Source organism: Triticum urartu, chromosome 2 (assembly GCF_003073215.2).
Source record: "Triticum urartu cultivar G1812 chromosome 2, Tu2.1, whole genome shotgun sequence".
Classification (NCBI taxonomy): Eukaryota; Viridiplantae; Streptophyta; class Magnoliopsida; order Poales; family Poaceae; genus Triticum; species Triticum urartu.
The window spans coordinates 5880205-5952293 of NC_053023.1; the positions used below are offsets into that span (position 1 = coordinate 5880205).

Below are 72089 nucleotides of genomic sequence, written 5' to 3' on the forward strand. Positions count from 1 at the left end.
TCGGCCGGGGATTGGGGCCTAGTCGGGGGAGGTATAGAAATGGCGCACCACCTAGCGGTGCGCCATAAGTAAGTTTTTTTAGATAGCAATGGCGCATCCCCCCAGCGGTGCGCCATAAGTAACTTTTTTTAGCATAGCAATGGCGCACCAACCAGCGGTGCGCCATAAGTAATTTATTATTATTTTCTTTGTTGCATCCATTAAATTTGTTATTTGAAAATATCATCCAATTTGTTATTTGAAAATATAATCAAATTTGTTTTTTTTGGATTTTTAGTTGCATTCATTTGTGACGGTGGAGCGGGGGAGGGTGCGGGGGGTCGTCGTCGTCGGTGGAGCGGGGGAGGGTGCGGGGTGTCGGCGGCGGTGGTGGAGCGGGCCGGGGGAGGGTGCGGTGGGTCGTCGGCGGCGGTGGAGCGGGGGAGGGTGCGGTGGGTCGTCGGCGGCGGTGGAGCGGGGGAGGGTGCAGGGCATCGTCGGCGGCGGTGGAGCGGGGGAGGGTGCGGGGGGTGCTCGGCGGCGAGGGGGATCTGGCGAGGGGAGATAGCGATCGAGATGGAGGGGGATCGAGATCGAGTGTCCTCATGAATATTCAATATTTTTTCATATTAAATATGAAAAAATATCATCAAATTTGAAAAAATATTCATGAATTCAAAAAGTGCCCATGAATTAAATTTAAAAATATTCATGAGTTCGAAAAATAAAAATGATAGTAGTTTTGCAAAAAAATATAGTAGTGGCGCACTGTGTGGTAGGTGCGCCATTACTAGTTAAACTAGTAATGGCGCACTGTGACCTGGTGCGCCATTAGTATTTCTGAAAAAAAAATATGTTAGTAGTGGCGCACCGTGGGTCTGGTGCGCCATTAGTGTCTACCACACTAATGACGCACCAGCTCATGGTGCGCCATTACTATATAGTAGTGGCGCACCACGTTTCTGGTGCGCCACTAGTGGCCATATCATCTATAGCCCTTTTCCTAGTAGTGCGTAAACGGTATTGCAATTCTAGGAAACAAGGCGTAGGGTTCATACTTTCGCTAGTGCAAGTCCTCTCAACAATAATAACATAATTGGATCACATAACTATCCCTCAACATGCAACAAAGAGTCACTTCAAAGTCACTAATAGCGGAGAACGAACGAAGAGATTATGGTAGGGTACGAAACCACCTCTAAGTTATTCTTTCCAATCAATCCGTTGGGCTATTCCTATAAGTGTCACAAACAGCCCTAGAGTTCGTACTAGAATAACACCTTAAGACACAAATCAACCAAAACCCTAATGTCACCTATATACTCCAATGTCACCTCAAGTATCCGTGGGTATGATTATACGATATGCATCACACAATCTCAGATTCATCTATTCAATCAACACATAGAACCTCAAAGAGTGCCCCAAAGTTTCTACCGGAGAATCACGACGAAAACGTGTACCAACCCCTAAGCATAGGTTCATGGGCGGAACCCGCAAGTTGATCACCAAAATATACATCAAGTGAATCACGTGGTATCCCATTGTCACCACAGATACGCATAGCAAGACATACATCAAGTGTTCTCAAATCTTTAAAGACTCAATCCGATAAGATAAATCCAAAGGGGAAACTCAATTCATTACAAGAGAGTAGAGGGGGAGGAGAAACATAAGATCCAACTATAATAGCAAAGCTCGCGATACATCAAGATCGTGCCAAATCAAGAACACGAGAGAGAGAGAGATCAAACACATAGCTACTGGTACATACCCTTAGCCCCGAGGGAGAACTACTCCCTCCTCGTCATGGAGAGCGTCGGGATGATGAAGATGGCCACCGGAGAAGGATTCCCCCTCCGGCAGGGTGCCAGAACGGGTCTAGATTGGTTTTCGGTGGCTATGGAGGCTTCTGGCGGCGGAACTCCCGGTCTAATCTCTCTTCTGGAAGTTTTAGGATACGTAGGTATATATGGGTGCAGGAATTACGTCGGTGGAGCTTCGGGGGCCCACGAGGCAGGGGGCGCGCCCTAGGGGGGTGGGCGTGCCCCCCACTCTCGTGAGCACCTCCCTTGGCTCCTGACGTGGGGTCCAAGTCCATTCGGTAGCTTTCCTTCCAAAAATAACTTCTCCAGTTGATTTCGTTCCGTTTCGACTCCGTTGATATTCCTTTTCTTCGAAACACTGAAATATGCAAAAAACAACAATTCTGGGCTGGGCCTCCGGTTAATAGGTTAGTCCCAAAAATAATATAAAAGTGGATAATAAAGCCCAATATTGCCCAAAACAGTAGATAACATAGCATGGAGCAATCAAAAATTATAGATACATTGGAGACGTATCAAGCATCCCCAAGCTTAATTCCTGCTCGTCCTCGAGTAGGTCAATGATAAAAATAGAATTTTTGATGCGGAGTGCTACTTGGCATAATTTCAATGTAATTCTTCTTAATTGTGGTATGAATATTCAGATCCGAAAGATTCAAGACAAAAGTTCATATTGACATAAAAATGATAATACTTCAAGCATACTAACTAAGCAATTATGTCTTCTCAAAATAACACGGCCAAAGAAAGTTCATCCCTACAAAATCATATAGTTTAGTCATGTTTCATTTTTGTCACACAAGAATGCTCTCATCATGCACAACCCCGATGACAAGCCAAGCAATTGTTTCATACTTTAGTAATCTCAAACTCATAAACTTTCACGCAATACATGAGCGCGAGCCATGGATATAACACTATGGGTGGAATAGAATATAATGAGGGGGGTTATGTGGAGAAGAGAAAAAGGAGAAAGTCTCACATCAACGAGGCTAATCAATGGGCTATGGAGATGCCCACCGATTGATGTTAATGCAAGGAGTAGGGATTGCCATGCAACGGATGCACTAGAGCTATAAATGTATGAAAACTCAACAAAAGAAACTAAGTGGGTGTGCATCCAACTTGCTTGCTCATGAAGACCTAGGGCACTTGAGGAGGCCCATTATTGGAATATACAAGCCAAGTTCTATAATGAAAAATTTCCACTAGTATATGAAAGTGACAAAACAAAAGACTCTCTACTATGAAGATCATGGTGCTACTTTGAAGCACAAGTGTGGTAAAAGGATAGTAGCATTGTCCCTTCTCTCTTTTTCTCTCATTTTTTGGGCCTTCTCTTTTTTATGGCCTTTCTCTTTTTTTGGGCCTTCTCTTTTTATGGCCTTTTTTGGGCCTTCTTTTTTTATGGACTTTGTTTTTTGGGCCTTCACTTGGGACAATGCTCTATGAATGATGATCATCACACTTCTATTTATTTACAACTCAATGATTACAACTCGATACTAGAACAAAGATGACTCTATATGAATGCCTCCGGCGGTGTACCGGGATATGCAATGAACCAAGAGTGACATGTATGAAAGAATTATGAACGGTGGCTTTGCCACAAATACTATGTCAACTACATGATCATGCTAAGAAATATGACAATGATGAATGTGTCATGATGAACGGAATGATGGAAAGTTGCATGGCAATATATCTCAGAATGGCTATGGAAATGCCATAATTGGTAGGTATGGTGGCTGTTTTGAGGAAGATATAAGGAGGTTTATGTGTGATAGAGCGTATCATATCATGGAGTTTGGATGCACCGGCGAAGCTTGCGCCAACTCTCAATGTGAGAAAGGGCAATGCACGGTACCGAAGAGGCTAGCAAGGATGGAAGGGTGAGAGTGCGTATAATCCATGGACTCAACATTAGTCATAAAGAACTCACATACTTATTGCAAAAATCTACAAGTCATCAAAAACCTCGGCACTACGCGCATGCTCCTAGGGGGATAAATTGATAGGAAAATACCATCGCTCGTCCCCGACCGCCACTCATAAGGAGGACAATCAAATAACACCTCATGTTTCAAATTTGTTACATAACGTTTACCATACGTGCATGCTACGGGACTTGCAAACTTCAACACAAGCATTTCTAAATTTCACAAATACTCAACTAGCACGACTTTGATATTATTACCTCCATATCTCAAAACAATCATCAAGCATCAAACTTCTCTTAGTATTCAAAACACTCATAAGAAAATTTTACTAATCTTGAATACCTAGCATATTAGGATTTTAAGCAAATTACCATGCTATTAAGACTCTCAAAATAATCTAAGTGAAGCATGAGAGTTCATCTATTTCAATATAATAAAACCACCACCGTGCTCTAAAAGGATATAAGTGAAGCACTAGAGCAATCAACAAACTACCCCGAAAGATATAAGTGAAGATCAATGAGTAGTTGAATAATTATGCAACTATGTGAAGACTCTCTAACATTTAATAATTTCAGATCTTGGTATTCTATTCAAAGAGAAAGCAAAGCAAAATAAAATGACATTCTAAGAATGGCAAACATCATGTGAAGAAGCAAAAACTTAGGATCAACCGAAACTAACCGATAATTGTTGAAGAAGAAAGGTGGGATGCCAACCGGGGCATCCCCAAGCTTAGATACTTGAGACTTCTTGAAATATTATCTTGGGGTGCCTTGGGCATCCCCAAGCTTGAGCTTTTGTGTCTCATTAATTCCTCTCATATCAAGGTCTCCCTAAATCTCAAAAACTTCATCCACACAAAACTCAACAAGGACTCGTGAGATAAGTTAGTATAAACCATTGCCAAAACCTTATCATACTCTACTGTAGCAAATCACTAAAATTATTATTCAACATTGCATACTAAATGCCTCTGCATATTTAATAGTCCTATCCTCAAATAGAATCATTAAAGAAGCAAACATATGCAAACAATGCAAACATAACAGCAATCTGCCTAAACATGACAGTCTGTAAAGAATGCAGCAACATCCATACTTCCCTAGCTCCAAAAATTATGAAAGAAAATTCCCACTGTAGTAAATTTATCAGAGATTAATATGCAAAAGGTTTCAACATTTTATCAAATTATGACTTTTCTAGGGAATTATTGCAACAGCGGTAAACTTTCTGTTTTCAAACAGCAACATGTGGACTTCTAAAATAGGCATAGCAAAGGCTATCAATGCCACTTTTATTGAAATAAAAGATGCAAAACATTTTTCTAGATAACAGAAAGCATATCTTAACAAAATAAATTGACACTCTAAGCAAAACACATATCATGTGGTGAATAAAAATATAGCTCCAAGTAAAGTTACCGATGAACAAAGACGAAAGAGGGGATGCCTTCCGGGGCATCCCCAAGCTTAGGCTTTTGGTTGTCCTTGAATATTACCTTGGGGTGCCTTGGGAATCCCCAAGCTTAGGCTCTTGCCACTCCTTATTCCATAGTCCATCGAATCCTTACCAAAACTTGAAAACTTCACAACACAAAACTTAACAGAAAACTCGTAAGCTCCGTTAGTATAAGAAAATAATTCACCACTTCAAGGTACTGTAATGAACTAATTATTTATTTATATTGGTGTTAAACCTACTGTATTCCAACTTCTCTATGGTTTATAAACTCTTTTACTAGCCATAGATTCATCAAAATAAGCAAACAACACACGAAAAACAGAATCTATCAAAAACAGAACAGTCTGTAGTAATCTGGATCAAACGTATACTTCTGGAACTCATAAAATTCTAAAATAAATTTCTGGACCTGAGGAATTTATCTATTAATCATCTGCAAAAAGAATTAACTAAATATCACTCTCCAAATAAAAATGGCAGCAGGTCTCGTGAGCACTAAAGTTTCTGTTTTTTACAGCATGATCAACAAGACTTCTCCCAAGTCTTCCCAAAGGTTCTACTTGGCACAAACACTAATTAAAAGCAGAAAACCACATCTAAACAGAGGCTATATGAATTATTTATTACTAAACGGGAACAAAAAGCAAGGAACTAAAATAAAATTGGGTTGCCTCCCAACAAGCGCTATCATTTAACGCCCCTAGCTAGGCATGATGATTTCAATGATGCTCACATAAAGGATAAGAATTGAAACATAAAGAGAGCATCATGAAGAATATGACTAGCACATTTAAGTCTAACCCACTTTCTATGCATAGGGATTTTGTGAGCAAACAACTTGTGGGAACAATAATCAACTAGCATAGGAAGGTAAAACAAGCATAACTTCAAAATTTTAAGCACATAGAGAGGGAACTTGATATTATTGCAATTCCTACAAGCATATATTCCTCCCTCATAATAATTTTCAGTAGCATCATGAATGAATTCAACAATATAACTATCACACAAAGCATTCTTTTCATGATCTACAAGCATAGAATTTTTATTACTCTCCACATAAGCAAATTTCTTCTCATGAATAATTGTGGGAGCAAACTCAACAAAATAACTATCATGTGATTGAAAATTAAGATCAAGATGACAAGTTTCATGGTTATCATTATTCTTTAAAGCATACGTGTCATCACAATAATCATCATAGATAGGAGGCATGCTTTCATCATAATAAATTTGCTCATCAATACTTGGGGGACAAAAAATATCATCTTCATCAATCATAGCTTCCCCAAGCTTGTGGCTTTGCATATCATTAGCATCATGGATATTCAAGGAATTCATACTAACAACATTGCAATCATGCTCATCATTCAAATATTTAGTGCCAAACATTTTATAGATTTCTTCTTCTAGCACTTGAGCACAATTATCCTTTCCATCATACTCACGAAAAATATTAAAAAGGTGAAGCGAATGAGACAAACTCAATTCCATTTTTTATAGTTTGCTTTTATAAACTAAACTAGTGATAAAACAAGAAACTAAAAGACTCGATTGCAAGATCTAAAGATATACCTTCAAGCGCTAACCTCCCCGGCAACGGCGCCAGAAAAGAGCTTGATGTCTCCTACACAACCTTCTTCTTGTAGACATTGTTGGGCCTCCAAGTGCAGAGGTTTGTAGGACAGTAGCAAATTTCCCTCAAGTGGATGACCTAAGGTTTATCAATTCGTAGGAGGCGTAGGATGAAGATGGTCTCTCTCAAGCAACACTGCAACCAAATAATAAAGAGTCTCTTGTGTCCCCAACACATCCAATACAATGGTAAATTGTATAGGTGCACTAGTTCGGCAAAGAGATGGTGATACAAGTGCAATATGGATGGTAGATAAAGGTATTTGTAATCTGAAATTATAAAAGTGAGCGTAAACGGTATTGTAATGCTAGGAAACAAGGCCTAGGGTTCATACTTTCGCTAGTGCAAGTCCTCTCAACAATAATAACATAACTGGATCACATAACTTTCCCTCAACATCCAACAAAGAGTCACTCCAAAGTCACTAATAGCGGAGAACGAACAAAGAGATTATGGTAGGGTACGAAACCACCTCAAAGTTATTCTTTCCAATCAATCCGTTGGGCTATTCCTATAAGTGTCACAAACAGCCCTAGAGTTCGTACTAGAATAACACCTTAAGACACAAATCAACCAAAACCCTAATGTCACCTAGATACTCCAATGTCACCTCAAGTATCCGTGGGTATAATTATACGATATGCATCACATAATCTCAGATTCATCTATTCAACCAACACATAGAACCTCAAAGAGTGCCCCAAAGTTTCTACCGGAGAATCACGATGAAAACGTGTGCCAAACCCTAAGCATAGGTTCATGGGCGGAACCCGCAAGTTGATCACCAAAACATACATCAAGTGAATCACGTGGTATCCCATTGTCACCACAGATATGCACGACAAGACATACATCAAGTGTTCTCAAATCTTTAAAGACTCAATCCGATAAGATAACTCCAAAGGGGAAACTCAATTCATTACAAGAGAGTAGAGGGGGAGGAGAAACATAAGATCCAACTATAATAGCAAAGCTCGCGCTACATCAAGATCGTGCCAAATCAAGAACATGAGAGAGAGAGATCAAACACATAACTACTGGTACATACCCTCAGCCCCGAGGGAGAACTACTCCCTCCTCGTCATGGAGAGCGCCGGGATGATGAAGATGGCCACCGGAGAAGGATTCCCCCTCCGGCAGGGTGCCGGAACGGGTCTAGATTGGTTTTCGGTGGCTACGGAGGCTTCTGGCGGCGGAACTCCCGATCTAATCTCTCTTCTGGAAGTTTTAGGATACATAGGTATATATGGGTGCAGGAATTACGTCGGTGGAGCTTCGGGGGCCCCACAAGGCAGGGGGCGCGCCCTAGGGGGGTGGGCGCGCCCCCACCCTCGTGAGCACCTCCCTTGGCTCCTGACGTGGGGTCCAAGTCCATCCGGTAGCTTTCCTTACAAAAATAACTTCTCCAGTTGATTTCGTTCCGTTTCGACTCCGTTTGATATTCCTTTTCTTCGAAACACTGAAATAGGCAAAAAACAGCAATTCTGGGCTGGGCCTCCGGTTAATAGGTTAGTCCCAAAAATAATATAAAAGTGGATAATAAAGCCCAATATTGCCCAAAACAGTAGATAACATAGCATGGAGCAATCAAAAATTATAGATACGTTGGAGACGTATCAGCGGTGGCCTTGGGCACACTGCCACCCATGTGTTGGCGATCCTCCTGCCATGTCCGTGGGGGTCATTGCTTTCCGGTTCCGGGCTTTGACCACTTTTGGTGTATTGTCGGTGCTCGGTCAGGAGGTCATTGGGGGAGGTTAGCTCTCGGTCTGTTTGAGTCGGAGTCATGTTTCTCCCTTCGTCCCATTTGTTGTTACCTTTGTCAGGGTGCGCGGTCATGTCATGCTGCCTAACAGACTGCCCCACCAAGAGACGGTTGCAAAATAGCCATTGCCATCGTATTCTGTAAAAAAACACATGTCTTTTGCCTGCCTGGCCTTCCATGGTTCGATTTATCTCTTGTTGCTGACAGACAGAGCCATCTTAGTGTATAATGGTCATGTCATAAGTGCTTTCCCTTCGTGCATATTATAGCCGACCAGGGAACATCGTTTTGAACAGATCAAGCCTATCGTGTCATGGTCGTGATGATGACCAATGGTGAGACCGCAGACGGAGCACCCATCATACCCGACATAAAAATAGAGAGACCCTCGCACGTAGTGAGATCCTGGACACATATCAATGATCACGCTAATGAATTATGGTGCGAACCCGGCACAACCGACTAGGGCATGTCTGGCTAGGAAGGGTGGTTAGGCCTCTACCGAAACCAAAAGGACGGGTAGCTGAGCCATAGCCGTTCGGAAGACCGAAAAAGAGCTTCGGCACGAGAGGCGTTGCGTGTCTCATCCTTGGGATGACTCTAAGCAAGATAGACCAAGAGGCAACCAAATCGGGGTAGGATATAATAAGCAGGCTCTCCCAGATAATTCATAAAATGAACATTTTTAAACGTGATGTCCATATCTTGCTTAACTTCTTGTTTGCATTTGGTCTTTGCGCCAATGGCGCAACCGATCATCTAGACACTACAATTAATGTGATACCCATAGCAAAACTGAATGAGTGCCCAGAAGAATGGCAGTTGATATAACCATATTAAGGGAACACCTGGTCGCGCCAAGCAAGTGATGAAACATCAAGGTGACAACCGGAGGCCTGAACGACAATTTGAAGTTGGGGGGGGGGGGGGGGGGGTGGGGGGGTATGGTTTTCTTTAAACGAAAACCTTACATCCTGACTTTAGTGGCAACATGAGCCAACCAGAATTATCATTCAAATACTTTAGACCTCTCCATTGTGGCTCGAATCAACGAAGTGGCTTATTGTCTCCAATTACCTGAAGGCTTGACGGTATTCTCAGTGTTCCACATATCCCAATTATGGTGCTTCTTAACCCCAGGTGCGAGCGTGTTTCCTCATAGTCGCCTACTGTTTCTAATGAATTTAGAGCACCAATTGCAGCCTTGGAATGACGATGGCGCCTGGGAGCATGCAAGATGCACAAACAAGGTTTGATCAAGTGGCCTGAATCAACCATGTTACCTGACACTTGAGAGGATCTAGAAGATGTACATTGATGTTTTCCTACAGCCCCGACTTGGAGACAAGTAAATTCTCAAGGAGGGAAGGGTGTTAGCGACCCTACCATGACTACCCAACCGGTAGACGAGGAGAGGCGCTCACTCACTCAGACTGACATGCCTCATAGGGTCAGGAGGCCCTACCACAAGTTCACTAGGCTACAGTGGGTCAATTACATGTTCCAGCCCATGGAGGAGGAAGGCTGCGTCACCACTACTTAGCCCCCAACCACAGAGGAATCGACATCCGAGCTTGGATCATGGTTGGCGAAGGCATAACGAAATCACTCTCTCTGTGTCATTTGTGTGTGCCGCAAGATCAACTTCTCCATTCTCGGTAACCGGGACTTGTGCAACCCATATTAGCAGTACAATTCGCCTTCCTTGCTACCACCCGCCTAACATTCTCATGGTTGGCGGGCGCCGAACATGATAGGCGTGTCGCCCATGCTGGTTCAGTCATGCGTTGAACAATGATAAAATTGGTGCTGTCTTTGTTTGGTCCACTAGTACGTAGCGCTCTCGTGGGCTTGCATGTTGAGCGGGACCCGGGCAACCCCTCTTTTCTTTTTTTCTTTTCTAAGGGATATATGTGGAGGGAAATGACGCACGAGGGCTTTGTTTTGTTTTACACATATATGTTTGTGCTGGCTTTGTTTTACACAACAATGATATATTTTGTGCTGGCTCTGTTATGCGTGTAAAACAAACAAATTTAATTTGTTAAAAAATGATATATACTAGTGCAGGAGGCGTGCCTTGGCGCGCGCCCACAAACAATAGGTTGGTGATTTGCTGTGTTAAAAAGATGTCCTCCAATGCTCACTATACAGGCCTTATAACTATCAAACAACATAAGATCAAATAAAGGAAACACAATAATATCACAATGACAAAGTACAGAAAACAAAAGCAAAAAAGATGCAATAGCGTTCTCCAGGGCAGCGTATAGCAAAAACACAGAAATTCCTTTGAAACGTGAAAGTATACATGATGGCCTTCAATTACATATGAGTACATAATGGCCTTAAGTTAAATGCACAACATATGAACATAGGCAGATTATTTATGATCCACACATCTCAAAATGGAACCTTGATTATAAATTAGACCAATCAAATGTGGATTATATGTGACAAAAATTATACCATTGTACTGTATTTCAAAAGAAGTTTTTGGAGGTATAACTTTTTATAAGTCATAAAAATATATACTGTAGTTGAATTTTGACATGGGCGTGCGCCTTATTCAGATGAATGGTTGGAGTATTAGAGCAGCGCTGTGAGTACGATAAAATCCTTGTGATTTTAATACGACACCATTTCCACCAGCATCATACCAAGATCGGAGCACAATGCATCCTACGCATAGGTAGGATTGAAGGTAGCACAGCGCTGGATTTCCCAAGCCGTCCACAACGCAGGATTGGACATCGTACAATGATCGTACTCATTCCACGTTTTTCTCCCGCTTTCAAGCTATAATATGCATGCCTTTTAGGATAAATAACTGAATTTTCCCAACCTTTGGATCAGAAATGAACCGCTGGATGTCTTCCTCCTCGTGTTTCTTGGCCGATGCAACGATCAGATGAATGGACCCAACGATCTCTCTCAACCAATGGGATTTCTTGGCCATACTTCGCCTCTGGCGAGCTTTTTCCCAAGCCCTCGCCGACGATGCCTCGGTTGCCCGCGTCATCCCCATCCCCGTTTGGGCCTCTGTTATACCTCGGACTCAACACCGCATGCGATGCCACGACCAACTGCATTGTCCCAGCTTTGATTCGCTCCTATCTTGGCCTTGCTGTGATTCGTCGCGCCGCCTCCGTCTTCGGTCTCGTGCTACTCCCCTCTTGCTTATGTCTCTCATGTTGTTTCCTCTATCTGAAATCGACTGATCACAATTTTTTTCTATTGCCTGAGGAATAGTAGCACGGATAAGTTAAAAGGTGAAATAATTTCATTTCAACGTGTGTAAAGGCCCATGCATAAAGTCAATGTCACACAAGTATTTGAGTGAGCTTGTCTTGCTTGACTGTATAGAAGTTCAACGTGAGACAAATTTTTTATTCGAATATTCACCTGGGGGAGAGGTTCCCCACATGGATTTTCACTGAAAGGGGCCCAAAGACGGATGTGCATTACAAAGAAGAGGACCAAGGTAATCAAGAGAAGGTTGGCCGAGAGAGCAGAGAGGGCAACTAGAGGAGGGAGCCTATGAGCGAGCCAATTCTTCCATGTGTCCACATGTCCATAGATCTACGCAGCTTTGGAGTGCACATATGGGATTGCTCTAAGCTCTAAATCAAACTTTCTACGTACATTGATCCCGAACTTCTCAGACATGTCCAACGACCCCGGATTAGGCCCATCAGGGATCACCCAGTCAAAATGGTGCAGAAGGTTTGCTAATGCGATCTCCACGGTTGATGTGCCGAACAACATTCCAGGACACTGCCGTCTCCCAGCCCCGAAAGGTGTGAACTCAAAATGTGTCCCCTTGTGATCTATGCTTATCTCTTTGAACCTCTCTGGCTCAAATGCTTCAGGGGCATCCCAATATCTGCAATCCCGACAAATCGCGAATATATTAACTTGCACATTGGTGCCCTCAGGAATTTTATATCCCATGATTTCGCAGTCTTCTCTTGCCCTTCGGGGGAGTAGAGGAGCGGGAGGATGCAACCTCAAGACCTCCTTGATCACCATTCTCATGTAGTGGAGGTCATGAAGGTCATTGTTATTTATGACAGATTGTTGCCCACCTACCACTTGTCGAACCTCTAGTTGCACCTTTCTCATATTTTCGGGATTTTTCAAGAGCTCTGACATAGCCCACTCCAATGTTATTCCAGAGGTCTCGGTGCCACCCGCGAACAAGTCCTGCGAACAATTGTTGTAGGTTATACTCACGTACATATTTAGCTTCAATAATGAAAAACTATAGATAAAACGTAATATTTCCAACAAGTGAGGAGAGGACATGGCAAACAATACTCACAAATATGATGACGCCTATTGCCTCTAAAGTTAGAGGATATGGCAAGGAGTCCTCCTTGTGCAGCCTGAGCAGCACGTCCAGCAAGTCCTCCTCGTCGTTGGAGCTGACTGCAGCGCGCATCTCCTTGCGTTGCTCAATGATGTCGGAGATGATGCGCTGGATTCGTCCATAGCTCCTCCTCATCTGTCGCTCCCCGGAGCTCAGCAGCCGCACCAGCTGCGACGACGGGAATAGGTCTACGAGCGAGAAGCCTCCCACCAATGCGGTGACCTTTTCCAATTCCCGGAGGTACTCGCCTTGCTGTGCGCACTTGCCTCCGAACACCGCCCGCGCAATGACATCGTTCATCAGTGCCGACAACTTCTCCGTGAGGTTGACAGTTGTGCCAATCGAGGTGGTGATGGAACTAAGGAGGTTGCTGACCTCCTTGGACCTGATGCCTTCCATACGCTTCACCTGTGTTAGAAACATATTGTCCACTTCTATCTATCAACACTCATGCTTTATTGCAAACTAGTTAGGTGCTGGCATTTTCCCCCAAAGAGATGGTGTATGCAAATTAATAACCTGCTTCGCGCTCAGGAGCTCCATGGTGCAGACCTTGCGGGCCTGGTGCCAGCGGTCGCCATAGGGGGCAAAGATGATGCCTATGCCGCTGCCATAACCTATGACGTCCAGTGTCACGCTGCGCGGCCGCGAGGCGAACATGAGGTCCTTGCTCTTCATCACCACCTCCGCCATCTCCGCGCTCGAGACCACCAGGGTGGGCACCTCGCCGAGTTTGAGGAACATCAGTGGGCCGTGCCGGCGAGATAGCTCCGCCATGATGCGGTGTGGGAGGATGCCGAATACGTGGTGGAGGCTGCCGATGATCGGTAGGGTCGATGGCCCGGGAGGCCGCAAATGCTTGTTGGGCTTGGGATGAAAAAACCAAAGGAGGAGTACTAGGGCTAGGGAAACGAAAGAAATGCTTGAAATTGTTACCTCCATGTCATGCAGCTGGGAGCTAGCTAGTAACCAGCCGGCAAGTTTAGTACTAATCAGTCAGTTGACATTCAGTTTATACACGGATCATCCGTATTTATGGATCAGATATGCAGCACAGGACATGGGATTGGTTGGGATCTGGAAATCAAACTTACCTACTACACGTGAGGAGATGTATGCAAAACAACGGTGTATTGGTTTAGGTACGAACTTATATGAAAAATTCCATTCCATTCACTAAACAGTACAGTGTGTGGTTGAATGATACAACTTCCATTATTCCAAATGCAGTGGTTGAGGATAGCTTTATGGCAATTTTTTGTTAATCAAAAGGACAAAGTGCCGAGCACGAGGAAATAAATGCCTTAGAAAAATAACACGAGGCAAATTCGTTGCCTTTTCTTAATTGCGAGCTGGATGCCGGATGAGATCGCATCGATCAGCACAATTTAATATTCAAAATATTTGATTTATTAAGCCAGATGAGCACATGATGTGCACTGGTGCACTAAAAGCATGATCTGCACATCTATTCCGCCCTTTTGTATACTTTATTTATTTTTCCATATCTTCTCTTGTTATTTTATTTCATCCTTTAGCTTTTAAATATTTTGGGTTTTAGTTATCAGCTTGTTCGCTATTCACTGTTTTGTTATATTTCATTTTTTACTTCAACTAGCAGGGTGGCCCTCGTGCGAGGGCAGCATATTTAGTGTGTCAAAACTGTTTGAATAATAAACCAAGTTTTTCATACTATGCTACTACAAATGATATATTTTTATATACACCATAAATGTTATGATAAAGGTATATACATGAAAGAGGATATTTTGCATGAAAATGTAAGCCGAATTCCAATGAAAGATATTAGTCTTGTAAAAATATATTTGCCATTGGTGGATCACAACATAAGGTTCGATGAAGTGCTTATTCTCTAGGAATTGCATGATTTAAAGAGCACGCAAGGCTACATGCTTCCTAGGAAGACCATAAAACAGTTTGTGATCAGGAAGAAAATAAAGTAATGGAATTGTTTCTTCCGGTTCAATTAAGATCTTCGCGTACTTGAACGCGAGTCTGTGGCCTCTTCGAAGCAGAAAAGTTCACTCTTATAGAAATTTTAAGACTCGAAAGATCCTCAAAGGCAAAGCATAGAATGAGCTTGAGGTTTCTTGCTTTATCCTCAAAGAAAATTGTGTCATTCACATACTGTAGAATGGATAAACTATCTACTACTAAATGATGAATTACACCACTAGTTTGTCCAGTCACTTTAGCGTGTTCACCAAGTATAGCGAGCATAACCGCTATGATGTTGAACTGGAGTATACCGGTGAGGTCTAGATGCTGGCAAGTTGTGTATCAGTGGGAAAGTATCTAGTGCTCCCAGGCTTGGGGTGCTCCCGGTGCTCCAAATGTCCGAAAAACATTTTTAAAATGTTCAAAAAATTCTGAAAAAAATGCAGCACATCGACGGAACATCGATGTCTCTTGTCACAAAATTTCAAATCAAAATTCGAAACATTGCTCGAGATACAAAAATGACAAATTTTTGTACATAACATAAGTGCTGCATTTTTTTCAGAATTTTTTGAACATTTTAAAAAATGTTTTTTGCATCGGAGCACCGGGAGCACCCTAGGCCTGGGAGCACTAGATACTTTTCCGTGTATTAGTTACCAGCCAAGATATTACCAAGGGTTTGGGTTCGGAGACGCTGTTGACAATGTGGGTGCCCACTACCGCAAGTAGGATTCTTATCCCACTTCGGCATCTATTGCCACCACCTAGCAATTGGTGTCCCACTTACCCAAGGGTTTTGTTTCTCGATTTTGATAGGGTTATGTAGCATGACGCACTGGTTGTTAACACTTGTTACCATGTTCTGTTAGTTTCAGTAATAATATGTAGCATCATCATGGGATAGTTCCATAGACTTGCTTCTTGTTAGCATGTTCTCTTACTCTTACAGAAAAATAAAATAAAAGGATCTTCCTCTGGTTCTGGTTGAACCTGCTTGCTGTCATTTGAATTTTGTTCTGTTGTCATCTCACAGTTGAGTCTGAGGCCTGGTTGAACACTGCACAGCTTAATTTGTACTCCCTCTGTCCCATAATATAAGATCGTTTTGCAAGTTTTTTTAGCTTGTAAAATGATCCGTATATTATGGTACGGACGTAGTAGGTTGTATCACTCATGGTGTATGTCTTGTATTTATAAGTAATTTAAGTTGCTCGAGATACATCTTGCTCAGGCAAGCTTGTACCATGATCTGTATAGATTTAGGGACTTTTCTTTCTATGCTCTGCTCGGTGGCATTTCGAGATTGATTGGACACAGTTGATACTATAGAACAATCCAACTGCTGTATAAATGAAACCATACCTGCAAATATCTGAGTATCACTGCTGAATCATAAACATCTTGTTTTCTGCTTCAGCAGTCATTAAGAAAACTACTTCACATATGACAGTCTAGGATCCGATTTTAATACGACCAGTAAACCAACGATGCTGCTCCACTCAGCATGCGTGATGTTAGGCTCTGTTCGATTGTAGTGTCGTACGTGTAGCAATGTTCTGTCTTCATAGCAGGCTTGTTAGAGATAATAATGTTCATCTTGTTTTCTCACCCCCTATCTTATTTACATTTAGCAGATCCATTGAACTGCTTAGTGTACGTTGGTTATCTTTTCCTGTCTGCTGGATTATTATGTACATATGCTTTTCTCTACACTGAATCGGTGTCTAAATCGAAGATCTTTGCAATTCTTTTCCCTTGTTACCATCAAACCATCTTCTTACAGTTGCATGCTTTTTTTTTCCGGCTGTCCAGATGACCAAGCCCAAGGAGGAAGCAGCTGCTCATCACTGAGGACAAGTAGCTCCAGCGCGTTGACGCCGTAGATTCACGATGTACCTTCTATATGTGCATTCGGTTCTGTGATTTGTGTCTGAAACCCAAGAAACCCCAGACCCATGTGGGAGCTGAACCTTAGTTTTTTGCTTGTGGAAAATAATATCCTCGGCTGAATCGATTTGAAATCAGGAAGAGTGAAACTTAAAAAATCCTTTGGTGTGGTACTGCGATGCATCCTGGCCCAGTTTTTGTTGTGTCATCTAGTTTTTGCTCGGCAAGCTGGTCTAGCGAGCATCTCGGCGACTGCATTTATCTAGTTTTTTCTTCAATATATAGCAAGTTCAATAGACCTACATAGCAGTTCAACCAAACGCTCTTAATGATAAGTTGCTCTTTGTACAATCTCTAGAAAGGTATCCTATCAATTGTGAATGTGAATTCTGAAAATTTACTGCCAAAAAATTGATGTCCTAAGCGCAGGTAGAGTGAAGGTAGCACAGTGCTGAATTTCTTTTTTTCTTTCTACTGAACAAACATAAGTTGTTAATTACTACTTCCTCCGTCCCATAATATAAGAATGTTTTTGACACTACACAAGTGGCAAAAACGTTCTTATATTATGGGACGGAGGGAGTAGTAAGATTATTGTTGTAGCAACTGTTGCTTGAAAGGCCATTCAAATTTCCAGCGTTCCTGCTGAACACGTTTATGTTGTGCCGTTACCTCGAAGTAGATTAGTGTAGTTTCTTTTAAGAAAAGTTGCAACATACTCGTTTGTTTGTTCCCCTAATAGGCATTATGATTTTCAAGGAGCATTGTCCACAACTGTATCAGTTTTATCACCAGGGATAAATAGAGGAAGCTGCTATCATCATGGTCATGCAACCCTGTGTGTTTCTTTACCCTGCCGTCCGATTTCAACAAAATGTTCTCCAACTGAAACACCACAAATCAAAACTTTCGGATCGACTCTGATTCAAAACAGCAACTCTGTGACTGCTATGCTACGCTTGGAAAGAGACTAATACACCATATTGGCAGCGACAAGGTTTCCTATTGCTATCCACTGCCAAATCATTCCTTAAATGGAGTCAAGTAGATCCTGAGCGGTTTCTTTCCTTTCGTGACCCGCTTCACACAAAGAGAAAGAAAAACGGTGAGCGCTTAGAGAGATGTTTGGCCTCACTATACATACCCAAGCAAGGATGTCTAACGCTTACAGCGATCGCAATCAATTCTTCCAACACCTTGGGGTGCTCCCAGGCTTGGGGTGCTCCCGGTGCTCCAAATGTCCGAAAAACATTTTTAAAATGTTCAAAAAATTCTGAAAAAAATGCAGCACATCGACGGAACATCGATGTCTCTTGTCACAAAATTTCAAATCAAAATTCGAAACATTGCTCGAGATACAAAAATGACAAATTTTTGTACATAACATAAGTGCTGCATTTTTTTCAGAATTTTTTGAACATTTTAAAAAATGTTTTTTGCATCGGAGCACCGGGAGCACCCTAGGCCTGGGAGCACTAGATACTTTTCCGTGTATTAGTTACCAGCCAAGATCTGAAGGAAGACTGTTCTTTCACCGATCAATTGGTTCCGTTATTCTACTAGGCACCCGTACATGCAACTTTGAGCTGGTTGGGGCACTTCCAAGTACCAGCAACATGTCACATGTAGATAGTCGCATACAATATGGAGGAAACACCATGTCTCGATGCTTCTATACCGTGTCTCATACAACACGAGTAAAAAATGGTAGTACATTGGTTGTTTTTCGTAAAAGAAATACAAATTTTGACGCATGCATGCCTTTATTATTCGACTATAATGTGGTTATGGGCAGTGTAAAACTGTCCTACTGGTCGGCAAGTACATTTACATACAACGAGAGTCTATTACATTTCTCGCTTCTTCAACTTAACAATGAGCCCATTTTTCATCTCCAGTATAATGGACGGCTTAGGCTGGATGCTTTGCCCTTCCACCACCTTCACATCGAAGTTCCACACAGCTGTAGCAATGACAGTCTTCATTTGCATAAGTGCAATGTCCTTGCCGAGGCACATCCTCGGGCCAGAGTTGAAGGCCAAGAACTTGTGAGATGGTATGTATCTCAGGTTGTTGCCATCATCTGAGAGCCACCTATGTGGGTTATAGTCGAGGCAGTCTTTACCCCACACACCCTCCATTCTCCCCATGGAATGGACAGAAACAAAAATGGTGTCACCGGCATGCACCTCATGGCCACTCGGCATGATGTCATCTACGGCCACCTTCTTGAGCAAAACAGGTGCCGGTGGGTAAAGTCTAAGAGTCTCGTACAAGGTGGCTGTCAAATATACTAGAGATCTGGTCTCGTCTGGCTCAAAGATCACCGGGGTAGACACCCCTAATGCTACTTTGTGTGATGCAATGGGTGAAAGTTCGTCGCGGATGATTGACACGATGTTTGGATTTTGGGCGAGGTTGTAGAAGATCCATGTTAGGGTTGTTGCAATTGTGTCCCTCGCAGCGAGCATGTAGCTAATGATAATCGCACGGAGCAAGTCAACATTGGTGTAGTCTGGGTCTTCGAGGAAGGAAGAAATAATATCCACACTCTCTTGTTCCTTGCCATGTCCAAAACGACATGTGGTGATCTTCCTCTTTTGCATCATCTCCCCAATGATCTCTCGCAGCACCATGCGTGCCGTGTCAAGCTTACTCTCAGGGCCGATGTTTAGCCACCTCATCGACTTCCAGCAATAAGCTGGCATCATGAGCCTAAAAAAGCCCACCTCCATCACCGTGTCCAGGGCAACCGCTGCGTCCATGGGCGGCATGTCTAAGGATAGGAGGCCAGGATCCACACCGAAGAGAGGCATAGCAGCCAGGTCAAACATAAGCCTCGACATCAATTCATGCATGTCGAATGAAGTGTCAGTGATCGCCATCCGGGTGAACAATGGGAGGAGGTTGTTCTCCACCTTTCCATAGAGGTAGGCCGCCATACTGGAAATGATCCTAGGGCTGCTGAGGATGCTCTTGGCTTTCGCGCGTTGTCGGCGGCACGGCTCACCATCAATGGTGAAGAGGCTGCCACCCATGATGTCGAAGATATCGGCGAATTCTGTGCCCTTGGGGAAGTTGGCATGGTTCGTCGTCAAGATGTGCCGGGCGTTCGCAGGGTCGCATGTGATGAAGAAGCGCATCCCGGTCCCAGGTGGTCCATGCACCCTGAAGTTGTGGCCTGATCTGGCGAGGACCAGGGTGTAATAGTCATACAAGTTGTGGAGGTTGGCTATGAAGGAAGGGAACATGTGCAGCATTGGCCAGTTTGTGGGAAGCACTGGTGGGTTCTTTGACCTACAACTAGCCCTGAGATACAAGCAAACTGGAACAAGTAGAACGAGCAGTGTGGAGATGAACATAATTGACATTGTTATCAGTAGTGTTCTATATGTTGCTAGTTAGATTTATTCTTCAATTAGCAGGGTTGTGGCTCCATATATAGACGCCTTCCCTCTCCATCATAGTGATACTGCCTCAGTCCATTGGTACTATACCTGCTACTATTCTCAGTTAGCGTCAACATAACTCCAATTCATTGGGCTCAAAAGGAGGTGACAGTTGGCAGATTTGGCAATAAGTATGTGAAGTGCAGTACTTGATAACTTTCATTCCGAATTGGATCAATCCTTACTTAGCTCATCGGGCTATACTTGAGTCAGGCAGTACTTGATACGTGTCAACATAACTACATAACTACACTTCATTGGGCTCAAAAGCAGGTGGCAATTGGCAGATTTGGGGATAAATGGTTAAGTGCAGATCCAGCTCAGTTTATTAGCCTCAGTCGCCACACAACAGTCTCGATCAAGTACACTCTTTGATCCCATCGCCGATAAAAGTACACTCTTGATCGATCGCCACAATATATGAACGTGCAGGGTCATCGTCTTGTGAGGAGGATTTATAACAGCAGTACCGTGTGGCTGGCTGGCTCAAGTAATTTGCAGCACACGTACGTACGGCAGGAGATGGGAGAGACCGGTGATCAGCGATCGATGAGTGATTGTTCAGCACGTCCCATGCATGCGTAGGATCAGAGGACTGCATTGGATTTCATACCCCCTATTCTTCTTCTAGAACACACATTAGCAGTAGTGTTGAGCAACTGCAGAAGCAAACGCACTTCTATGTAGGATCAAACAGGTAGCCTTCTCACTGCTTAATTACTTAATTCTACGTCTCTGGTAGCCAATGTGTCATTCTGCTTCTTCTTCTTCTTCTTCTTCCTTGGCATGGGCAGCGAGCATATATATCACACCTATATCATGATGTCCATTCAGATTTAAATTTGGATGGTTACAGTATGATGGCTCTGCGAATCTTGTTAAGAATATATAACAAAGGCCGGCCATTGGTCGAACAAGAGGTGGAATTTCACGTTCATTTTACGCGACATCCTATATATACCTAAGAGGGTTATCCTCAGTTCCTCGCTAACTCATTTATCTCAACATGCAAGCAATACCACCTTATCATACAATTATGAATGAGATAAGACGACCCACCTCAACGTGCAATCATGTATACGAAAAGACCTAGTACAATATTCAAAACATTTTCCATTTAACTACTCTACTTATACTCAATAAATATTGTTACAACTGTACATAATCAATATAATAAATCATATGTGTTTTTACTTAGAGTAGCACAGTTTTGATATTTTGCTGATGGCATCGTAGTAAATGAAGAAAGAGAGGGAGGTTGTAGCTTAGCTAACATACAAATCTTGCACGTCGCCATAGGCAAAAAACGTTGCTAGCCTGATTACAACCCCTAAGAAACAATGTCTTGGTCTAGTTGTGTCTTAAACTTTTATAGTTCCCATGATAACGTGCTAAGAGGTTATATAATGGGAAAGGCCTAATATCAGTGGGTCTCAGGTGCCAATGGACCTGAGTTAGAAAAATAATTTCAAAAATTCAAAAATTCTAAAAGATCCTAGAACTTTTTGGAGTCAAACATGATCAGGTATTACACTCTTCGTTTTGGATATAGCTGACCACTCATGCCAAGTGGTAATCAGGTATTACACTCATGTTAAAAGTTCCGCGATGGAATAACTTCGATTGACTCCAGAGCCAAGAGAACAAAATTGCATGTAAAAAGCATGAATAGTAACTTTTATATAATGTCAATTTTTTTTGGCCCAGAATACCATGACAGTCATTCATTCTCGGAAATTTGCACAAGAAATATTTCTTATATTTTCGTAAAAAGTAATACCTTACAATAAAAACAAGGTGTAAACAATATTGGAATGTGTTTCTTATGTAGGAAAATGGACTGGGGTTCACAGTTTCACTCGCTCTTTCAAGTAGCAGCGGTGCGGTAAAAGAACTATATATATAACATGATCCAACGAAGAGATTAAAAAAATACGACTGTATGTGTCCTGGACAAAAAAAAATAGTTCAGTATATATTTATGTCGCAGTGAGCTGAAATGCTTATTATTTTTGCCGAGGACACATAGATGCATATTTTGACAATCCCTCCGTTGGATCATCTTATTACATTAGAGAGATGCTCCCATATTTATTTCATATTTTTTGATAACTTTTAAACCGTTAAAAGTTTAGCGACCCTTAACTAGTTCTGTGGCAAGCTATGATACACACAGTTTAAACTAGAATATGGGAAGTATGTTGTAAGGCATAATAGAAACACAACAGTCGGTCCGAATAGAGGTTCATGAAGCGAGAAAGGGAAAGAGCGAGTTCACACACACACACACACACACATTTTTTGTGTGACATACAACTTTTTTTTAGTTGGTGAAATTAATGGCCTAGAAATATGCACAAGCCTTAGTTTGTAAGAGCATGCATCTACAACTGGACCTCCTTTACCCGCCCCAAACGCCCGGATGGACTGTCCGGTCAGTGCCCGGATAAAAAAAGTGCCACCCAACCGGCCTCCCCTTACCCGACCCGAACTCCCGGATTGATCGGCACTCCCCATGTCAAGCCCAAATCCGGGGTGGATATAGGGACTCCCGGACATGATCATCGCGTTAGACTGACCGCTAGGGCCCGCCCTAGTTCACTCATATCCGCCTCCCGCTCCTTGTCCAAGAAGCTATCTCCTCTTCTCTATTCACCCTTCTCCGCACGGCCGCCACCGGACTTCCGCCGCTATCGGTGCTCCGCCACCATCCCCAACCCAAGGCTTCGCCACCGGACTCCCCAACCCACACCGCCGCCGACCATGCCGCCATCGGACGCCGCCCCTGTACGTCAAACTCCTACATATTTTCACCTCATGCTCTACGTGTTTGATGAAATGTCCTAGCCAATCTATTTATTCTTTTGGTCATTACTTGTAGGTCACCAATGGATTAGCCGTGGAATCATGGCTATGGAAACGATGAGCTTGATGAATTCATATCCAACGAGTTCATCATTTTTTCACATTCAGATGGTGAAGATGCTAAAATGATGATGATGATGATGATGATGATGATGAGTATCCAAGAGGAGTCGGAGAAGGCGAAGGAGGGCATCCTCAACTTCAGGGGTTCCATCAAGGGCTGGATAGTTCTTCCCCATGATAGGATTGCCAATACACGCATTCTGTACACGGACTGCAACATCCCATCAAACTTTCTTTCATCATTGTTACTGAAGGAAATATGCCCTAAAGGCAATAATAAAGTTGTTATTTATATTTCCTTATATCATGATAAATGTTTATTATTCATGCTAGAACTGTATTAACCGGAAACTTAGTACATGTGTGAATACATGGACAAACAAAGTGTCACTAGTATGCCTCTACTTGACTAGCTCGTTGAATCAATGATGGTTATGTTTCCTAACCATAGACATGAGTTGTCATTTGATTAACGGGATCACATCATTAGAGAATGATGTGATTGACTTGACCCATTCGTTAGCTTAGCACGATGATCGTTTAGTTTGTTGCTATTGACCCATCCGTTAGCTTAGCACGATGATCGTTTAGTTTGTTGCTATTGCTTTCTTCATAACTATGAGATTATGCAACTCCCGAATACCAGAGGAACACTTAGTGTGCTATCAAACATCACAACGTAACTAGGTGACTATAAAGATGCTCTACAGGTGTCTCCGATGGTGTTTGTTGAGTTGGCATAGATCGAGATTAGGATTTGTCACTTCGTGTAACGGAGAGGTATCTCTGGGCCCTCTCGGTAATGCACATCACTATAAGCCTTGCAAGCAATGTGACTAATGAGTTAGTTGCGGGATGATGCATTACGGAACGAGTAAAGAGACTTACCGGTAACGAGATTGAACTAGGTATTGAGATAGCACGATCAAATCTCGGGCAAGTAACATACCGATGACAAAGGGAACAACGTATGTTGTTGTGCGGTTTAACTGGTAAAGATCTTCGTAGAATATGTAGGAACCAATATGAGCATCCAGGTTCTGCTATTGGTTATTGACCAAAGATGAGTCTCGGTCATGTCTACATAGTTCTATAACCCGTAGGGTCCGCACGCTTAACATTCGGTGCCGATCGGTATTATCAGTTTATGTGTTTTGATGTACCGAAGGTAGTTCGGAGTCCCGGATGTGATCACGGACATGATGAGGAGTCTCAAAATGGTCGAGACATAAAGATTGATATATTGGACGGCTATATTCGGACACCGGAAGTGTTCCGGGTGGTTTCGGATAAAACCGGAGTGCCGGAGGGTTACCGGAACCCCTCGGGGAACTAATGGGCCTAGATGGGCCTTAGTGGAGAGAGAGAGGGGCGGCCAGGGCAGGCCACGCGCCCCTCCCCCTTAAGTCCAAATTGGACTAGGAGGGGGGCGGCGCCCCTCTTTTCCTTCCCCTCTCCCACTCCTTCCTTCCCCCTCCTAGTAGGACTAGGAAAAGGATGAATCCTACTCCTACTAGGAGGAGGATTCCTCCCCTCCTTGGTGCGCCCCAAGGGCCGGCCGGCCTCCCCTCTTGCTCCTTTATATACGGGGGCAGGGCACCCTAGAACACACAAGTTGACATTGTTTAGCCGTGTGCGGTGCCCCCTCCACAGATTTCCACCTCGGTTATATCGTTGCAGTGCTTAGGCGAAGCCCTGCGCCGGTAGCTTCATCATCACCGTCATCACGCCTCCGTGCTGATGAAACTCTCCCTCGACACTCAGCTAGATCTAGAGTTCGCGGGACGTCTCCGAGCTGAACGTGTGCAGATCGCGGAGGAGATGTACCTTCGGTGCTAGGATCGGTCGGATTGTGAAGACGTATGACTACATCAACCGCGTTGTGATAACTCTTTCGCTTACGGTCTACGAGGGTACGTGGACATCACTCTTCCCTCTCGTTGCTATGCATCACTGATGACCCACAAGTGTAGGGGATCTATCGTAGCCTTTTCGATAAGTAAGAGTGTCGAACCCAACGAGGAGCAGAAGGAAATGATAAGCAGTTTTCAGCAATGTATTCTCTGCAAGTACTGAAATTATCGGTAACAGATAGTTTTGTGATAAGATATATTGTAACGAGCAACAAGTAGTAAAAGTAAATAAGGTGCAGCAAGATGGCCCAATCCTTTTTGTAGCAAAGGATAAGCCTGGAAAAACTCTTATATAAAGGAAAGTGTTCCCAAGGACACATGGGAATTATCGTTAAGCTAGTTTTCATCACGCTCATATGATTCACGTTTGGTACTTTGATAATTTGATATGTCACTACTAGGGAAAACCCTAGTAGTAGCGCGGGGTAATTGCTAGCAATAGTGCGGGGGCCTGTGCTATTGCTAGGGCGCTACAACTAACTTTTAGCAGTAGCGCGGGTGGTACCCGCGCTACTGCTACTTATAGTAGTAGTAGCGCGGTTTCCACCCGCGCTACTACTATTTAGTTATGGCGCGGGTCAGGGCCCCTCGCTACTACTAACCAATTCAGAATTAAAAAAAAATTAATTCCAGCCATGGCGGCTGCTTCTGCTCGGCATCATCGTCCTCTCCATTCATGGCTGCTACTGGTCCTGGAGGGGATGAAGTTGTTCGTGGTGATGGTGCTTCCCCACCCAACTTGTGCCCGCACCTCTCGTCTACTGCTTCTACAAAAGAAGAGAAGATTATTAGAAAGAGGAAGAGAGAGATAGAGAGCAGCAGGAGGAGGAACTCACCGATGGCCGCTGGAGTTGGAGCCGACGCTCGATACCCTAGATGAAGCTCGGTGACCTACTGCTGCTTGTCGTGGGACCCTTGACCCGGCGAGGAGGTGCAAGTGGCTGCATCCATGGCAGATCTGGCCGCTGCCATGTGGACGACGCTCTGCTGGTTTCCCTCTCCTTCCAACAGCGGAGAAGGAGGATGAAGGGGGAGGGGAGGGGTCTACGAGAGGAGGTCACCGGATTTGTGAGTGGCGGCGAGAGGCGAGGCCGGCAGTGGTGGTGGGTGAGGAAGGGAATGGCGAGTGGGAGGAGAAGGGGAATCAGAAGAGTGTGGGTTTGGATTTGGGCCTCCGCACGCTATGTGTACATATATCTTGGTGGGTCGATAGTAGTAGCGCGGGTTCATACCCCTCGCTACTACTATGGCATGTCCCAGGTGGGCACGGTAGGGACCACTTAGTAGTAGCGAGGGTTATAAACCCGCGCTACTACTATCAACTTAGTAGTAGCGCGGATTTATACCCCTCGCTACTACTATGACATGTTTCGGGGGGCCACGACAGAGACCGCTTAGTAGTAGCGAGGGTTAAAAACCCGCGCTACTACTATCAACTTAGTAGTAGCGAGGGGTAAAAACCCGCGCTACTAGTAAGTAGCAGTAGCGAGGGGTAAAAACCCGCGCTACTAGTAAGTAGCAGTAGCGAGGGGTATAAACCCTCGCTACTAGTAAGCATCTGCCTATAAGCTTTTCCCTAGTAGTGTGTGGGTGGACCGGTGCTTGGGTACTGTCCTTACTTGGACAAGCATCCCACTTATGATTAACCCCTATTGCAAGCATCCGCAACTACAACAGAAGTATTAAGGTAAACCTAACCATAGCATGAAACATATTGATCCAAATCATCCCCTTATGAAGCAACGCATAAACTAGGGTTTAAGATTCTGTCACTCTAGCAACCCATCATCTACTTATTACTTCCCAATGCCCTCCTCTAGGCCCAAACAATGGTGAAGTGTCATGTAGTCTATGTTCATATAACACCACTAGAGGAAAGACAACATACATCTCATCAAAATATCGAACGAATACCAAATTCACATGACTACTTATAGCAAGACTTCTCACATGTCCTCAGGAACAAACGTAACTACTCACAAAGCATATTCATGTTCATAATCAGAGGGGTATTAATATGCATAATGGATCTGAATATACGATCTTCCACCAAGTAAACCAACTAGCATCAACTACAAGGAGTAATCAACACTAGTAGCAACCCATAGTTACCAATCTGAGGTTTGGATACAAAGATCGGATACAAGAGATGAACTAGGGTTTGAGAGGAGATGGTGCTGGTGAAGATGTTGATGGAGATTGACCCCCTCCCGAAGAGAGGATCGTTGGTGATGACGATGGCGATGATTTCCCCCTCCCGGAGGGAAGTTTCCCCGGCAGAGCAGCTCTGCCGGAGCCCTAGATTGGTTCCACCTCGTGGCGGCGGAGTTTCGTCCCGTAAGCTTGCTTGTGATTTTTTCTCGGACGAAAGACTCCATGTAGCCAAAGATGGGCATCAGAGAGCCACCAGGGGCCCACGAGGCAGGGGGCGCGCCCCCACCCTCGTGGCCAGGGTGTCGGCCCCCTCTGGTGGATTCCTTCGCCAGTATTTTTTATTAATTCCAAAAATGACTTCCATGAAGTTTCAGGACTTTTGGAGCTGTGCAGAATAGGTATCTAATATTTGCTCCTTTTCCAGCCCAGAATTCCAGCTGCCGGCATTCTCCCTCTTCATGTAAAATAAGAGATAATAGGCATAAGTATTGTGACATAACGTGTAATAACAACCCATAATGCGATAAATATAGATATAAAAGCATGATGCAAATGTACGTATCAACTCCCCCAAGCTTAGGCCTCGCTTGTCCTCAAGCGGAAGCCGATAACGATAAATATGTCCACATGTTTAGAGATAGAAGTGTCGATAAAATAAGATACAGACATGAGGGCATCATGATCATTCTTAGAGTAGCAACATACATATATATTGTCATATGATCTCTTATGCTAAAGTAATAATTCAATCACAATTTCAAGTATGAGTCATAAACTTTATTGAAAACTAACAACTACAATCTCAGTCATTGAAGCAATTGCAATTTATTATAACATCGGAAAGAGTCAATAAGAGCTTTTCAACAAGTCCACATACTCAACTATCATTTAGTCTTCCATAATTGCTAACACTCATGCGATATTTATGGTTATGGAGCTTTAGCCGGACACAGAGAAAGATAGAGGCTTATAGTTTTGCCTCCCAACTTTTTACCTCAGGGGTAATGTCAACAATAATAGTTCATGAAAACTCACATCCAATTAGCTATATATATCTGGATCTTTCCAACACATTGTGCTTGCCAAAGGATAAAATGTAAAAAGGAAAGGTGAAGATCACCTTCACTCTTATATAAGGTAGAAGATAAAAGTAAAAGATAGGCCCTTCGCAGAGGGAAGCAGAGGTTGTCATGCGCTTTTATGGTTGGATGCACAAAATCTTAATGCAAAAGAACATCACTTTATATTGCCACTTGTGATATGGACCTTTATTATGCAGTCCGTCGCTTTTATTACAAGATCGTATAAAGCTTATTTTCTCCACATTAATAAATAATACATATTTAGAAGGCAATTTTTATTGCATGCACCGATGACAACTTACTTGAAGGATCTTTCTCAATCCATAGGTAGGTATGGTGGACTCTCGTGGCAAAACTGGGTTTAAGGATATTTGGAAGCACAAGTAGTATTTCTACTTGGTCCAAAGAAATTGGCTAGCATGAGAGGGGAAGGCAAGCTCAACATGTTGGACGATCCATGACAATATAATTTATCTCAGATGTAAGAAAACATAACCCATTACGTTGTCTTCCTTGTCCAACGTCAACTCTTTAGCATGTCATATTTTAGTGAGGCTCACAATCATAAAAGATGTCCAAGATAGTATATTTATATGTGAAAACCTCTCTTTCTTTATTACTTCCTATTAATTGCAACGATGACCAAAACTATGTTTGTCAACTTTCAACAATTTTTATTCATCATGCTCTTTATATGTGAAGCAATTACTCTCCATAAGATCCATATGATCTCTTTATTTCTTTTTGTTCTTTCTCTTTTATTTTATTCCCTCAAGATCATAGCAAGATAATCAAGCCCTTGACTCAACACTAATATTTATTATATATAGCTCATGGACTCGATTACATAGAAGGATCATAAAGCAAAAACCACAACTAGATCATACTAAAAATTTATTCTACTAGATCAAGATATTACCAAAAGGATCGAACTAAGGAAAACGGTAAAGATAAAAGGTGTGATGGTGATACGATACCGGGGCACTCCCCCAAGCTTGGCAGTTGCCAAGGGGAGTGCCCATACCCATGTGTTTAAGTTTTCTTTGTTGGTGAAGAAGGTGTTGGCAATGATGGATAGTCGCACATCGAGCGTAGGAGATCCTCCAATTTGCGGATAATGCCCTTGAGTGCGATGATATGCTCCTTCAACAAAATATTTTCACTTGTGAGATACTTGTTTTGAACGCGAGCTAACTCAATCATCTTGAAAGCTTCAATCTCCGTTGGGGTAAAGAGATTGTGGTGAGGTTGAAGGATGTCTTCTTCTGCTACTGCCAGGACTTGACCCCCCATGGCCTTCTTGATCCCATCATCCTTGTTGATCCCTTCGGGTTCTTCTCTCTTCAGCTCTATCTTCATTAGCCAAGCATCGTTTCCCTCATTGTTGGAGGAGGAGAGAGACGACATGATGGCTGGCCTTGACAACCCTAGCAGAAAACAGCTCGAAACAAAAGCAGGAGATATTTGCGTGATACGGTGGTCAAAACCTTCGGGAGATTATATAGTGAATTTTTACCGACCAAAAGAAGTATCGTGCAAGAAAATGGAGTCCGGAGGGCACATGAGGTGCCCATGAGGCATGGGGCACGCCCAGGGGGTAGGGCACGCCCTCCACTCTCATGGAAGCCTCGTGTCCTTTCCGGACTGCTTCTTATTTTCCTATTTTTTATATATTCCAAAACGGGGAAAAATTACCATTAGAACTGTTTTGGAGTCGGTTTACTTACCGTACCACGTACCTATTCCCTTTCGGAGTCTGAAACGTTCCGGAAAGTGTGTCTTATGTATTCCTCTGGGGTTACGGTTTCAATAACATTAGTTTCAACATTTATGGGATTACCTGAGATATAATGTTTGATTCTTTGACTGTTCACCACCCTCAGATTTGTGCCTTCGAAGTTGTTGATTTTTATGGCACCGGAACGATAGACCTCCTCGATGACGTAAGGACCTTCCCATTTAGACAGAAGTTTGCCTGCAAAAAATCTCAAACGAGAGTTGTATAGCAATACATAATCACCTATATTAAACTCACGCTTTTGTATCCTTTTGTCATGCCATATTTTAACTTTTTCTTTAAACAGTTTGGCATTCTCATAGGCCTGGGTTCTCCATTCATCAAGTGAGCTAATGTCAAATAACATCTTCTCACCGGCAAGTTTGAAATCATAATTGAGCTCTTTAATGGCCCAATATGCCTTAGGTTCTAGTTCAAGAGGTAAGTGACATGCTTTACCATAAACCATTTTATACGGAGACATACCCATAGGATTTTTATATGCAGTTCTATAAGCCCATAATGCATCATCAAGTTTCTTGGACCAATTCTTTCTAGATCTATTAACAGTCTTTTGCAAAATTAATTTGAGCTCTCTGTTACTCAATTCTACTTGACCACTAGACTGCGGGTGATATGGAGATGCAATTCTATGATTAACATCATACTTAGCAAGCATTTTACAAAAGGCACCATGAATAAAATGTGAACCACCATCAGTCATTAAATATCTAGGGACTCCAAACCTTGGAAAAATTAACTTCTTTAAGCATCTTAATAGAGGTGTTATGATCAGCACTACTAGTTGGAATAGCTTCTACCCACTTAGTAACGTAATCAACAGCAACTAAAATATGTGTATACCCATTAGAGGAAGGAAAATGTACCATATAATCAAAGCCCCAAACATCAAATGGTTCAATAACAAGTGAATAATTCATAGGCATTTCCTGACGTCTACTAATATTACCAATTCTTTGGCATTCATCACAAGATAAAACAAACTTACGGGCATCCTTGAAGAGAGTAGGCCAATAAAAACCGGATTGCAATACCTTATGTGCAGTTCTATCTCCAGCGTGGTGCCCTCCATAAGCCTCGGAGTGACACTTGCGTAGGATTTGTTCCTGTTCATGCTCAGGTACACAACGTCTAGTAAAACCATCTACTCCTTCTTTATAAAGAGGTGGGTCATCCCAGAAGTAATGCCTTAAATCATAGAATAACTTTTTCTTTTGCTGGTATGTGAAACTAGGTGGTATAAATTTAGCAACAATATAATTAGCATAATCAGCATACCATGGAGCAGTTCGAGAGGCATTTATGACAGCCAATTGTTCATCATGAAAGCTATCATCAATATGTAGTGGGTCATCAAGAACATTCTCTAACCTAGACAAGTTGTCTGCAACGGGGTTCTTAGCTCCCTTTCTATCAATAATATGTAAATCAAATTCTTGTAGCAAGAGAACCCATCTAATAAGTCTAGGTTTAGCATCTTTCTTTTCCATAAGGTATTTAATAGCAGCATGATTAGTGTGAATAGTTACTTTAGAATCAACAATATAAGGTCTGAACTTATCATAAGCAAAAACAACTGCTAAAAATTATTTTTCAGTAGTAGCATAATTTCTCTGGGCACTCTCTAGCGTTTTACTAGCATATTGAATAACATTTAATTTCTAATCAACTCTTTGCCCTAGAACAACACCTACAGCATAATCACTAGCATCACACATAATTTCAAAAGGTAAATTCCAATCAGGTGGCTGAACAATAGGTGCAGAAATCAAAGCTTTCTTAAGTATTTCAAATGCCTCTACACAATCATCATCAAAGACAAAAGGAATATCTTTTTGTAATAGATTAGTCAGAGGCCGAGAAATTTTAGAGAAGTCCTTAATGAACCTCCTATAAAAACCGGCATGACCAAGGAAACTTCTTATACCTTTAATGTCCTTGGGCCACGACATCTTTTCAATAGCATCAACTTTAGCTTTATCAACCTCAATACCTTTTTAAGAAATTTTATGCCCCAAGACAATACCTTCATTGACCATAAAGTGGCACTTCTCCCAATTCAAGACAAGATTAGTTTCTTCACATCTCTGCAAAACTCGATCAAGGTTGCTCAAGCAATCATCAAAAGAGGATCCATAAACGGAGAAATCATCCATGAAAACCTCACAAACCTTTTCACAAAAGTCAGAGAATATAGCCATCATGCATCTTTGAAAGGTAGCAGGTGCATTACATAAACCAAAAGGCATACGTCTATAAGCAAAAGTACCGAAAGGGTAAGTAAAAGTGGTCTTTTCTTGATCCTCAGCTGACACAGGTATTTGAGAGAAACCAGAGTAACCATCTAGAAAGCAAAAATGTGTATGTTTGGATAATCTTTCTAGCATTTGATCAATAAAAGGAAAAGGTGAATGATCTTTTTTAGTAGCTTTATTTAGTTTGCGGAAATCAATTACCATCCTATAACCTGTAATAATTCTTTGTGGGATCAATTCATCTTTATCATTAGGAACAACATTAATACCTCCCTTCTTAGGGACACAATGGACATGACTTACCCACTGAGTATCAGCAATGGGATAAATTATACCTGCCTCAAGGAGCTTTGATATTTCCTTTCTTACCACTTCTTTCATCTTAGGATTTAGCCGTCGTTGGTGATCAATAACTGGTTTGGCGTCTTTCTCCAAATTTATTTTGTGTTGACATAGAGTGGGACTAATGCCCTTAAGATCATCAGGAGTATATCCAATAGCAACACGGTGCTTCTTCAGAGTTTTCAATAATTTCTCTTCTTCATGCTCTGAAAGGTTATCACTAATAATTAATAATAGGATATATTTTATTTTCATCAAGACAAGCATATTTAAGAGTATCAGGCAATGGTTTAAGCTCAAACACGGGATCACCCTTGGGTGGAGGAGGACCCCCTAGAATTTTAACAGGCAAGTTGTGTTTCAGAATAGGTCCCTGTTTAAAGAATACTTCATCTATTTCCCTTCTTTCATTCATAAACGTATCATTTTCATGGTCTAGCAAATATTGTTCTAAAGGATCACTAGGAGGCACGAAAATAGAAGCAAGACCAATAATTTCATCTTTACTAGGAAATTCCTCATCACGGGGTTGTCTACTAAATTTAGCAAAATTAAACTCATGAGACATATCTCCCAAACCAATAGTAACCACATCCTTTTCGCAGTATACCCTAGCATTAACAGTGTTCAAGAAGGGTCTACCAAATATAATGGGACAAAAGCTATCTTGTGGGGAACCAAGAACAAGAAAATCAGCAGGATATTTCACCTTCCCACACAAGACTTCAACATCTCTAACAATCCCAATCGGTGAAATAGTATCTCTATTGACAAGTTTAATGGTAACATCGGTATCTTCTATCTCAGCATGTGCAATATCATGCATAATTTCTTCTTATAAAGAATGAGGTATTGCACTAGCACTAGCACCCATATCACTTAAGCCATGATAACAATGATCTCCTATTTTAACGGAAATAACAGGCATGCCTACAACAGGTCTATGTTTATTTTTAGGATCAGGTCTAGCAATTCTAGTAGCTTCATTGCAGAAGTAAATAACATGCCCATCAATATTATCGGCCAAGAGATCTTTAACCATAGCAATTTTAGGTTCAACTTTAACTTGCTCAGGGGGTTTGTGTGTCCTAATATTACTTTTGTTGACTACAGTTGAAGCTTTAGCATGATCCTTTATTCTAACAGGGATGGGTGGTTTCTCAACATAAGCAGTAGGAACAATAGGATCATTATAAGTGATAGTCTTTTCTTCAACTTTAATAGGTGCAACTACTTTTACTTCAATGAGAGGATTATATTTAAACCACTTCTCCTTAGGGAGATCAACATGAGTAGCAAATGATTCACAAAAAGAAGCTACTATCTCAGAGTCAAGTCCATATTTAGTGCTAAATTCACGGAAAGCATGGGTATCCATAAAATATTTAACACAATCAAACTTAGGTGTTATACCTGACTCCTTACCTTCATCGAGATCCCAATCTTCAGAGTTGCGTTTAATTCTCTCCAATAAATCCCATTTGAATTCAATAGTCTTCATCATAAAAGAGCCAGTACAGGAAGTATCGAGCATGGAGCGATTACTGAGAGAAAGCCGGGCATAAAATTTTTGAATAATCATTTCTCTTGAGAGCTCATGATTGGGGCATGAATATAACATTGACTTAAGCCTCCCCCAAGCTTGAGCGGTGCTTTCTCCTTCGCGAGGCCAAAAGTTATATATATAATTACGATCATGATGAACAAATGCATAGGATAAAACTTCCAATGAAATTCCAATTTCAATCGTTTGTAGTTCCATGATCCCATATCATCACATAGCCTGTACCATGTTAATGCCTCTCCCTTCAAAGATAAAGGGAAAACCTTCTTCTTGATAACATCCTCGAGCATACCTACAAGCTTAAATAATCCACAAACTTCATCCACATAGATTAAGTGTAAATCGGGATGCAATGTTCCATCTCCTGCAAAAGGATTAACTAGCAGTTTCTCTATCATACCCAAAGGAATTTCAAAGTAAACATTTCAGTAGGTTCAGTATGTTGAGGGGTAGCTAATTGTGGTTCCGTACGAGGTGAAGATACCCCGAACAAACCCCTCAAAGGATTATGTTCCACAGTAACAAGTGACAATAAATTTCAACATACTATATAAATTTTCCTTACCAAATTCCACCTACCAGAGTCACTTCACTCCCCGGCAACGGTGCAAGAAAAGAGTCTTGATGACCCACAAGTGTAGGGGATCTATCGTAACCTTTTCGATAAGTAAGAGTGTCGAACCCAATGAGGAGCAGAAGGAAATGATAAGAGGTTTTCAGCAAGGTATTCTCTGCAAGCACTGAAATTATCGATAACAGATAGTTTTGTGATAAGATAGATTGTAACGAGCAACAAGTGGTAAAAGTAAGTATGGTGCAGCAAGATGGCCCAATCCTTTTTGTAGCAAAGGACAAGCCTGGACATCTCTTATATAAAGGAAAGCGCTCCCGAGGACACATGGGAATTATCGTCAAGCTAGTTTTCATCACGCCCATATGATTCGCGGTCGGTACTTTGATAATTTGATATGTGGGTGGACCGGTGCTTGGGTACTGTCCTTACTTGGACAAGCGTCCCACTTATGATTAACCCCTATTGCAAGCATCCGCAACTACAACAAAAGTATTAAGGTAAACCTAACCATAACATGAAACATATGGATCCAAATCAGCCCCTTACGAAGCAACACATAAACTAGGGTTTAAGCTTCTGTCACTCTAGCAACCCATCATCTACTTATTACTTCCCAATGCCCTCCTCTAGGCCCAAACAATGGTGAAGTGTCATGTAGTCGACGTTCACATAACACCACTAGAGGAAAGACAACATACCACTACTAGGGAAAACCTTATACACAGAACTTTAGCAGTAGCGCGGGTCAAAAAAGCATGCTGGTGCTAAGTAGCAGTAGCGCGCCTGTGCAAACCGCGCCGCAGATAAATTTTTAGCAGTAGCGCGTCTTGCTCTAAACACGTTACTACTAAAATTCCCACGGCTTAGCCGATAGGCTACACATAGTAGTAGCGACCTATATCGAACCGCGCTGCCGCTACTTTCTTTGTAGCAACGCGTTTTAATCTAAACTCGCTACTGCTAAAGGATATAGAATTAAATGGAAAGCAAAGAGAAAGGTAATTGAAAATGAAAGAAAAAGAATAAGGTGAAAGGAAAAAAATAAAATGTGAAGAAAACTAAATGAAAAAGGGGAAAAAAGAGAAAGGAGTTGCAGTAGCGTGTATCCCAAAATGTGTTGTAGCTAATGTAGCAGTAGCGCGCTTTCTAGAACGCGCTACTGCTACTTCTGACTTAACCATAGGGTTTGTCCTTCCCCACGGCCACTTCCCCAAATCTAGCTCTCCACTCTCGCCGCCGCTGTCGCCCGCCGGCCGCCGCGCGCTCTCCGCACACCCTCTACGCCGCCCCTGACCCCAGATTCAATGCCACCCCCGTCCCCGAGCTCAACGCCGCCCCGGACGCCGCTCCTGACCCCGACCTCGACACCGCCATCCGCCGCGCGCCCGAGCCCCGACCCCGACCTCGACGCCGCCTGCCCCTCCCTCGTCGCAGGCACCCGAGGTGAGCACGCCTGCTCCTCCCTCTCCCTACCTCTGCCCAGGGTTTCTTTATATTTGAGTTGCATCAAATTAGTTAGGGTTCATGTAAGGATGGAAACGAATCGGATGCGGATGCGGCTCAAATGAGTTAGGGTTCATGTAAGGGTGGAAACGAATCAAATTTCTAAGATGAATAATAAAACGAGTAAAATTTGACCACTTATTTCACTTTATAGTTGGATAATTGGAATATCCGCTACCACTTTCCACCCCTAGCTTCATCAAATTGGATGGTAATTAGGGCAGCAGTTCCTAGGTACTAATTAGTTAGTAAGAACTAGGTACTAATTAGGTACTAGTTTAGTTTTATTTATAGTAAGTTTATTTTTAATAAGAACTAGTTGAATTAATAGAACTAGTTAGTAAGAACTTGTTGCTATTTTTTAGTTAAAAGCAATTTTTCCCGCATCGACGTGGACGATGCCTATCCCACATCCTCGTCGTCGAGTCGGCAGAGGACGACACCTGCTTGACCAGATGGGCCATGTCCGGGACTGGGCTCCGCCGGGGTGGTACTGGGAGGCGCTACCTACCGGGGGGCGCAGGTTGGTGAGGAGCCAGCCTGTCGTTGACCCAAACCTTCTTTGGTGGCAGTCGCGTGGGCCAGTGACGGTCCAGAGGCTCGAGGACCCCGCGGAGGTGGTGCGTCACCGTGTCAGTGAGGAGGACGCGCACGTCCGTCGCTACTTGTTTGCATTGGAGCACAGGTTCTCCAATACCTAGCAGGTTCTCCAGGGATCTCACTGGAGCTATGATCCCGTGATGGTTCCTTCTCTGTGGGTGTCCACCGCCCGCGCCGATACCCGTCGTGTGCTAGGGTTTTAGTTGTATTAGTGATGTTATATGTATGACACTATTCAGGATGTATTAGTGATAATATTCGATGATGTACGGACGCATGAGATGATTTACTTTTGCTTATTGAATGCATGCTAATTTGAGTCCTGTAAGATATTTTGAAATGTATATCTTGTGTTGCTCAAATAGGATATGTGCTTGCCCAAGTGGCCGGTCATGTTTGCAGGTTACACCTCCGAGTGGCCTATGTTTTGCCGGAGTGTTGATTCATTTCCGTTCCAGCAAATTTCAGGCGCTCTATATGTCCTATTTTAGCAAAGGTCATGCCAGATTTTTTCGTGAATTTTGGCATGACTTGTGCCAGAATATGTAGGAAATATCGAGTGCCCCGGATTCCATGAATTAATGTTTTAACTATGAACATAGGAAATGTCTGACGACGAAAAGGATTTTGGTATTTGCAAATACTGCGAAGACGAGCGCGACCTGTGCGATGGAATCTTCCTAGATGATGATAGGCGCTTCAGCATCAAGCTGGACGAGAACTTCGAAGTGGATACAATAAGTCACAACGACAAGTCTTTTTTCATAATTAAGCATGAAATTTGCTTCATTTGCTTCAACTTATAATTTAAGCATGACAAGTCTTTTTTTACTATTCTACTAGCGTATCCCCTGCCATGCAAAAGTTTTTGTATTGGATAAGATAGGTTTCAGTCATACTATGGAGGAAAAGAAAGTTTACTTGAAGACCGAGCATGGCTATATTTTCCACGCAAAATTATACAATTCAGACGACTACACCTATTTTGGATGCAAAACATGGCGAGCACTATGCAAGACTTATGCATTTGAGCCTGATATGGTTATCACCTTTGATATTCGTCCGGAAGATGATATTGAAGGTAATACCGACATCTGGGTCGATGTGCAGACGCCTCCAGTTATACCATTATGTAAGTTTCTCAACCATATTTATGTCTTTGATATTGTTTATTCAAAAATAGTTGACAACTAATTTGTCTTGTCAGCTTATTTCGGTGCAAGCAAACATGTCCAGCGCTTGGTAGACATGACCTACTACTGTCCCGGGGCTGAACTAAGCTGCGAGGAGCTAAGTCATTATGTTTCATGGCTTGAGGATCTTGATACTGTCAAGACAAATTTTCTTCCTGCATTTAGAAATGTTAGTACTGAAAACGTGCGACCAATAGTGTTCGTAATGAACTACGGTCACATCTATTTAGGAAGGATGGTAAGATTTTTACTATTTGTCCTCAGTGCATCTTTTTCATACATTATTTTTGAAGCTAAACTTCATTGCTAAGTATGTTACCATACGATGTTCTTCAACAGGGACTCCCGATGAATGTTGTGCCTTATGGGATCGATACTAAAGGTAGCATGAGTATTATTAGCTTACGGCCAAGATATCCTACAGATTACTTTAGTGCATTCAAGATTAGCGACGGATGCTTAATAGTGCAAGACTGGACCAAATGTGTGATGGAGAAGCGCAGAGAAGTACAAGGGGGCAGCAAACAGATGCGCTACCCACGATTAGGAGACAGGTTCATCTGCATGCTCCAACTTGATCAAGGAGGAGAGCTACACATGTTTTACGTTATTTTACCTAAGAGAGAGCAGCAAGAGTGATTAGCTAGCTAGAAATGAGTTTGAGGATGATGATGTGCTACACTATTACTATGATGATAAAATAGCTAGTGTTGGTGGTAATGACTATGATGATTATTATTAGCTAGTGTTAGTGGTGATTAAATAAATACTGTTGGTGGTAATGACTATGATGATGATTAAATAGCTTGTGCTGGCGGATTAGATTCAAGTGGAGGCAACATGTGGTGCACATCGAAAGTACTACTAGTCCAAACTAGATCAAGTTTGGATTAGTAGTATACTTTTGACATGCACCACATATTGCCTCCACTTGAACCTAATCCACCTTCATTTGACACACTGTTATGGACATAATGATGTAAACCTCATAACTGGTATTGTACCAATATTTGTACGATGGCGCATAAATACACTAAAAATAAAAAAAATAAAAAAAGAATACTAGTAGCGATGGAGAGAAAACATGCTGCCAGTAGTTACATTAGCAGTAGCGTGGGAGTGAACAAACGCTGCAGCTATTTGTCCTAGCAGTAGCGCGTGCGGGCACACGTTACTGCTAAGCAATAGCTGTAGCGCCTTATTAGTAGCGCGCCTACTCATGCTACTAGTGAGCACAAAACCAGCGCTACTGCTAGGGTTTTCCCTAGTAGTGTACATCTCATCAAAATATCAAACGAATACCAAATTCACATGACTACTTATAGCAAGACTTCTCCCATGTCCTCAGGAACAAACGTAACTACTCACAAAGCATATTCATGTTCATAATCAGAGGGGTATTAATATGCATAATGGATCTGAACATATGATCTTCCACCAAGTAAACCAACTAGCATCAACTACAAGGAGTAATCAACACTACTAGCAACCCACAGGTACCAATCTGAGGTTTGGATACAAAGATTGGATACAAGAGATGAACTAGGGTTTGAGAGGAGATGGTGCTGGTGAGGATGTTGATGGAGATTGACCCCCTCCCGAAGAGAGGATCGTTGGTGATGACGATGGCGATGATTTCCCCCTCCCAGAGGGAAGTTTCCCCGGCAGAACAGCTCTGCCGGAGCCCTAGATTGGTTCTACCAAGGTTCCGCCTCGTGGCGGTGGAGTTTCGTCCCGTAAGCTTGCTTGTGATTTTTTCTCGGACGAAAGACTCCATATAGCCAAAGATGGGCATCAGAGGGCCACCAGGGGGCCCATGAGGCAGGGGGGCGCCCCCACCCTCGTGGCCAGGGTGTGGGCCCCCTCTGGTGGATTCCTTCGCCAGTATTTTTTATTAATTCCAAAAATGACTTCCGTGAAGTTTCAGGACTTTTGGAGCTGTGCAGAATAGGTCTCTAATATTTGCTCCTTTTCCAGCCCAGAATTCTAGCTGCCGACATTCTCCCTCTTCATGTAAAATAAGAGAGAATAGGCATAAGTATTGTGACATAACGTGTAATAACAGCCCATAATGCGATAAATATCGATATAAAAGCATGATGCAAAATGGACGTATCAATCAACTAGATAGATCTTGCGTGTGCGTAGGATTTTTTTTTGAAATTACTGTGTTCCCCAACAGTGGTATCAGAGCCAGGTCTATGTGTAGATGTTATATGCACGAGTAGAACACAAAGGAGTTGTGGGCGTGGGTATATACATATTGCTTGCCGTCACTAGTTGATTCTTGATTCAGCGGTATCGTTGGATGAAGCGGCTCAGACCAATATTACGCGTACGCCTGCGCGCGACTGGTTCTACCGACGTGCTTTGCACACAGGTGGTTGTGGGTGTCAGTGATACGTCTCCAACGTATCTATAATTTTTGATTGTTCCATGCTATTATATTATCTGTTTTGGATGTTAATGGACTTTATTTTGCACTTCTATATTATTTTTGGGACTAACCTACTAACCCAAGGCCCAGTGCAAATTGCTGTTTTTTTTGCCTATTTCAGTGTTTCATAGAAAAGGAATATCAAACAGAATCCAAACGGAATGAAACATTCGGGAGAGTTATTTTTGAAACAAACGTGATCCAGAGGACTTGGAGTAGACGTCAAGCAACCAACGAGGTGGCTACGAGGCAGGGGGCGCGCCTACCCCCTGGGAGTGCCCTCCCCCCTCGTGGCTCCACCGACCTACTTCTTCATCCTATATATGTTCATATACCCCGAAAACATCCAGGAGCACCACGAAACATCTTGGGGACTTTTCCGGAGCTCCGCCGGACGGGGGATCGATCACGAAGGGCCTCTACATCAACTCCATGGCCTCTCCGATGAGGTGTGAGTAGTTTACTTTAGACCTTCGGGTCCATAGCTATTAGCTAGATGGCTTTTTCTCTCTCTTTGGATCTCAATACAAAGTTCTCCTCGATCTTCTTGAAGATCTATTGGATGTAACTCTTTTTGCGATGTGTTTGTCGAGATCCGATGAATTGTGGGTTTATGATCAAGTCTATCTATGAACAATATTTGATTCTTCTCGGAAATCTTTTCTGTATGATTGGTTATCTTTGCAAGTCTCTTCGAATTATCAGTTTGGTTTGGCCTACTAGATTGATCTTTCTTGCAATGGGAGAAGTGCTTAGCTTTGGGTTCAATCTTGCGGTGCTCAATCCCTGTGACAGAAAGGGAAACGACATGTATTGTATTGTTGCCATCGAGGATAAAAAAGATGGGGTTTATATCATATTGCTTGAGTTTATCCCTCTAAATCATGTCATCTTACCTAATGCGTTACTCTGTTCTTATGAACTTAATACTCTAGATGCATGCTGGATAGCGGTCGATGTGTAGAGTAATAGTAGTAGATGCAGGCAGGAGTCGGTCTACTTGTCACGGACGTGATGCCTATATACATGATCATGCCTAGATATTCTCATAATTATTCGCTTTTCTATCAATTGCTCGACAATAATTTGTTCACCCACCGTAATACTTATGCTATCTTGAGAGAAGCCACTAGTGAAACCTATGGCCCCCGGGTCTATTCTCCATTGTATTAATCTCCCGTCAACAAGTTATTTCTGGCACCGTTTATTTTAGAATCTTTACTTTCGATATATATCATAAAAATACCAAAAATATTTATCTTATCATTATTATCTCTATCAGATCTCACTCTCGTAAGTGACCGTGAAGGGATTGACAACCCCTTTATCGCGTTGGTTGCGAGGTTCTTATTTGTTTGTGTAGGTACGACGGATTGGCGTGTAGTCTCCTACTGGATTGATACCTTGGTTCTCAAAAACTGAGGGAAATACTTAAGCTACTTTGCTGCATCACCCTTTCCTCTTCAAGGGAAAACCAATGCAGTGCTCAAGAGGTAGCAGTCAGTTTCTCCAAATTTAGTTGAATTGGACTCAATGAACAGGGTTCTTTCTGAAGATCAAAAAGAATCAGTATACCGCGTTGTGGTTTTTGATGCGTAGGTAAGAACGGTTCTTGCTCAACGCGTAGCAGCCACGTAAAAACTTGCAACAACAAAGTAGAGGACGTCTTGCAGGGCATGTTGTGATGTGATATGGTCAAGAGATGATGCTAAATTTTATTGTATGAGATGATCATGTTCTGTAACACAGTTAGGGGAAACTGGCAGGAGCCATATGGTTGTCGCTTTATTGTATGAAATGCAATCGCCATGTAATTGCTTCACTTTATCACTAAGCGGTAGCGATAGTCATAGCAGCAATAGTTGGCGAGACGACAATGATGCTTCGATGGAAATCAAGGTGTGAAGCCGGTGACGATGGTGATCATAACGACGCTTTGGAGATGGAGATCAAAGGCACAAGATGATGATGGCCATATCATATCACTTATATTTGATTGCATGTGATGTTTATCCTTTATGCATCTTATTTTGCTTAGTTCGGCGGTAGCATTATAAGATGATCTCTCACTAAATTTCAAGGTATAAGTGTTCTCCCTGAGTATGCACCGTTGCTATAGTTCATCATGCCGAGACACCACGTGATGATCGGGTGTGATAAGCTCTACGTTCACATACAACGGGTGCAAGCTGATGTCTACTACACAACCTTCTTCCTGTAGACGTTGTTGGGCCTCCAAGTGCAGAGGTTTGTAGGACAGTAGCAAATTTCCCTCAAGTGGATGACCTAAGGTTTATCAATCCGTAGGAGGCGTAGGATGAAGATGGTCTCTCTCAAGCAACCCTGCAACCAAATAACAAAGAGTCTCTTGTGTCCCCAACACACCCAATACAATGGTAAATTGTATAGGTGCACTAGTTCAGCAAAGAGATGGTGATACAAGTGGTATATGGAAGGTACATAAAGGTTTTTGTAATCTGAAAATATAAAAACAGCAAGGTAACTAATGATAAAAGTGAGCACAGATGGTATTGCAATGCGTTGAAACAAGGCCTAGGGTTCATACTTTCACTAGTGCAAGTTCTCTCAACAATAATAACATAATTGGATCACATAACTATCCCTCAACATGCTACAAAGATTCACTCCAAAGTCACTAATAGCGGAGAACAAACGAAGAGATTATGATAGGGTACGAAACCACCTCAAAGTTATTCTTTCCAATCAATCCGTTGGGCTATTCCTATAAGTGTCACAAACAGCCCTAGAGTTCGTACTAGAATAACACCTTAAGACACAAATCAACCAAAACCCTAATGTCACCTAGATACTCCAATGTCACCTCAAGTATCCGTGGGTATGATTATACGATATGCATCACACAATCTCAGATTCATTTATTCAACCAACACATAGAACCTCAAAGAGTGCCCCAAAGATTCTACCGAAGAGTCAAGACGAAAACGTGTGCCAACCCCTATGCATAGGTTCATGGGCAGAACCCGCAAGTTGATCACCAAAACATACATCAAGTGGATCACGTGATATCCCATTGTCACCACAGATAAGCACGACAAGACATACATCAAGTGTTCTCAAATCCTTAAAGACTCAATCCGATAAGATAAATTCAAAGGGAAAACTCAATCCATTACAAGAGAGTAGAGGGAGAAGAAACATCATAGGATCCAAATATAATAGCAAAGCTCGCGATACATCAAGATCGTATCACCTCAAGAACACGAGAGAGAGAGAGATCAAACACATAGCTACTGGTACATACCCTCAGCACTGAGGGAGAACTACTCCCTCCTCGTCATGGAGAGCACCAGGATGATGAAGATGGCCACCGGAGAGGGGTTTCCCCCTCCGGCAGGGTGCCGGGACGGGTCTAGATTGGTTTTCGGTGGCTACAGAGGCTTCTAGCGGCGGAACTCCCGATCTATTGTGTTCCCTGAAGTTTTTAGGGTATATGGGTATATATGGGAGGAAGAAGTACGTCGGTGGACCTCCGGGCTGTCCACGAGGCAGGGGGTGCGCCCGGGGGGGGCCCCACCCTCGTGGGCAGCCCGGGACTCTCCTGGTTCAACTCCGATACTCCGTGGACTTCTTCTGGTCCAAAAATAAGTTCCATGAAGTTTCAGGTCAATTGGACTCCGTTTGATTTTCCTTTTCTGCGATACTCTAAAACAAGGAAAAATAGAAACTGGCACTGGGCTCTAGGTTAATAGGTTAGTCCCAAAAATCATATAAAATAGCATATAAATGCATATAAAACATCCAAGGTTGATAATATAATAGCATGGAACAATCAAAAATTATAGATACGTTGGAGACGTATCACAAGCCAGTTTTGCACATGCAGAATATTCGGGTTAAACTTGACGAGCCTAGCATATGCAGATATGGCCTCGGAATACTAAGACCGAAAGGTCAAGCATGAATCATATAGTAGATATGATCAACATAGTGATGTTCACCATTGAAAACTACTTCATCTCACGTGATGATCGGACATGGTTTAGTTCATATGGATCCCATGATCACTTAGATGATTAGAGGGATATCTATCTAAGTGAGAGTTCTTAAGTAATATGATTAATTGAACTTTAATTTATCATGAACTTAGTACCTGATAGTTTTTTGCATGTCTATGTTGTTGTAGATAGATGGCCCATGCTGTTGTTCTGTTGAATTTTAATGCATTCCTAGAGAAAGCTAAGTTGAAAGATGATGGTAGCAACTACACGGACTGGGTCCGTAACTCGAGGATTATCCTCATTACTGCACAGAAGAATTACGTCCTGGAAGCACTGCTGGGTGACAAACCCGCTGCAGGAGCAACACCAGATGTTGTGAACACCAGGCAGAGCAAAGCTGTTGACTACTCGATAGTTCAGTGTGCCATCCTTTACGGCCTAGAACCGGGACTTCAACGATGTTTTGAACGTCATGGAGCATATGAGATGTTCCAAGAGTTGAAGTTAATATTTCAAGCAAATTCCCGGATTGAGAGATATGAAGTCTCCAATAAGTTCTATAGCTGCAAAATGGAGGAGAATAGTTCTGTCAGTGAACATATACTCAGAATGTCTGGGTACCACAACCACTTGACTCAGCTGGGAGTTAATCTTCCTGATGATAGTGTCATTGACAGAGTTCTTCAATCACTGCCACCAAGCTACAAGAGCTTCGTGATGAACTATAATATGCAAGGGATGGATAAGACTATTCCCGAGCTCTTCGAAATGCTAAAGGTTGCGGAGGTAGAAATCAAGAAGGATCATCAAGTGTTGATGGTCAATAAGAGCACTAGTTTCAAGAAGAAGGGTAAAGGGAAGAAAGGGAACTTCAAGAAGAACAACAAGCCAGTTGCTGCTCAAGTGAAGAAACCCAAGTCTGAACCTAAGCCTGAGACCGAGTGCTTCTACTGCAAACGGACTGGTCATTGGAAGCGGAACTGCCCCAAATATTTGGCGGAGAAGAAGGATGTTAAAGTGAAAGGTATATTTGATATACATGTTATTGATGTGTACCTTACTAATGCTCACAGTAGCGCTTGGGTATTTGATACTGGTTCTGTTGCTAATATTTGCAACTCGAAACAGGGACTACGGATTAAGCGAAGATTGGCTAAGGACGAGGTGACGATGCGCGTGAGAAATGGTTCCAAAGTCGATGTGATCGCCATCGGCACGCTACCTCTACATCTACATTCGGGATTAGTTTTAGACCTAAATAATTGTTATTTGGTGCCAGCATTGAGCATGAACATTATATCTGGATCTTGTTTGATGCGAGACGGTTATTCATTTAAATCAAAGAATAATGGTTGTTCTATTTATATGAGTAATATCTTTTATGGTCATGCACCCTTGATGAGTGGTCTATTTTTACTAAATCTTGATAGTAGTGATACACATGTTCATAGTATTGAAGCCAAAAGATATAAGTTTAATAATGATAGTGCAACTTATTTGTGTCACTGCCTTTTAGGTCATATTGGTGTAAAGCACATGAAGAAACTCCATGCTGAAGGGCTTTTGGAATCACTTGATGCTTGCAAACCATGCCTCATGGGAAAGATGACTAAGACTCTGTTCTCCGGAACAATGGAGCGAGCAACAGAGTTGTTGGAAATAACACATATTGATGTATGCGGTCCGATGAGTGTTGATGCTCGCGGCGGGTATCGTTATTTTCTTACCTTCACAGATGATTTGAGCAGATATGGGTATATCTACTTGATGAAACATAAGTCTGAAATGTTTGAAAAGTTCAAAGAATTTCAGAGTGAAGTGGAAAATCATCGTAACAAGAAAATTAAGTTTCTATGATCTGATCGTGGAGGAGAATATTTGAGTTACGAGTTTGGTCTTCATTTAAAACAATGCGGAATAGTTCCGCAACTCACGCCACCCGGAACACCACAGCGTAATGGTGTGTCCGAACGTCGTAATCGTACTTTACTAGATATGGTGCGATCTATGATGTCTCTTACTGATTTACCGCTGTCGTTTTGGGGTTATGCTTTAGAGACGGCTGCATTCACATTAAATAGGGCACCATCTAAATCCGTTGAGACGACACCTTATGAACTATGTTTTGGCAAGAAACCCAAGTTATCGTTTCTTAAAGTTTGGGGCTGCGATGCTTATGTGAAAAAGCTTCAACCTGATAAGCTCGAACCCAAGTCGGAGAAATGTGTCTTCATAGGATACCCACAGGAGACTGTTGGGTACACCTTCTATCACAGATCCGAAGGCAAGACATTCGTTGCTAAAAATGGATCCTTCTAGAGAAGGAGTTTCTCTCGAAAGAAGTGAGTGGGAGGAAAGTAGAACTTGATGAGGTAACTGTACCTGCTCCCTTATTGGAAAGTAGTTCATCACAGAAATCAGTTCCAGTGATTCCTACACCAGTAAGTGAGGAAGCTAATGATGATGATCATGAAACTTCTGATCAAGTTACTACCGAACCTCGTAGGTCAACCAGAATAAGATCCGCACCAGAGTGGTATGGTAATCCTGTTCTGGAGGTCATGTTACTTGACCATGACGAACCTACGAACTATGAGGAAGCAATGATGAGCCCAGATTCCGCAAAATGGCCTGAGGCCATGAAATCTAAGATGGGATCCATGTATGAGAACAAAGTGTGGACTTTGGTTCACTTGCCCGTTGCTCGGTAAGCCATAGAGAATAAATGGATCTTCAAGAAGAAGACAGACGCTGACGGTAATATTACTGTCTACAAAGCTTGACTTGTTGCGGAAGGTTTTCAATAAGTTCAAGGAGTTGACTACGATGAGACCTTCTCACCCGTAGCGATGCTTAAGTCCGTCTGAATCATGTTAGCAATTATCGCATTTTATGATTATGAAATTTGGCAAATGGATGTTAAAACTGCATTCCTTAATGGATATCTTAAAGAAAAGTTGTATATGATGCAACCAGAAGGTTTTGTCGATCCAAAAGGTGCTAACAAAGTGTGCAAGCTCCAGCGATCCATTTATGGACTGGTTCAAGTCTCTCGGAGTTGGAATATACGCTTTGATAGTGTGATCAAATATGGTTTTATATAGACTTTTGGAGAAACCTGTTGAGGGAGTCCTGGATTAGGGGGTATCCGGACAGCCAGATTATATCCTTTGGCTGGACTGTTGGACTATGGAGATACAAGATTGAAGACTTCGTCCCGTGTTCGTATGGGACTCTCCTTGGCGTGGAAGGCAAGCTTGGCAATACGGATATGTAGATCTCCTTCCTTGTAACCGACTCTGTGTAACCCCAACCCCCTCCAATGTCTATATAAACCGGAGGGTTTTAGTCCATAGGACAACATACAATCATACCATAGGCTAGCTTCTAGGGTTTAGCCTCTCTGATCTCGTGGTAGATCAACTCTTGTACTACTCATATTATCAACAATAATCAAGCAGGACGTAGGGTTTTACCTCCATCAAGAGGGCCCGAACCTGGGTAAAACATCGTGTCCCCTTCCTCCTGTTACCATCCGCCTTAGACGCACAGTTCGGGACCCCCTACCCGAGATCCGCCGGTTTTGACACCAACATTGGTGCTTTCATTGAGAGTTCCACTGTGCTGTCGCCGTAAGGAAGGACGCCTCGTCTTGTTGTTAAAAACAACATTACCGCCGGGGGAGCCCTGGCTGTCGGCCAAACTCTCCGGCTAGGCAGTTTCATCATGACCGCCCGTTCGGCCGCTGCACCGACGATGACTTCTCAGGTCATCAAAAACATCCTCCATGTCGGCTCGGAATTTGCCGAGCAGATGGATCCAATGGAGCTCTCTTCCCTAAAGGAGCTCTTGGATCGTATCGCCGCCTTGGGAGTCGCTACAGACTATGATCGGATTGGGCTTAAACCCGATCAAAGGGAGATTAACTCTCCACCGGTCACCCATCATATTGCGGTGGTGGAGGAACAATGCGGCGATTCTTCCTCTATCTTGAGGACTAACTATGTCCGGATTCCTGAACTCTCCGAGCCGGACACCCGTTTACGGGAGGACATCACCCAAGCCCTGAACCTAGAGTCAGGTAGCGGGCCAGACTTATCGAGCAACATCCCGGAATACGAACTTCCAAGATCGGAAACTTCTCGGCCCCTGGGTCTCATATCGGGTAGGGGTTCGGACTCAAATCCACCCACCCACCCAAACGTAAACGATCTTTCCCACATCAGGCAAGATCCCTATGAAACAGTACATCATTATTGGGCCAGATTCCTCCTTGTGATGAACAAGGTTAAGGACTGTCGCGAGGAAGATGCAGTCTCATTTTTCTGCAATAATTGCACAGACAAGGGAATCCTTAACGCCTTAAGTCGTCGTGACATATCACGCTTCGCTGACTTGGCGTCCATAGTATGAAAGTACTGTGCGATGGAAAGCGCCTGGAAAACCGAAACGAAATTTTGGGATAATCCGGCTCGGAATATACACCCAGTCTGAAGTAAAAGGGTGCACTATCATAAGACACCCAAGTTAGTTAAAAAGAAACAAAAACTCTCTACAGGGCATGGAACCGGATTGGAGGGATGGCTCAACGGCCCCTGCAAAATTCATAGTACAACGGATACCACACCAACACATAGCCTTAGAGCATGTTGGGTACTCCGGCAGGTGGCCAAAAGTGGTGAGGATCTTCTGATCCCAAATACCACAGAGCATCATCCCGTGGATAATAATATGGTATTAACAGTCTTCAAAACCTTCGCATCAAATAATAGGCGCAAGCAAACACTCCGCAGCCTCGCTGAAATCTGCGACGTGGCAGCAATGAATCCATGGAGTGACACGGCTATTACCTTCAATGCCAGTGATGAACCTAAATTCCGAACAGCCCGAGCACCAGCTGCACTGGTCCTCAGTCCAATTGTGGATGGCTTTCGACTCACCAAAGTACTCATGGACGCCGGCAGTGGATTGAACCTCATCTATGAGGAAACTCTTCAAAAAATGGAAATAGACTGGAACCGCATTGAGCAAAGCAGCACAACCTTCAGAGGAATCATCCCCAGTCGGGAAGCACGCCGTGCCGGGAAAATCACACTAGATGTGGTATTCGGCACACCGGAGAACTATAGGTCCGAAGAAATTACATTCCAAGTGGCCCCGTTCAGTAGTGGATACCACGCCCTTTTAGGACGGGGGGCGTTCACGATCTTCCAAGCCATACCCCATTATGGGTACATGAAGCTCAAAATTCCCGGGCCCAATGAAATCATCACTCTCGCTAGAGATCTGGACACAGCACTCCGCGCCGAAAACAAAACAGCCGCATTGGCCCTCGAGGCATTGTCCGAACCCTCTCGGCCGAGGAGTTAACTGTGCTACGCTCCACAGTGGACAGGGACGACGTGATACTTGACAAGAGATCCAAGTCCACCTCTTTTAAACCAGCGGATGAAATAGTCAAATTCCAAGTCCACCCAACGGACCCTACAAAAACAGCCTCCATCGGGGCACAGCTAAACCCCGCCGTGGACGCCGCACTACGAGAGTTCCTGCGCAAGAGTTGGGACATATTCGCCTGGCACGTGAGGGAGTCCTGGATTAGGGGGTCTCCGGACAGCCAGACTATATCTTCTGGCCAGACTATTGGACTATGAAGATACAAGATTGAAGACTTCGTCTCGTGTCTGGATGGGACTCTCCTTGGCATGGAAGGCAAGCTAGGCAATACGGATATGTATATCTCCACCTTTGTAACTGACCTTGTGTAACCCTAGCCCCCTCCGGTGTCTATATAAACCGGAGGGTTTTAGTCCGTAGGACAACATACAACCATACCATAGGCTAGCCTTTAGGGTTTAGCCTCTCCGATCTCGTGGTAGATCAACTCTTGTACTACTCATATTATCAAGAATAATCAAGCAGGACGTAGGGTTTTACCTCCATCAAGAGGGCCCGAACCTGGGTAAAACATCGTGCCCCCTGCCTCCTGTTACCATCTGCCTTAGACACACAGTTCGGGACCCCCTACCCGAGATCCGCCGGTTTTGACACCGACATTGGTGCTTTGATTGAGAGTTCCTCTGTGTCATCATCATTAGGCTTGATGGCTCCTTCAATCATCGATAGCGATGCAGTCCAGGGTGAGACTTTTCTCCCCGGACAGATCTTTGTATTCGGCGGCTTCGCACCGCGGGCCAACTCGCTTGGCCATCTGGAGCAGATCAAGAGTTACGCCCCTGGCCACCAGGTCAGGTTTGGAAGCTTAAACTGCACGGCCGATATCCGCGGAGACTTGGTCTTCGACGGATTCAAGCCCCTGCCTAGTGTGCCACACGGTCACGATGAGCATGATTTAGCTCTGCCATCCGATAGTGTTTAGGAGATCGCACCGGCAACCACTCCGACCCTCAATTCGGAGCCAATTGCGCCATCCATGGACGGGTGGATAGACCCCGCCATGGAGGACGTATTCTCAGCGGCGATCGAGCCGAATATCGACCTTACCCTTCATGGGAGCCGTGACGCCGAACTACCGGATTCTTCCCCGGCCACGGACTTCGAACAGCCTGCGCCCGTGCCTATCGAATCTGACTGGGCGCCGATCATGGAGCTCACCTCCGCGGATATCTTTCAGCACTCGCTCTTCGGCAACATACTAAACTCATTAAGGTCTCTCTCCCTGTCAGGAGAGTCCGGTCCGAACTATGTTCGGCAGGATTGGGATGCGGATGACGAAGAAATTCGCTGCCCACCCACCACCCACTTAGTAGCCACTATCGACGATTTGACCGACATGCTCGAGTTCGACTCTGAAGACATCGACAGTATGGACGACGATGCAGGAGAGGAATCACTGCCCACAGGGCACTGGACGCCCACTTCATCATATGATGTATACATGGTGGACACACCCAAAGAAAACGACGACGAGGAACAGAAGGACGCATCGAAGGGTTGTTCCCTCGAGAAGCAGTCAAAGCGGCGGCGTAAGCGCCGCTCCAAATCCCGTCTCGGTAGAAACATCGATCATATAGACCCAGCGATAGAGCACGGTGAACCATCGCCCGACCAGGGCAACACAGAGAATCAAACCGAACAACCCGACCCCATCGAAGATAACAGTCCGGACGACATCACACCGGATAGGCACCCGGAGCAACAGAATGCCCATCAAAGGCTGGTTGCCACTGCGAGGAGTCTAAAAAAGCAGAAGCAAAGGCTCAGGGCTGCACAAGACACACTCAGAATCAGATGGAGTGAAGTACTCAACACTGCAGCGAAGTACGACGGTAATCGCCACACCAAGAGCTACCCGAAGCGAAAGTTGCTACCTGAATTCGATGAGGATGCCTTAGATCCCCCGCAATTAAAAAACAAAACGGCCATCCGGTCGGATAGACGATCTCGTGACCAACATAGAGCGGCAAACGATGCCGCACATAAGACAGTATGCGATCCACGCGAGGGCTCGCATCAAAAGGACGGCGCAACCAGATCCATATACGGGCCACGCAAGCGCGCTCCAGCATGCAATGCAACACAACAAACATCCGAACACCACGGTACACCCAAATACAGGGGTGCCGCACACCCCCTATGTTTCACCGATGAGGTGCTGGACCATGAATTTCCAGAGGGATTCAAACCCGTAAACATAGAGGCGTACGACGGAATGACAGACCCTGGGGTCTGGATTGAGGACTACATCCTCCATATCCACATGGCTCGACGAGACAATCTCCACGCCATCAAGTACTTACCCCTCAAGCTCAAAGGGCCAGCTCGGCACTGGCTTAAAAGCCTCCCCGAAAACGCCAATGGAAGCTGGGAAGAGCTTGAAGACGCCTTTCGGGCAAATTTTCAAGGGACCTATGTTCGACCACCGGATGCAGACGATTTAAGTCATATAACTAAACAACCTGGAGAGTCAGCCCGAAAGCTTTGGAATAGGTTCCTCACTAAAAAGAACCAAATAGTCGACTGTCCGGACGCTGAAGCCTTAGCAGCTTTCAAGCATAGCGTTCGAGACGAATGGCTTGCCAGACACCTCGGCCAAGAAAAGCCGAGAACAATGGCAGCATTAACAAGCCTCATGAACCGCTTTTGCGCAGGCGAGGACAGCTGGTTAGACCAATGCAGCACCAGCGACCCAAGTACATCTGAAGTCAGGGACGAAAACGGGAAACCACGACACAGCAAAAACAAGCGCCGGAATAAAGAAGACAACCCGAAGAGCACGGCGGTAAACGCCGGATTCAGAAGCTCTCGGCCAGGTCAGCAAAAGCTGCCCTCCAAAGGCAACAGAGACGAACTGTCTAGCCTAAACAAGATTCTGGACAAAATATGTCAGATCCACAGCACCCCTGATAAACCTACAAATCATACCCATAGCGAATGTTGGGTCTTCAAGCAGTCCGGCAAGCTCAACGCCGAACACAAGGGGCAGGATACACCAAGCGAAGACGAGCCTCACAAGCAAAGCACTGGGAAACAAAAGAAATTCCCACCAGAAGTTAAAAACAGTAAACGTGTTACACGTGACAAAGGGGAGAAACAAAGCGGCACTCCTAGAGACACATGTCCCAGGGCCTATCACAGCGGAGTTCTGCCACTGGTCGTCCCAACCGATCACCTTCGACCATCGCGATTACTCGGCAAGTATCCGGCGTGCAGGATGGGCTGCCTTGGTGTTAGACCTGATAATTGATGGATACCACTTCACACGAGTCCTGATGGACGGCGGCAGTAGTTTAAACCTGATATATCAGGACACAGTCCGCAAAATGGGGATAGACCCAACAAAAATTAGCCATAGCAATACTACCTTTAAAGGAGTAACGCCAGGCCCAGAATCCCATTGCACGGGCTGCTTGCTACTAGAGGTTATATTCGGCTTCCCCGATAAGTTCCGCAGCAAAAATTTAACCTTCCACATCGCTCCGTTCCAAAGTAGCTATCAAGCACTACTCAGACGCGAAGCTTTCGCTCGCTTTAACGCAATACCACATAACGCTTCCCTCATGCTTAAGATGCCCGGTCCACTTGGCATCATTACAGTAAATGGAAATATTGAGCGCTCCTTGCGTGCGGAAGACCGTGCGGCTGCCTTGGCAGCCGCACACTAAACGGCCTCACCAACTAAAGCATCTGACAGGTCGTTAAGACCACGGACACGGTTGGACGAGTCCGGTACAGCTATATGTAATTGATACAGGTTTGATGGCTATACCCCTATTACAATACAAGGGGCTCAACGCGCGCGCACAAGTGGCAGTCAGGCTCAACTTTACTCATTTTGAACTATATATTGTTTATTTAGTATAACTTACCTTTTGCACGGAAACTTTTCAATTAAGTTCCTCTCTTTTTCAGATGACCATCGTGCTACACCCGTCCAGAATACGGCACAACGGAGACATAGGCGCAGACGTGCAGCAGGGACCCGTTCCAAGGATTCTTTTTAGATTAAGACCCTGCGTAAACCTTTTTTATTGTCTCTTGTTGATACACATCGCTCGGATTCTCAGTACAATTGAGAAGGATGCTGACGTATTGGCATGTGGCCACGTCAGAATATTGCACGTACCTGGACACCAGGGGCTTATTACAAAGGGCACTGTTTAGGCGTGGTTTACATCATAAAGACCGAATACCTTAGGGAGTGTTCGGCATCGCGAGTTTGGCCTTATATGCATTAGCTCTGAATCATGTCTTTGGTCAAATGTTGGGTTTTCCCGGCTCCTGTGTTTTGCTGCCTTACGTTCCACTCTATCGGCTAAGGTGGCACCAGCAGAACTACTGCGATTGTGCCCTGGTTCATCCGGACGAGCACCTCAGTAGAGAAAGCCGAAAACTGACTGTCATGATATAGCGTGAGACTGGTCAACCACTCGATGACCTAGCGGAATCTTCGAGATTCCTCCGCTTTAACGAAGGGCCGTTTCCCGATCAGGCATGTACGCACCCCGAATTCGGATGAGTGCGGAGCCACCAGGGGCTATATGGTAGCCTGTCAGGACCCCGATTCCACGTCACATCGATCTAGCCGGTAACACCTCATATCACTTTGTGGCCTCACGCACGGTATTCTCACGGGTGTCGCCTTACCATGGCCCGGGACCGTTTGCGCCTTTTGGCTCACGTATATGATAGTGTCGCTAGCATCCATATGACAGAGAACCCTTGCCTACATGGCTAGTCGTGAACCCAAAGCGGCACCAACCTATGGGGACAAGCATACATGAATCACATCGAGCATGTCGGTCAGCAGCCTGTGAATCCGGGCTGTAGCACTGGGCTAACAGGACTCCGGGAACCCGGGCTGTAGCAGGCTAGGCAGGACTCCGGATGTCACCGCGTGACATTTCCCCGAAGGGACAGATACAGGAACGAAGTGAAACACATACCGGCCAGTCAAGTGCCCTGAGCAGTAGTGCTGGGCTAACAGGACTCCGGTGAACTGGGCTGTAGCGGACTACTATGGCTCATGGAAGCACTAGACTACATTTCCCCATAAGAGAGGCTGCCAAGGATAAACAACTAGATTGTCGGATCCCACACATACCAAGCATTTCAATCATACACACAATATGCTCGATATGTGTAAATACAACATGGCATCACAACATAACTCTACGACTCAAGTATTTATTCATTAGGCTCCAAGGAGCGAGATATTACAAACATGGGTCTCATGACCCAACATTCAGAGCATACAAGTCAAAGCACATGCGGAAGCTTAACATGTCTGAGTACAGACATCTACAAATGAAAAAGGCTGAGAAGCCTGACTATCTACTAGATCCTGCCGAGGGCACAAGGTCGTAGCTGAGGTATCAAGCTAAACGTCGAAGTCCACACAGAACTACTAGCGAGACTGAAGTCTCTCTGCAAAAACATAAATTAAGCAAATGTGAGTACAAATGTACCCAGCAAGACTTACATCAGAACTATCTACATATACATCGGTATCAATAAAGGGGGTGGTGGAGTTTAACTGCAGCAAGCCAGCTTTGACTCAGTGGCTAACCTGAACTACGACTGCAAGCAACTCTTTTGAGGTGGCGCACACGAGTCCACATATTCACCATTCAATACACCACTATGGATCCGCTCCCATCTCCCTACGAGAAGGCCATCCATAGCACTCACACTTATCTTGCGAGTTTTAGAGTATCCACTTCAAGTTATCTATGAACTATGCAAGGGGTCCAAGTTTCCATATCTGAGGAATCCGGCTATTCGAATAGATAATGATAACCCTGCAGTGGTGTACTTCTTCACACACGCTCCCACCAATTACCGTCATTTACACGACATGTACTCGGCAACCTTCAAGCGGAAGCCCAACGAGGGTGTCGGCCATGGCCTACCTAAACACTCAAGTCTCTAGTCCAGGTTTATCGCCTATCCAGGTTCCATCTGCAGGGAGTCCGGCCGAGGTTTCCACATACGACCCTGAACGATGTGAACAGGGGTCCCGAGACACCAAACGGGCACCCGGTACACCGTGCCACGGTGTATCTACTGCATCATAGCCCACCCCTAGGGTCAGCGCTACGCACGGCCGCCAACACATAACCTACAAACACCAGAAACTAATTGCAACTCCTGGACAGAGTACTAGGGTGATTAAGAAGCCGAGAGGGTCAATTAAGGATCCCAATGAGTGGTAGTAGTTGTTCATGGATCACAGACACAGAACTCAGTTCCTGAGGACGGTTTCAATGAGACAACCCACCATGTACTCCTACATGGCCTCTCACCGCTACCTTTACCAAAACGTGTTCACACACTTAGCTCACACACAGTAGGACATGTTCATCACCATTCCAATTCATTCCCGATGAATCAGACTCGACAAAACTCTATGCAATAGCAGGGATGAGAAACAAGCATGAATGAGTAGGCACATCAGGGCTCAAACAACTCCTGCTCATGCTAGAGGGTTTCATCTATTTACTGTGGCAATGACAGGTCATGCAGAGGAAAGGGGTTCAACTACCGCAGCATGTAACAGTTGAATCGTTGTTGTCCTAATGCAGTAAAAGAGAGCAGGAGCGAGAGAGTGGGATTGTATCGGAATGAACAAGGGGGTTTTGCTTGCCTGGCACTTCTGAAGAAAATATAGCTCTTCATCGGTGTCATCGAACTCATCGTCGGAACACGTCTATCGAGAGGGGACAACCACAGGCAAACACGAAAAGAACACAATCAATGCAATGCACAATATGATGCATGATCATGGCATGTTAAGGTACTGAATTCACCTAATGCAACAGTTAGTCATATTAATTGAAGTGGAATTCAACCATATAGCAAATTCCAACTCCAAACTACATACCATATATTCCATAAACATGAATTGTCCTAGTCAGTGAGGTTAACTTGTTCAAACATGCATGAAAATGCCATAAACATATTCTTTGAATTTTTCTGATAATTTTTCATATATAATTTATCTTATTTGGAGTTATAGATAATTTTCTATGATATTTAGAAGTTTTGGGCATTTTCTGGAATTTTCTAATTATATTAAATCCAGAAAATTATTAACTATGTCAGCATTGCGTCACTGTGACGTCAGCAAGTAAACAGAGGCGGTCCAGGTCAAACCTGACCAGTGGGGTCCACTGGTCAGTGACCCAGGGCTGTGTTGTGTGGCTGATAGGTGGGCCTGGTCAACGGCCACGTCAGCAAGTCAACGCTGACTTGTGGGGCCACTGTGGTTAGTTTAAGCTAAACAGAGAAATAAACTATGGTTAGCTAAAACGTGGGGCCCAGGTGTCAGTGACTCAGGGGGGGTTAATCAACAGGGTCATTAGTGGCTAATGACGGGCCACGTCATCTCACCGAAGTTCAACGCCGGCGAGCACAAAGACGCGGCGGCGATGATCGGGATGGCTGCTCCGGTGACCAAATCGATGGCCGAGCCCACCTACGAGGAGATGGGGCTCGTGCGCATCCAACTGTGGCTGGGGGAGGGCACTAGGTGACCGGAGTTGGGCACGGAATCAACCTCGGCGGCGGCCGGAGCTACAGCGTCGAGCAGAACGGGGCTGCGGAGCACGATAGGAGGAGTTGGTGGGCGCTACGGGCTCCTGGAGCCGCGCTGAGCACAACGGTGTGCTCGGCTTCGAGCTACGTTCGCTCTAGCCATGGCGGCGACGTAGCGCAACAGTGGCGAGCTTCGGTGACGGTGGGGAATGGCGCTACGGCATGCAAACGAGACAGAGAAGAGGGGGTTCGGGGAAGGAGCTCACGGCGGTTGCAGTACGCGTCTCAGCGGGCTCGGGGAAGGGTTGGTGACGGCGTTCGGTCGTCGGCGATCTCGGCGGCCGAGAGGTTGGAGACGACGCCATGGTCGTGGTGCGGTGCGTCCGGCGTCCTGCGGGTCTTCTAGGAGACGTGGATGACGGTGGCAGAGCTTCCACGCAACATGGGAAGGCGAGAGGGGGTCGGGGAGCGCGGTGGTTCACGACGGTGCTTCCATGGCCGCGTCGGCCGTCGCGGAAGAGAGCGAGGGAGAGGAGGGGATGGACGCGAGAGAGAGGGAGGGGGCCCGAGGGGAGTGCGTGGCGCTCACAGGCGCGTGGGGAGCGGCGGGAAGCAGGAGGTGGCGCGGCGCGTGGCTAGCGTGCAGCGAGCACGCGCCCTCGTGCCTTCTGGCACAAGGTTGAAGACGACTGGCGCTGAGGAGGTGGACTGGGCCGGCTCGACTGGGCAAGCTACAGTAGCAGGTATGGCCCAGGTACTTCTCTCTTTCTCTCTTATTTCTGTTTTCTAATTTCTGCAGATGTTTTGAATTTGGTTTGCTAACCAAATTATTTTTGCAGCTTTTGGAAATAATTGTGGATGCAAAATGGTTTAACCCAGAGCTCCACAAGAAGTTTCAGAATTATTGGAGCAATAAAAATATTTATAGGATTTATTTGCTCCAACTCAAATACATTAGTGGATTAAATCAAAGCCCAAATAATTCCCTAAAAATGTTCACTATTTTTGGCTTGGATCAAAACCCTTGCCAAAATTATCAAATATTAATTAAGGCATTTTTGGGTTCATTGAAAAATATTCTTTTGGTTGATCCTAGTTTTCAAAGGAGTGCTAGGGTTTGTTAATCCCCATTTCAGGTTTAAGGAAAGATTGCCATGATGCATGGATGCAAATGCAACTATTGCACACAAATAATCTAGGGCTGTGACATAGCCCCACTGTCAAACTCCTCTGGCTAAGTGAAAGTGTTAAAGCATTATAGTCCGGTTGCCTAGTTCGTTGCGCTATCACCTCCTTAATGGACCAAGACGTTGGATCAAGTGTGAACATGCGTCTTGTGCGAACACCCCTGCATTATATGCGTGGGGGCTGAAGCCGACGACTGCAATCTTTCAGGTTATATACATATATACATAAACGGCCGCACAGGAGGCATCATAGCACTTTTGGGCAAAAGTATAAATACAGCCTTGATAAATTCAATAAAACATTGTTTTTACAATGTTAATACATGTCACTCAAACATAATATTCTTCGAGCACTGAGCCTCTATTGAACGAGCTCCTTCAAGAACTTCTTCAAAGTAGTGCTCGGCAGCAACTCGGCCTATGGCCGAACCCTGTGCCGCAACAGTGGTGGCATCCATCTCCGCCCAGTATGTTTTGACACGGGCAAGGGCCATCCGCGAGCCTTCTATGCACGCCGACCTCTTCACAGCATCGATGCGTGGCACAATGCCAAGGAATAGTTGCACTAAGCTAAAGTAGCTATTCAGCCTTGGCCCTCCTGGCCACAAATGATCCACAACGGACCTCATGGCCAGTCCGGATAATCTATGGAGCTCGGCCCAACCGGTCAATCGCTCATTCAGCAGCAGCGGACGGACTGGAGCGTGAAACTATGACCAGAACAACTTCTCCACTTCGGGACCTTTCTGATCCTTGAAGTACTCGGCGGCATCAGCAGCGCTGGCAGCCAAATCCATGTACGTGTCCGCAGAACTCCATAGCCGGTCCAGAGGAGCATACTTCGGATCTCCGAACTTAGTCTGCAACAAGAAAGGCTTCCCAGACACGATATCTGTAGCCTGATTCAGCTCCTCCTTCATCGCTCTAATTTTGGAGCGGGCTTCCTTGGCAGCCACCCGGGCCTTCTCCAGGTCCGCCACTTTTGCCCGGTTTTCCTCTTCAAGAAGCCGGTAACGGTCAGCAGCATCTTTTAACTCCACAGCCATCTTGGCAAGTTTTTCTTTGCTCTCGCAATGTGCGGCCTGTTCGGCCCTTAACTCTTCGGCCGACTGTAAAGCGGCCGCATTGCTACTCCTGGCTTTCTCCTTGGCTCGGGCAAGCTCCGCCCGAAGGGTCTCCATGGTGGCCGCTCCATCTGCAGTCACAAACATATCAAAGATACTAGCATCAGGCCACTCTTATTATGTGACAATCGCCAGAAAAATCACTGAACCTGTGCCTCGTCAAGCTGCTTGTTGACAAGCACGATGTCGGCATCTGCCGCATCCAACTGCCGCTTTAGTTCGGCATACCCATCAGTCCGGCTAGCCACCGGAGCCTCCACCACCTGCACATAAAGGCAGTCTGGTTATTACCTGGGACTATGATCCTCTGTTTGCCACCGTTTTCGACGAGAACCAGAGTCTCAGGGGCTACTATCTACACAGGGCACATCTAAAAATGTGCAGTACTTTCAAAAATGTACATCATTTCACGTACCTCAAAACCAGTCAGTAGACTCATAAAGGCTTCATGCAGCCCGCTTTCGGCGGACGAAATCCTTTCAATCACTGTACCCACCAATGTGCGGTGCTCTTCTGAGATAGCCGCTTTCTCCAGCAGATCCCTCCGTACATCCGACCGCACACCAGACGGTGCCGGACTCTTTTGATTGCTCTCTTCGAGAGCCGGATATTGAGGACTTCGGGTGGCCATAGGATTACCTTCTGGCCTTGCCGGATCAGGAGAAGCCGTCCGCGACGACACCTCAGGGTCGCCCTCTTCGTAAGGCGGTGTGGCAGGGGGAGGCGTTTCGCTCTTCATCATCTCCGGAAGAAGATCCCCCGAAGACGAGCTCAGCTGAGAAGGGCTAAGATCCGAACTGCAAGATAAATGCTTCGATTATTTTCCTCAGAAATAGAGCAAGATATTTTCGTTATTGAATACCCTTTTACTTATAGCTCGGTAGAGGGCTGATCCCCGCGCAGACATTATGCGGCAAGAGTACCCTCCGAGGCAGGTCCCTCTAGCGGAGATTTCTTCTCCCGTTTTGAAACCTTAGTTTCCGGATCTTTAGAGGTAGACCTCTTCCTTCCCCGGGGAGAGAGAATGTCAGATTCTTCACCTTGGTTATCCTCCCTTGTGGAGGCGCTCATTCCCTCGAGTGGAATAGGTAGCGATGGAGGCCCGCTTTCGCCCTCTTTATTCCCCCCTTCATCTTCCTTTAAGGGAACTAGACAAGGTGTAGGCTCGGGCATTTTTTCCAGCACCGGATTGTCCAAACCTTCAGGAAGGGGGGCCGAACACTGGATCATCTTCGCCTTTGTTATCCAGTCCTGGTCAAAGAGCGATTCTTCAGAATGATGTCATGATAAATAAAAGGACAGTGTGTTCGGCCATGGGATTACTTACTTGGGGAGCGGGGCGGTTGCAGCTCAGGCCCACGTCCTCGGTGGTGTCTGGACACTCTATTTGGGGTCCAAAGAACGATTTGTACATCTCCTCATGTGTCATGCCAAGGAAATTCTGAATAGTGTGCGGTCCTTCCGGGTTAAATTCCCACATGCGGAGGGGCCGGCGTTTTCAAGGCGGGACTCGACGGACCAGCATAACTTGCATTACCATAATCAGACTGAAATCTCCCTCGAAGAGATCTTGGATACGGCTCTGCAGTATTGGCACATCCTTGGCTGGACCCCAGCTCAGCCCCCTGCTGATCCATGACATCAGTTGTGGTGGAGGGCCCGAGCGAAAGGTGGGGGCAGCTACCCACTTGGCATTTCGGGAAGCTGTGACGTAAAACCACTCCCGTTGCCACAATCCGGACACCTCTGGAAAGGAACCCTTTGGCCATGGAGCGTCAGCAATTTTGCTTATTAGAGCACCTCCGCACGCTGCGTACTGCCCCTCGACCATCTTTGGCTTCATATCGAAGGTCTTGAGCCACAGGCCGAAGTGAGGGGTAATGCGGAAGAAGGCCTCACACACGACAATAAATGACAAGATGTGAAGAAGGGAATCCGGGGCCAGATCATGAAAATCCAGCCTGTAATAGAACATGAGACCCCTAACAAAGGGATCCAGAGTGAGGCCTAGTCCTCGGAGGAAGTGGGAGACGAACACAACGCTCTCGTTGGGTTCAGGAGTAGGGACGACCTGCCCTCGGGCGGGCAGCCTATGCGAAATTTCGGCGGTCAGATATCTGGCCTCCCTCAACTTCTTGATGTCCTCCTCGTGACGGAGGAAGGCACCCACCGGCCTTGAAGGCTGGATCCGGACATGATTGAAGGTCCGGGGGACCTGACCTGGGCTTTGGGTGTTAGAACTCGAGGCGGGGAAGGATTCGATTGAGCACGGGAAAAAAAATAAAAAGCCTTGTCCCTTTATAAAGGGGATGAATATCAGGCGTCCTCCTCGTGGCCGTTCTAGACTTACCTAAAATCTGGGAGTCATACCAACAGGCACAGTTGGGTTGCCCACGTTTGTATTGATGAGAATCCCGTGATAAGGGGAACACGATCTCTGCTTTGACAAGACGTGTCAAGAAACCGCCTCGCGTTATGTGCGCGGCTGGTTAAAGAAAAACGGTTCGAATAATTACCGGGCCATGGCGTGATGTCACGCTGCCAAAACATGTCAGCAGATTAGATTTGTGGAAATATTATTCTCTCTACGGTGGTATATGGAACTTATTTTGCAGGGTCGGACACTATCCTTGTATTCAAACTCTTCTGTGGTGTATTCAGAGGAGGAGCCCGCCTTGCAATGCCGAAGACTACACTACGCGCCAGACTCTTCGTCATTAAAGCCTGGTTCAGGGGCTACTGAGGGAGTCCTGGATTAGGGGGTCTCCGGACAGCTGGACTATATCCTCTGGCCGGACTGTTGGACTATGAAGATACAAGATTGAAGACTTAATCTCGTGTCCGGATGGGACTCTCCTTGGCGTGGAAGGCAAGCTAGGCAATACGAATATGTATATCTCCTCCTTTGTAACTGACCTTGTGTAACCCTAGCCCCCTCCGGTGTCTATATAAACCAGAGGGTTTTAGTCCGTGGGACAACATACAATCATACCATAGGCTAGCTTTTAGGGTTTAGCCTCTCCGATCTCATGGTAGATCAACTCTTGTACTACTCATATTATCAAGAATAATCAAGCAGGACATACGGTTTTACCTCCATCAAGAGGGCCCGAACTTGGGTAAAACATCGTGTCCCCTGCCTCCTGTTACCATCTGCCTTAGACGCACAGTTCGAGACCCCCTACCCGAGATCCGCCGGTTTTGACACCGACAGCACCCCTCAGACATGCCAGGAATCCAATGCAGGCTGGCCGAGCACAGCCTCAATATTCTAAAGGGATTCAAGCCGGTCAAGCAGACTCTTCGGCGTTTCTCTGAACCTAAGAGACAAGCTATGGGAGAAGAACTAGCCAAGTTATTAGAGGCCAGATTCATTAGAGGAATAAAACACCCGGACTTGCTAGCAAACCTGGTGATGGTACCAAAGAAGGACAAATCCTGTAGCTTTAATTATCCGGTGTTTAACATTCTCCTATGTAATGTACTCCATATTATATTACCTCTGTGATATTCTCCTACTATGTTAAAAAAAATCACCCCGGAGATACGCAGCTCCCTAAAAAAGCAGTCGCCCATAGCACGACTGGGCCGGCCCATGGGCGTGAAATCCGTTTCTGTTTTCTGTATCGCGCACGACCTAAAAAAACCCCGAAAAAACGAGAAGACACCAGGTTTCAATCCCACAATCTCTCTCATAACAGAGTACTGATCGAGACCAGCTTGCCAATACACCACACAGCTGCTTCTAAGAATTAAGGCGCTAAATTCTATAAGAACGGACAGCAGGGTTCTGATTTTGGAAAAACAATTTAGAAACATTTCTTGAAATTTTCTACCGACTCGAAATGCCGCATATTTTTTTGATATTCCAAGTATTTTTCTGAAAAAAATGTAAACAATTTTTCTAATCGAAATTCAGAAAAAACCATGAATTTTTTTCAAAATGCCGCATATATTATTCAAAAATTGTTCGCATTTGTCAAAAGATTTGAACAAAATTTCAAAATTGGAACAATTCCTAAAATCATGAACATATTTTGAATATTTTGAACAAATTTCGAAATGGAGAACAATTTTGAAAATCCCAAACAAATTAGAAATGCAAACAATTTTTTAATACATAAACAAAAATTAGAAAAAGAGAACATTTTTTGAAATTTGTACACAACTTTTGAAAACAGGAACATTTTTTGAAATCCTAGTTATTACTTAAAATTTAGAAAATTGAACAAAAATATTCTGAACATTTTTTGAAAAAGGAAACATTTTTGAAATTCGCAAACATTTTTTAATATGAACAAATTTTCGAAAACACAAACATTTTCTAAAAGTTGGACTTTTTTAAAAGCACAAAGGTTTTTAGGTTTCCAAACAGTTTTTGAAACATTAACACTAAAAAAGAAACTAAAATATTAAAATATAAAAAATGAAATGGAAAAGGAAAAAAGAAACAGAAAAGTGAAAGAAAAGAAAAAAGAACGAAGAAAAATAAAAAAAAATGAAAAAAAAAACAAAAACAAAAAACAAAAAAGAAACCAGAAAACCGGTTCAGGGAACCTGCTAGAAGGTTCCTAAAACCAGGAAAAACCGGCTGGAAAATTCTAGAAGTTTCCCAAAACCCGGAAACAATTTTCGCGAAAAGCTGCTTCGTGCTATAAATGGGCCGACCCGGTCGATCGCTCGCTCGCACCTCCCCGTGCGAAGCGTCGATGGTTTGACGCAGTAAGCGGCGTATAGGATTTCCCCTCGTATAACGGGTGAACCTAAATAATTCCGCCGAGGCCAGAACAAAGCCCGTATACTCGTCCGGCCCGTAAACCTTACCCCTGACGCCGTATAACTACGGGTTTGCCGGGCAGATACGGGTCGAAACCCTATCCCCTCGCCGCCGCCCACTTTTCCCCGTGATTCCCCACTCCCTTTGCCGGTGAGCCCAGTTTTGCCTCCAGCCGCCGCCATGTGGGGAGGTATGTGGAGCTCTGGCCGCAGCTTCGGCGGGGGCGACGACCCCGAGCGCGAGCGGTGTGTCCGCGCGGATGGCTCGTGGAAGCACACGGCCAGGAAGTGGACCAACCAAGGCCTCCAGCCGCTGGCAAGGCTCCTCCGTCACGAGACGGAGGAGTACGACTGCCGACACGGGAGGACGCCCTCCTCGGCCGCGGTCTCTTCCTCTGCAGCATGGCTTACCTCCAGCGCGGGGGGGGGGGGGCTTCCGGCGCAGTACTTCTCCCTGTGAAGAGGGAGCCGGAGGAGGGCGAGCTCGTCGCCGTCAAGCGGGAACCGGAGGAGATCCCGCGCCAAGGTGTCATCGGTCTCGAAGATTACGTCAGTGACGATGTCGAGAAGGTCGCAGCCGCGATTATCGCACGAAGCTTGCAAAGAGGAGGAGGAGCGCCGCCACCATGACGAGGAGATCCAAGAGCTCCTTTGCAAGCAGGCGGTCGTGGCCAACCTCGCCGTGAAGGACAAGGACGATGAGTGGCGGCGCGTCCGCGAGGAGCAGAAGAATATGTACATCGACCTCGTCAACTCCGATGAGGAAGACTGACCGACGACTGAGCTCCTCCACCGCGTCGGCGTCGCCGCCACGAGCTCGTCCATTTTGGTCGCCGCCGCGAGCCCACAGACCCCCCTCCTAGTGGTAGAATGTAGTATGTATGTAGTATGGATGATCTATGTAGTATGTTGTGATTAACTATGAATGATCAGTGTGGTTGCAAATTTTTCCGTGATTTTTTTTAAAATCATACAGTTTCATATACAGGGTCTATTCTGCGGTGCATGATTTTGCCCCGCAAAACAGATCTCCTCGAACTGTAAACGCGTTATGCGGGTCGGCATTATACGGGGTCTGCTAGAGATGCTCTTACTGTTTGAAACAATGACTCCACCCCTTGATCTATCAAGGCATCAACTTTATATGTTTTTATTAAAATAGAAATGTGTGGGTATCACATTGAATATGTGTATTATTGAATGAAGTTTGATCCATTTTTTAAAAGAAAATGAATACAGATTGATCCGGTAAAACAAAACCTTGAAAATACTATTTATTCATATATGGTTAATTTCGGCTTCTGAATTATTTTTGTTAATCAAATTTGGCATTCCTACACAATTTTATCTTAACAAATTTGGCGCTCCAAATTATTTTCTTTACCGCCTAATACTTCCCACGTCAGATTTTTTATGCGCTCCAATATATGCCCGGATAATTTGCCCACGCCGCCATCCCCCACCTCCCCACCTCCCCGTTTCTCCAACCTCTTGATTCCAATCTACGGCGGCATCGCCCACCGCGCACCGCCCATTCACGCACCCCACGCGGTGGCTGTCTCAGCTAGAAGCGATGCCCTCCGCCGCTAGCTCCGTCAGCCGCTGACTTCTGTTCTCCTCCATCATCAATCTCAGTAGTTGGAGCCCCGTCGGCGTCCATCGTCCTCACTCCTCACCGTCGCCAACAACAACGTGCTCCTCCCCACGTCGTTATCACCGTCACCAAGACGCATCCAGGCCGATTACATCCTTCACCCGAAGCTCCGCGGCGTGTTCCGTCGCTACACCTCCCTGCATCTCGCCTCCATCCAGCATCGTCAGCCTTCGGCACATCAGCAGGTAATCCCTTGAATCCCATATCCTATATGGTTTTTACCATTAAATCATTCAAAGTGGCCTCCTTAATTAATTCATCTCAAGCCTATATTCCTATTGGTTCTCTTTCCTAAGTTCAATACTGTAAGTGGCCACCTCCGTCTCCTTACTTCCGCTGGTAGTCGCAATGCACTGTAAGTGTTTGGTGAATTGTTTGCTTGCCTCGAAATCAGTCCTGACATGGTAAAATATGTCATCAACTGTTTGGTCTAATAAAATTAAATATAGTAAAACTGAAAGTAGTACAAGTTGTGTATGTTACCCTCACAGACATAACAACAAGTTTTTACCATGAATTTTCTGAATTTTCATCACCGACAGTCAAGAAAAGACATGAATTAAAATCCATCATCCAGAAAGGGGTTACATCTGGAGATAATCCTTTACATAAGAATTTTGAATTTACAACAACTAGACTGATGTTTAAATGAATTACATTTCTTTATTCGGAATGGTCTATAGTTCACATGCTTATTGCTCGGACAAATTGAAAATTGTGATTAGAAGTAATTTTCATCAGGTCGATCCATATGGTTAACCGTTGATGAATCAGAAATCATCTCCACAAGTTTGATCCATTTGGTCCCATAATCTTTCCATTTGAGAATATAAATGACTCAGTGATTCCTTTTCAAAGTAAGCTACATGACACTGCTTCCTCGGTGGGCTTATGATAGAGGTGTAAGCTGCAAATTTATGAAAACAATCTGTAGTTACCTGGCATGAACATCCAAATAGTGTTTTGTACTAGCTAAACTATATTTTGTAGACTATTTACAAAACATTTTGTGGACTTCCAAAATGCTGTAACAAAGTGCTAATGCTCTTAAGTTATTTGCTGTCCCAAGACATTCTTTGTGATGAAAATGACACCTGCCAGTGTAGTACTAAATAACCCAAGCCATCTAAAGATTTCTTGTTTCATTATTGACCAAACACAGCACCTAGTCACCTCCCTACAGGTGTCCGGAAATCACTTAATATAGATCACAATCAGCCTTGCAAAAGAAATAACGGGAAACAAGCCAAAAGTACAGATCACAATAGTTCTCCAAGTCAGTTTACCATCAGTCTCCACACCCATGGCATTGAATACCTAAACTGCAACGTGCTTCAGTAGCTTTGCTCTGACTCCAAGAATTTCCATTGTCCTCCTTTTCGCTTGTTAAGAACTTGAGTTAATACCGTCAGTCTCCACACGGATGCCATTGAAGATCTAAACTGCAATGTGCTTCAGTAGCTTTGCTCTGACTCTAGGAATTTCCATTGTCCTCCATTGGGTTGTTAAGAACTTAAGTTAATCCAATAACAAATAGAACTTCACTTAAGTATTTGGACATAGAAATGCACTACGAGTGCATGAAATTGTGGTGTCTGTAGTTTTCCATTGGTCGTTTATTGTCAGTCAAGTTCTCAAGTTTTTATGCACCGCCGCCATTCCGGATCAATTCTCACAACATGGCTTCTTCGTTTCACTTGCTATCTCGAGTCGCTCCAAACCAGGCAAAACTCCTGCGGCAGCTCCTCCACCTCCGGCAGTAGCAAGCTTATCTTACTTCTCATCCTAATATAGTGTGCAAAGTCTATACAAAAATTAATAGTAATGAGTACGCGTACCTCTTGTATTTTCAACACTTATCTGCAGCAGAAATGAGGCTATAGCTAAAATTCATGTACCAAAGTAAACTGAATAGTGAACTGCTAATTCTGGTAGAATTAAAACAAAAATCAAAAAAATTAGGAGATGCAGTCCGCAACAACAAAACCTAATTAGCAATGATAATACACATATGTGGAGTTTCTAGTGTTTTAAAATTTTTTCTGCATGGAAGCACAACAGTACCAGGATTCATGCCATTCTATTTGGAAACATTGGAGGAAAAAAATCATATGTTCTGCTTGTTGTACGAATGCCAAAATCTGAGTTGTTTATGAGATGATGTAGTGCAATGTGTGACCTTGACATGCATTTCTATGGACACATTACCTGTCATTAGCTTGTTGATTAACATATGATTTTATCATTCTTGTGGAAAAGATTTTATGTCAAGGGTACCGAGACGGCTTCGAAGCCTGAACATCCTAGTGCAAGCTGTTGATAGTGTACAAGCAGATGAAGAAAATTTACAAGGCCCTCCAGAAAATTAATGATTTCTTACGAAGAAAGTGATGGTATACTTCTACTTGTGATTAAAGTAAAGGTTTTAAATTAATACTTAGTATAATGAGATGTTTATATTTATTTCAAAAGCAGGAGAAACTGGAAGAAAGAAAACAAAAGATAACAATGGGAGCCTTTCATGGGAAGATAATAGAGAAGTATTTAAAAGTGTGCATGGGGAAGAAGTGAAAAACTTTGAGGGTATTATGGTGATAAGTATTGGAGCAAAATAAAGTCTCTCAGGGACTGACTTTTGTTCGGCATTCTTATAAAGGAGAAAATGTTTAGTTTGCACTGCGCGCACTAGGTGATAATGTAGAAAACATGACACATGAGAAGGCTATGATGAGTTCGTTCCTGAAGCAAAAATTCCCTGGAGAGGATTGGAGAAATGACTTTGTAACTGAGGGAAGTGATGAAGTTGGTATCTTAGCCACATCTCTTTCTACAAAGATAAAAGTATGAGAATTAATATATTATTATCATATTCTTGTTTTAGGTTGATCTGAATGGAAGAGTAGTTGCCAGTGACCTCCCACATGAATCAGACAACAAAGTTGAAGAATCACCTGGCAGTTCAGCATTTCTTCTTACACTAGACTGAAAGCTTATGTTCTGAAAGTTTCTATGTTATATTTCTTTTTTCAGGGTAGCTGAAGATTTAGAAAAGGAGTGCATTCCAGGAGCCAGGAGGAACTACAGACAGAAGATCTAGTCTTTAAGTGAACAAATATTATAGATTATGTATAGATTTTAGCTTCATAAGAAAACTTAGTTCTAGTTTTCAGTATAATTTCTTAATTATTTGCATCTTTCATATGAATGTATAATTTGATTCAGTTGTGAACTCAAAATGTTTGTTCCTACTAACTAGTACACTGGATTTGTTACTAAGTATGCTAATTGTACGAATGGGATACTTGTGAATGCAATTGGTGATATGGGTGGATGCCTTTATATGATGATATTTGTTGCTTGTGAATGCAAATGGTGATATGGGCGAATGCCATTATGTAATTATATTTGATGATCATTCTGCACATGCATATGTGGCGTGATAGTAACTGAATTTGAAATTATGAAATACAAATTCAAAATAAATCAAATACTATTCAAAGTAAAATATTCCATAGTTACAAAGAAGCTTATGTATATTTAGAGACGAATATAGCGTCTCTATGTAGCGCGTATAAGCATTGGGCCCATAATGAATGAAACATCCGTATGTGAGTAGAAACGTGATATGAGAGCATCTAATATAACGTCTTTATATATCTAGAGACGATTTTGAACGTCCCAATATAGTGTCTCATGCCATGTACAGACGCTTTGCCGGCGTCTCTAGATGTTTTGAGACGGTCCGTGAGAAGACGCTTCAAAGACGCTTTACTATGTCGACTCTATGGTTGCCTAGAGATGAAATAACACGTCTCTAGCTATGGAACTGAACGTCTCTACACGTAGATTTTCTTGTAGTGAGATTGGCAAAACAGTAGAGGCATACGTAGATGATGTGGTCGTAAAAACCAAGCACGTCGACTCTCTAATAGACGATTTGAGGCTCACATTCGACAACCTCCGAAAATACGACATCAAGCTCAATCCGGAAAAATGCGTTTTCGGCGTACCGGCGGAAAGCTCCTGGGCTTCATTGTCTCCAGTAGAGGAATTGAAGCTAATCTGGCCAAAATCCAAGCTTTGTCACAGTTGGCTACCCCAACAGACCTCAAACAAATCCAGAAATTAACTGGATGTGTGGCGACTCGAAGCCGCTTTATCTCCCTCTTAGGAGAAAAGGTATTACCCCTTTATCGCCTCCTTCGGCGCATCGAACACTTTGAGTGGACGGACACTGCCACAGCCGGATTGGAAGAAATAAAAGCCATACTGGCAACCAACCCAATCCTGGTCGCGCCAAACATTGGCGAACCAATGTTGTTGTACATTGCGGGAACTCTTCAGGTTGTAAGCGCAGTGCTCGTCGTCGAACGAGAAGCGGGCGGACATAAATTCCCCCTTCAAAAGCCGGTATATTATGTATCCACTGTCCTCACTCCATGCAAGTCACGGTACCCACATTATCAAAAGATAGCCTATGCAGTATTCATGGCATCCCGGAAGCTGCGACACTACTTTCAAGAGTGTCCAATTACAGTAGCCTCGGAAGTTCCACTTAATGATATTATAAACAACCGCGACGCCACGGGCCGGATTGCCAAATGGGACATTGAGCTCCTCCCGTTCGACATAACATACAAACCCTGGCAAGACATTAAATCGCAAGTATTGGCCGACTTGGTCGCCGAATGGACGGAAGCCGAACTACCTAAAGAGTACGGCGCATACTCCAATTGGATCATGCACTTCGACGGCTCCAAAATGCTAGCTGGTCTGGGGGCTGGCGTCGTCTTGACGTCCCCAACCGGAGATACAGTCCAATATGTACTGCACATACTGTATACAGACTCCAACAACGCAGCCGAATACGAAGCCCTGTTACATGGTCTTTGGATGGCAGTTTCCATGGGCATTCAATGCCTGGAGGTGCGTGGGGATTCGAACCTCGCAATATCCCAAATAAATGGAGACATCGATGCCAAGGATCCGAAGATGGCGGCCTATCGAAACGCCGTCCTAAAGATGTCAGCTTGGTTTGAGGGGCTCGAATTTCACCATGTGGCTCGGGAAAACAATCAGGCGACGGATATCCTCGCCCGCATCGGTGCAAAACGCGATGCGATCCCCCCAACATCTTTTTGGACAGGTTGTTTAAGCCATCCATGGTATGGGAAGGGGACAACGGTAACAATAGTCCGGACCCGGCCAAAATACTCGATACCGAACACTCTGACAATATCGGAGGCTCTGCCACCAAAATAATACCTTCATCCCACGTAATAATGGCCATCATCGCCCCATGGACAGAACCATTCCTGGCCTACCTAACTAGGCAGGAACTTCCCGAGTACCAAAATGAGGCACGCTGCATAGTGCGGCGATGTAAAGCCTACAGGGTCCACGAGGGAGAGCTGTATAAAAAAATTACTACCGGAATCCTTCAAAGGTACATCTCCGGAGAGGAAGGGCGGAAGCTTTTGGCAGAAATTCATGCCGGACTCGGCGGGCACCACGCCGCAGCCCGGGCCCTTGTAAGCAAGGCCTTCCGTACAAGTTTTTATTGGCCGACGACCCGGGCAGACGCACAGGACTTGGTCCAACGCTGCGTCGGTTGCCAGCTTTTTGCAAACCAAAGCCACATGCCACCCACCGCCCTCCAAAAAATCCCCATTACCTGGCCCTTCACGGTCTGGGGGCTTGATATGGTTGGACCCCTTAAAGGGGGAACCCATAAGAAAAAATACTTACT

At 44.2% G+C, this 72089-nt stretch overlaps 2 protein-coding genes across 2 annotated transcripts; both read right to left on the minus strand.

The window, feature by feature from the left end:
• Positions 1 to 11975: 11975 nt before the first annotated feature.
• Positions 11976 to 13996, minus strand: LOC125540585 (desmethyl-deoxy-podophyllotoxin synthase-like). Its single transcript, XM_048704192.1, has 3 exons — positions 13502 to 13996; positions 12935 to 13390; positions 11976 to 12816 (listed from the first exon to the last, which is right to left on the minus strand). The coding sequence occupies exons 1-3, from the start codon at positions 13922 to 13924 to the stop codon at positions 12193 to 12195; spliced, it is 1503 nt and encodes a 500-aa protein (XP_048560149.1). The 5' UTR covers positions 13925 to 13996; the 3' UTR covers positions 11976 to 12192.
• Positions 13997 to 18678: 4682 nt separating this feature from the next.
• LOC125540586 (noroxomaritidine synthase 1-like) lies at positions 18679 to 20211 on the minus strand. Its single transcript, XM_048704193.1, has one exon. It carries the CDS (start codon positions 20200 to 20202, stop codon positions 18679 to 18681), a length of 1524 nt encoding a protein of 507 aa, XP_048560150.1. The 5' UTR covers positions 20203 to 20211.
• Positions 20212 to 72089: the final 51878 nt, after the last annotated feature.

Bases quoted from the DNA above. Each gene is read 5' to 3' on its own strand.
- LOC125540585 (XM_048704192.1), bottom strand. From the start codon at position 13,924: ATGGAGGTAACAATTTCAAGCATTTCTTTCGTTTCCCTAGCCCTAGTA. The intron at 13,391-13,501 runs GTTATTAATTTG...TTTCTAACACAG, and splicing joins AGCTCCTGAGCGCGAAGCAG to GTGAAGCGTATGGAAGGCAT. The intron at 12,817-12,934 runs GTGAGTATTGTT...AATTGTTCGCAG, and splicing joins CAATAGGCGTCATCATATTT to GACTTGTTCGCGGGTGGCAC.
- LOC125540586 (XM_048704193.1), bottom strand. From the start codon at position 20,202: ATGTCAATTATGTTCATCTCCACACTGCTCGTTCTACTTGTTCCAGTT.